We start from the raw sequence: 72,089 nt of genomic DNA on the forward strand, positions 1-72,089 counted from the left end.
CTTTTAATTTGTTTTTTTAAAAATTTTTTTGTTTGTTTTTATCTATTTTTGAGAGACAGAGGATAATTAGGAGAGGGGGAGAGAGAGGGAGACACAGAATCTGAAGCAAGCTCCAGGTTCTGAGCTGTCAGTACAGAGCCTGACACAGGACTTGAACTCATGAACAGAGAGATCATGACCTGAGCTGAAGTTGGATACTTAACCGATTGAGCCACCCAGGCACCCCCCCCTTTTTTGTTTTTAAGTTTATTTATTTTGAGAGAGAAAGCGAGGGGCAGAGAGAGACGGAGAGAGAGAATCCCAATCAGGCTCCATACTGGCAGAGCGGAATCTGACATGGAGCTTGAAACCACCACAACCTGAGCCAATATCAAGAGTCAGAGGCTTAACTGAGACATGCAGGCACCCTGTGGGCCTTAGTTTTTTCATCGGCAAAAGGGAGTTGATACATTTTTGTACTTGCCTCACATACTTCAAGCATTAAATGAGCATTAAATGAGACAACGTGGTTATGTGCTTAACACATGTTAATAAGTATTATGAAATCCATATAGGTTTAGTCTTCCTGAGTCATTTTCTTTTCTAACAAACCTACCCAGAGAACTGTTGCTTCCCAATGTTGAGACCTTTTGAGGACACACGTTTGTTCTTAGATGCCGTCATTTCTCAGAACAAGCTCCAATTGCTTTGGGAAGCCAATTTGCAAACCACGTAAGGAAAATGTTGCCATTGTCCCATATCACAGTTTGCTTGGGACTCTGAATAGTATCCTCTAGCCTTTCAGATTGACAGTGATGATGTTTTGGCTGGTAAAAATAGGTACCCTCTACAAGCGAAGACTGTCAGTGCTGAGACTTTAACTGAAAAGTAGCTTGGTGAAGTAGCTTTAGACTCACACAGAGCTGGGCCTCACTGAGTTTCAGTGGTGTGGCTTTGCGCAAATGTTTTAACCTTTCTGAGACTTGTTTTCTCCATAAAATAGGAAAATACTACTCTTAAAGCTTTCATATAAGGAACATCAGTAGCCTGTGTGAACACCCAATACATAGCAGAAGCTTAACTTACAGTAGGAGTGATTATTGTTTAAAATGTCTTGCAGCTAAGGTGGAGATACGCTTTCCATTTTAAAGTGGCTTTGACGGGGGTGGCTCAGTTGGTTAAGCGTCTGACTTCAGCTCAGGTCATGATCTCACAGTTTGTGGGTTCGAGCCCCGCATCGGGCTCTGTGCTGACAGCTTAGAGCCTGAGCCTGCTTCGGATTCCGTGTCTCTCTCTCTCTCTGTTCCTCCCCCACTCATGCTCTCTCTCTCTCTCCTTCAAAAATAAATAAAAACATTAATAAAGTGGCTTTGACGAATTTGAGAATTAGGAGAGAATTCAACAGGCCAGGGCAAGGATAATCTTCAAAAGAAGAAATATGCGACAGAAATGATAAAGGAGGCATACAAGAAGGTCTTGGGGTGAATTGACTACAAGCTGTTTTCAAGTCAGCCGCACTGCATATTATTTCTTAAAAGAAGCACAATCCTAGGAAGTATAAATGAAGAACAGCCTTCAGTTCTGGTCGTCTTGATTGTAACAGTTTTGGAAAGCTCCTTAAAATAATTTAAAAGAAAAAAGAGAGAGAAAGTTTGATGAAGAAAATGAAGTTTGAGGTTTTCAGGTAATGCTGTGTAGAGGATTCCTGGCACCTAATGTTAGCAGGGATTGTTTGCTGATATCCTTTCCACAACAGGCTACACGTGGTATTGGTTTCCTATTTTTCCTCTCCTCTTTCTTACTTTCTATATTGTTTCTTTTCCCTTTCCCCTGCCTGTGCCTTTGAACTATGCCTGGGATAGCTCGTCCTTGTTAGTGGCAAGTGAAGGCACTTCGAAGAAGCTAGATTGATGTAATTGTGTTTGGAGTCTGAAGGATAAAAGGGAGAAGCATGATGATTGATCTAAGGTTCCGGTAAGAAGGGTTGATACATTAAAAAAAAACATTTTTTAATGTTTATTTATTTTTGAGAGAGAGAGAGAGAGCGCGAGCAGGGGAGGGGCAGAGAGAGAGGGAGACCCAGAATCTGAAGCAGGTTCCAGGCTCTGAGCTGTCAAACACAGCCCCACGCGGGGCTCAAACCCACAAACCACGAGGTCATGACCTGAGCCAAAGTCGGACACTTAACTGACTGAGGCACCCAGGCACCCCAAGGAGGGTTGTTCATTTTATTTTTTTTTTCAGTTTTTTTTTTAACGCTTATTTATTTTTGAGACAGAGAGAGACAGAGCATGAACAGGGGAGGAGCAGAGAGAGAGGGAGACACAGAATCTGAAACAGGCTCCAGGCTCTGAGCTGTCAGCACAGAGCCCGACGCGGGGCTCGAACTCACGGACCATGAGATCATGACCTGAGCCGAAGTCAGACGCTTTAACCGACCGAGCCACCCAGGCGCCCCGAGGGTTGTTCATTTTAAACATTCTCTGTTAACTTTAGTTTGTAAGCAGTAAAAGTCAAAGCTTCAATTTGAATATTCTGGTGCCCTGTAATTGTTTTGAGAAGCAAAAGCACGTTCGTTAACATATCAGCTCAGACCACACATCTGGTCTGTGACAGGTAAGGGTTGTAAAACAGCGTGGCTGCACTGTTACCTAATCTCAAAAGATTAGGGATATAGCTGGTGTGCTCCTTAACAGCTCACTTTTATTATGTTTATTTATATATCTGGCCTGCTTTGTCAGCTTTGCCTGCTTTGTAAGCTCTTAGGGGATAGAGATTGTGTTTCATTCATTTTATATTCCCTACTTTTTTTTTTAATGTTTATTTATTTCTGAGAGGGAGAGAGTGCAAGCAGGGGAGGGAGGGACAGAGAGAGGGAGACACAGAATCCGAAGCAGGCTCCAGGCTCTGAGATGTCAGCACACAGCTCAAGTCGGACACTTAACCGACTTAAGAGAAGGGAAAAAACTTAAAGAGAAGGGAAAAAGAGGGGTGCCTGGGTGGCTCAGTCGGTTAAGTGTCCGACTTCGGCTCAGGTCATGATCTCATGGTTTGTGAGTTCGAGTCCTGCGTCGGGCTCTGTACTGACAGCTCAGAGCCTGGAATGAGCTTCAGATTCTGTGTCTCCTACTCTCTCTGTCCTTCCCCCACTCACACTCTGTCTCTGTCTCAAAAATAAATAAACATTAAAAAAAGAAGAAAAAAAAGAAATACTTTAAAAAAGTTAAAAAATAAGGGGTGTGTGGGTGGCTCAGTGGTTGGACATCCAACTTCGGCTCAGGTCACGATCTCACAGTTAGTGAGTTTGAGCCCTGCGTCGGGCTCTGTGCTGACAGTTCAGAGCCTGGAGCTTGTCACGGATTCTGTGTCTCCCTCTCTCTCTCTGCCTTCCCCTGCTCGTGCTCTCTCTCGCTTTCTCAAAAATAAACATTAAAAAATACATAAAAAGTTAAAAAAATTTCAGTAGTTATTTGATCTACTGCAAGATCTTGATATTTCATGTTAGTAAAGACTACTGTATCGCAAGTTTGTTCTTAAAATATATTAATGCAATTGTGTTTCAATATGAAGTTTCTTTTGTAATGCTATGTATTTTATTTTTAAATCTAGAAGAGATCCATAGTTCTTATTGGACTGTCAAAGGACACTAAAAAGGTTAAGAACCCTTGAGCTAGAAAGAGGTTAATAAAGTTTAAACTTTGAGGTCCCTCACTTTTACCATGCCCTTCCAAGATTGTGTTTTTCAATGTTTTTTTTTTTTTAATCATTTTATGTTACTTCTCACAAAGATCCCAGCATTTGTGTAAGTTTCACTAATCCAAAACTTGGATCCACTGAGACATTTAGCTTGGTACTGGGCATAGGTTTTTATTTTTCAATTTTAAAGTTTATTTATTTAGAGAGAAAGAGAGAGAGAGAGAAGGTGAGCACAGGAGGGGCAGAGAGAGAATCCCAAGCAGGCTCCAACTGTCTGCTCCAGAGATGGAGGCCTGACTGGAACTAACGAAGGGTGAGCTCACGACCTGAGGCGCAATCAAGAGTCAGACACTTAGGGGCGCCTGGGTAGCTCAGTCCTTAAGGGTCTGACTTCCGCTCAGGTCATGATCTCACATTTGGTGAGTTGGAGCCCCACACGGGGCTCTTTGCCGACAGAACAGAGCCTGCAGCCTGCTTCCGATTCTGTTGTCTCCAGATCTCTCTCCCCCTCCCCGCTCCCCAGTAAATAAATAAATAAACCTTTAAAGAGACGCTTAGATCACCCAGGCGCCCCCACACAATAGGTTTTTAATAATTAATTTGGGGCTGGTCGGTTCTGAGAAACTTAATTGATCCTCTAGTGTATCTGGAAATCCTGCTGACCACTGCTTGACCTTCTCCAGTCCCTAAGAGGAGTAGGGTATTGGATGTTGGGATAGGGAAGAGCTGGGAAGGTTGTGGGAGGAGACAGGCTTTGGGCTAAGGCGAGGATAGGGAACAAACCGGTAAGGGCGCAGGGTAAGAAATAGGCTTACGAATAACAGGAATTTGCTTCCTTTGGGACTTAGCTCTTCCCCCCGCCCCGCACAGCTCTTTTGGCTTCACGCATGCGTATGTCTGCCTTACTACTTCATAAAAAATGAGCTTCAAACCCTGTGGGAAAAAAGGTCCCCGTTCCAGCACGTGTGAGTTGACACTGCTCTTGGGTCATGCCAACTTTGGCGATTTCCCTCACATTCTGAGCTGACCCAATGACGTGTGGAAGGGAGCCGGGGGGCAGTTTTCCGATCCGAGGGATGATTTTCTACGTGAAACCCTACAGCCAGACGGCCGGCCAAATCATTCTTAAACCGCGTTCCAACCAGCGCCCAAAAGATGACCCAGAGGGAGGCCCGACCGCGTGGCGGTGGGCGTGTCTGGGGCGAACGCCGGCGGCGCGAGAGGGATTAGGGACGCCTCGGCGCGGGCGAAGGGACGGGAGGGTCGCGGCGGAGCGAGGCCCGCGGGGACAGCAGGGGGCGGGGTTCCGGAGGCGGCCACGCGGCCTGAGGCCTAGCTTTTCGGTCTCGCCCCGGCGGCGGACGAGGAGGGAAGAACCCCGGCTTCTCAGGGCCTGGTGCCCCGCAGCCTCGCCTCTACCCGGGGCTTCACCACAGACCCCTTTGTGTTCCTGCCCCCGCCCCGGAGGCGCCCCAGCCGGCGGCGCTGACTTCGCTCATTGGCTCAGCCGATGGCTTCATCGATTGGCTCCCTTGTCCCCCTGCGTGAGCCGCTGCTTCTCGCTGCTATTGGGCGCCTGGGCTGCCTTTCAGGCCGCCGCGCGAAATGATTGCCCGGCCACTCGGAGTCCCTGGAAGCAGTTCCGGGAAACCCCGCGTGCTGCCGGGATCGCGTCTCTGTCCATGAGGGGGGGAGGGGGTGGCGCGCGCGCCATTTCTAGTCGTTTTCAAAGCGCCTCGCGCTGATTCTCACGGGCCCGGCCGGCGGCCCCAGCTCTGCCCTGGTGAGTCTCGCGCCGGCCCGTGGGGGGAGGGGCCGGGAGCCCCGATCCGACCCGACGGGGCCCATCCCGGGCTCGGCGCCTCGGCCCCAGTTTCGTTTTCGCACCGAGGCCCCGGGGTGGGGGTGGGGATGGGCTGGGGGCGGCTGCGGCTTCGGCCTCGTCCGGCCGCGCCGCGGAGGGCCTAGCCCCGCCGAGGCGCCTCCTCGCCCTTGCGCATCCTCCCCCCGCTCCTCCAACCCTCGGCCCGCGGTCCGCGCCGCCGGGTGCTCTCCGCGCGGCCTGCTGGGGACGGCCGTGTTTTTCCCGCCTCCGCCGGCCGCTCCACGCGGCCGGCCGGGCGGCCTAAGGGCGCCCGCGGCCCCTTCGTCTCCCCCCCCCCCCCCCAACTCCGGAGCCGCTTCGCTCTCGTCTCGGCCGGCCTAGCCACGAGTGGGATGTTGGGATGTGTTACTGATCGGGACGGGCCTGAGGGGGTGGGGTGGGCAGGGGGCGGGATGCAAACCCGGGGTTACCTGAGCCGGGAGAAAACTTTTGTGCGAGCTGGAGCCCAGGGGCCGATCCGTGTAGGAAGCCTTCCTCCCCTCCCCCACGCTGCATGCTGCGAGCCGAGATTTGAAGGAAAAAATGACTACTAGAGGCCACGAAACTTAGGCTTCGAGCGGCGTCTGAGAGGCACGATTCTGAGACTGTCACAGGCGCACCAAATTGGAAGGGCGATTCTTTTTCTTAGGCGGCAGTAACCGTGTTGCCACAAGATGAAACTTAAAGCCAAGGGGTTCTTGAAAGGTTCGGTCCTTTCACACTGACCTCTTTGAGATTTTTGCTGTCCCTCAAGAGGCTGAATTTATGTCTCGTGAGTCAGTCGTAGGATAAGGGCTTGACACTCCTAGCCCGTGAGATAACCGTTAGTTTTCATTTCTTTGGTCCTTTTAAAGCCCGTCTCTTAATACGAAGAATTTGCGCAGAGATGTTCAGAAAAAGTCAGGGAGGGGCTAGTGCTGACTTCCCAAATCTCCCAGCAGCCCTTTAAAATCTTATTTAAATGTTTCCTTTTTGCAAAAATGCTTATCAAATGACTCTAGTCACAGTACATTTGCTGCATCCAGAAATATGGTTTGGCTGTGTGGCATTGTGTTGAATTGACACAAGAGTTTTAAACGATCTCCTATGACATAAAAGACTTTTTTTTTTTTTTTTTTTTTAAATGAGCACATTGTATTTGGCTTGAGAGAGGTTTTTTCCTTGGTCCGAAAGGTTTTATTTTCTGGAATCTAATTATTTTACTTTTTTTGTCGTTAAAGTTTACAAACTTTTTGAAAATTCCAACCAATTTCAGAATCAACTTGTAGGAGAGCCTTTGCAATGAAATGATGGTCATAAATGTTTCTATCTTGTGCTTAATGACACAACTTGTCTTTTTGCTTTACACATGCTTAAAAAAAATACCACCTCACCAGATGTTCGTTGAACTTTCCTGTTAAAAATTTGCTTCTTTTCTGTGGCTGATAGAATTCCCAGGTGCGATACTGTAAGGGTCTTGTGATACTGAGAACTTTTGAGTTCTGATGATCTTAATGGTTGTATTTGGGGGTGGGGGAACGTGGGCAAACAGAACTATATGTTCACAGATTTTGGACTTTAGAGTGCATCTTTATAGAAATAGGTTGTATTAATCAGTAAACGTATTCATCTTACACTGTAAGTAGTTTCTTGATCAAAAGCGTGCCAGTTTTGAATGTTTTCGTTTTTGCCAATTCATCAGAATTTGAGGCTTGCCTTGAGAAACATTTCTCCACCCAGAGTTTTAACCAGGGTCTGCGTCTGTATAGACATTAGTGGGCTATCAAGTCTTAACGTTTGTAATCATAAGAAGTCATATTTATCTTATTTTCCGAATAACCCTTTCTGCATTTTCCTCTCTTCCTGTTCTCTATTACCTCCTTCCCCTTGGTCTTCCTCCCTTTTTCATTAATGTCAACTAAATATCTGTGGACTTGGAGATGAAAAGAAGTTGTTGTAGGTCAGAAAACTGCACCTGCTGCATTTGCACAGTGGTTGATAAGCAATTTGGAAGTGTGGTTATCGCGGGTTTTAGTGCTTTTTAGGAAGCTTGTATTTTCTTTCTAGCTAACTAGGGTACCTTGAGGTTCATCAAGAAAAGTAGGCTTCTTCTTGAGATCCACCTTCATGTCCTTTATTTCAGTATTTGTTGCAATGTCTTTATTCTGCTGCTTATTATCTTCATCACATTCACTAGAGACCAGTGCACTTTAATTCCCTGTCTTTTAGAGGCAGTATAGAGACTGGCCTTATATGGTTTTATTATCTAATTTCTCTCTTCAGGGAGTTGGTCCATTTCAGCATTACATACAGGTCGAACATACAAAAAAATAATTTGGGTAGGTTAATCTGGGACATCTGACCTAAGTTTACCCTAATTTAGGTAATGTTTGTTGAAACTATTTGGAAGAAGTTAGCTGTCCATTCTTCAATATGTTTTTGGAGCTTTATTTTACTGATACGAAAAATTCGATACGTACTCATGATTTTTTTTTTTTTTTTTTTTTAAAGAAGCAACCTCAATTATAGCTCGTGTTTTATTTTATGTGGACTTAACACAATCGTTTAGCTTTTAAACTTGGTCATTTTTTCTTTTAAATCTGTGAATGGGAAAACAGCAAATTAATTTTAGAACAAAAATTAATGTCAAGTTGTGTTGTTTCTTTTTTAAGTGAGGCGGAGAAAACCCAAACCACCAGCATGTTGAACTAGAGACAGCAGAGCATTTATTTCACACCTATCCTAGATTTGAAGCAGAACTAGGATAATTTGAAAGTCCCTAAACTTTGATTAAGCGGTCTGTGGGTGTTCATTGTTTCTAAATCAAACTTTTAAAACTGTATAAGAATTGAGAGCTGATGGGCTTTTTAGGATTTTGTGATTTGTTGATATGCTTGTGAGGACACAACAGCTGCTTTTGTTAATCAGCAATTCTGCCTTTAGTAAATTCAAGCCTTTTTTTAACCTGGTGTACATGAAGTTCCTTAAACATCTGATGCTTCCATGTACATTTTTTATGGTTTTACAGGATTATTATTGCAAATTTAGGTCAGATACATCACAAAAGGCATATAATATTATTTTGATAGAGTTTATTAGCAGCATGTATACAAATTAGTTTAGATAAATCATGCATTGTCCTACAAACTAGTTATTTCTGGCTTAATGTAATATAGCTCCTGAATTTTTTCCAGCAGCATAATAAAATGGCTAATCAGGTGAATGGTAATGCGGTACAGTTAAAAGAAGAGGAAGAACCAATGGATACTTCCAGTGTAACTCACACAGAACACTACAAGACACTGATAGAGGCAGGCCTCCCACAGAAGGTGGCAGAAAGACTTGATGAAATATTTCAGACAGGTATAATATGCATTTCTTGTTTCTGACTGGTTATGAAAGTGAGGGCAAACCACTTTGAATTTTATAGATTTTTTTTTTAAGGTTAAATAATACTTATTGTTTCTGATCTATGTAGAGCTGAATGTTTGTTACTTTCCCTTCATTGAGGGCATATTGGGTTTGACTTTGATATTCTTATTTCATTATTTTGAAGCCTTCTTAGTGTTGAATATGCAGTCTTAGTTGTTTCAGAACGGTACATCAATTTGTCTTAGATTTACCACCAATTAAAATGTATGTTTCAGCATACCAAATTTTACATTTTCTTAATCTAAATCAGTCATCATTTTGCTTTTACTTTTCTACTTTTAGCTTCTTAAAGTGATCGTTAAATCAGCTTAGGTCTGATTAGGTGGCATAATAAGAGGACTGGTGAGACTGTATTGTCTGAAACGATAATAAATGTCAGACTTCTTGAGAGTTTGTGGCCTGTCTAAGTTTCTAATAGACAAAAATCCACATCTCTCAGTAATTTGGAAGTGTTTGGTTTGTAACAGCTGCTTTTAAAAAAAATCTAGAAGTCCCATGGATAAGTGCTTAAGCAAATATGAATATCTTAATATGGTTGGTTGTAAGTGGTTTGAAGTTTTAAAGAGGGAGAGAAATATTTACCCTTAGGGAGTGTTGTTCATAAATAAATGTGTCCTCCCCCTTTGGGGCCATAGATGGAAACTTTCTTCCTCTGTGTTTTGTGTGCCTATTCCAGATTTGGGAGAGAGAATTGAATTGTCTGACAAATGTGTCTTAAGTACTCTAGTAACAAATATCTGTTTTTTTGTCCTTAAAAAAAATTTTTTTTTTTTTCAAATCTGAGAAGCTTAGGATAATTTTAGACGTTAAAATGACTTTCTAAAAATGACTCCTGGGTGATGGTTCCATTTGAAAATCAGTCCTCAGGAACTTGCTGTGACATTCTGCCATAGAGAATTGGCAGTGATTTGCTCAGAGATGCTCTCTTGTAGAGTGTTTGTTATTGATAAGAGGCTGATGGTTTGGGTGTAGGGTTGGATTGACAGAATGGATTGATGGGTGTCCTGAGTTGTGGCTTTGGGTGGTGGTATGGAATATGGAAGTAAGGAAACTCTCAATTATTTAGGCATGCTCATCTTGAGCTTTTAAAACAAATCTTGGCAACATTTTCTTAAAGTAACTTTACAAATGGCATTACATTTATTTAAAATATATTTATTGTATGGAATAACGTTCTTTTTGGCTTTATCAAAATGGAGTCACTTTTGATGTTAGTTCATATGGACTCGGGTTTTAATCTGCCAAATATTTCCATTTTACATTGGATCAATTCTGAAATATATTCTTACATAGAGAGAAACACAACACAAACTTAACAGACTCAAGAAACTATATTATAAATTGAGTAGTTGTTCTGTGTGCAGTTAATATATGTATACATTGCAGTGCCAATATATTTTCTGTATAGTTTACTTGTAAGTCCACAGTAAAGTCCTTAATGCCATTTGAAAAAAAATAGTCATTATTGACAGTGTTGTGAATGCCACAGCATCTTTTAAACCTCAGCTTGACACACATCAAAAGAACAAAAGATTGCCTTAAATGACTTTCAGAATTGATTAATCAAGCTGCACTTGCATTTGTAGAAGAGTTTAAAATTATGCCTTTCCACATTCTGATTGCAGCAAAGTGGATGCTCAGATAAACAAATCAATTTCATTTTCTCTTTGGTGCTAAGGAGGAAAAGCCTTTGATACCTTTTGGAGAGTGGAAAGAATTATTTAATAAAAATGGTTTCTTTTTTTTTTTTCTCCCACCTCTTGTGTGGTTAGCAACGACTACAGCAGTCCATATAATTTGAAGGTTGATCCTTGGGGAATACAGTGTATGCTTACTACTCTAACATAAATCAGAGTTTGTTATATTAGTGCTTAATCTGTAGTACAGTGTGTGCATCAGATTTAACTTCCAAACCTTAAACTTTTTGGGGAGTGGGAAACGGGGTTAGGATTTTTGTGGGGTTTTTGTGGGATGTGGGGATTGAAATTTATAAGTTGTTGACATTTTATCTCTTATTTTCATATTTGTACTCTTGACCTTTCTGTGTATATAGTATTTGTATAGCTGCCTATTTGCATATTCAGTGAAAATGCAGTTGGTTAGTAATAGTGTCGAATATAACAATTCTTGATTAAACATTGATAGCACAGTTTAGATTATCCCTTTTGTTGCAGTAACATTACCCCTTTTCAATTTAATTTTTAGGATTGGTAGCTTATGTCGATCTTGATGAAAGAGCAATTGATGCTCTCAGGGAATTTAATGAAGAAGGAGCTCTGTCTGTACTACAACAGTTCAAGGAAAGTGACTTATCACATGTTCAGGTAAGGCCATTGCTAGACATGCCTTTGAACAACTCATGATCTGAAATTACTTTACCATTACTTTTTTTCCTGAGAGAGTTGGTATTTTTTTGTTTGTGACTACCTCCGCTTCTTTTTAAAAAATTAGTCCAAAGAAAAGAAAAACCTGCTTATGGCAAAGAGTTTTCAGAAACAAAAGTGTAAAGTAAAAGTCTCGCCCCGCTTTGCAGTAAGTTACTTTAAAAACAGGGTTTGCTCATTGTTATTAGTAGGTTTTTACATGTTTAGATTCATGCGATCTTAAACATTTTGGGGTTCTCTGATTCTGTTTTATTATCTTGGAGGGAAATAATGTAGATAAGAATAGTTTTGGAATGTCTGGCAAAGATAATCCAGACGCACTTGAATATGAACAAAATAGAAGACGGTTTTGCCAGTGTGGAAGGTAAGCTCTTACCCTCTGCTCCAGTCTCCAGTACCTAGTAGCCTCTCAGCAGATATTTGTTGGGTGAATTAATGAGTAAATATTTTGTTAAAATTCTTGTCTTTTGAAATTGTAATTTAATTATGTATTTGACCTTTCGACAATTCCTGGTGGTTCTTTTTCATTGAATTACTTGCCTGTTCTAGAACAAAAGTGCATTTTTATGTGGAGTTATGAAGACCTACAGGCAAAGGGAGAAGCAGGGGAGCAAGGTGCAAGAGTCCACAAAGGGACCTGATGAAGCAAAGATCAAGGTAAAACTTGACTTGGGTAGTCATGGTGATACTAAGTTTAATGAGGAGATTGAATGTTTTTTTCATGTTTTCTAGGAAGTTTTTACAGTTCCACTTTGTTTGTTTGTTTGTTTGTTTTTAAACTAGTGTTTTAGAAATGAGATAATCTAAGGAAAATTAAGAAGCATTTCAGGGGCAAACATTCAATTGTATGTTTGGTGAAAAGCCCTAATTCAAACTCTTGCCTCATTACTTGTTCTTCTGGCTGTGCATGGTACATGTTTATTGATGCTTCTGATAATAGCTTTTTAGATTGATTCAGTCATGTCTCTTGGTTTGGTTTCTTTCTAAGCACTTTGTTTCTCTTTATCTACTTCAGTGTCCTTGTTTGTACACTGGGAAGAGTGATAGTACCCATCTCATAGAGTTGTGAGGATTAAAGGAATTAAGATATGTCACGTGCTTGGAATAATGCCTGGAATGTAGCAAGAACTGTGTAACTAGCACCCATTACTGTTACTTTCCTTGAGATAAACTTCCCTGAAAGGTGAATATAGGGCTTTTGGTGAAAGACCAGTGAACCTAATTCCTTTGTTAAATGGATGTTGATGTTTTATTGCCACAGAGATAGACTTTTCAAGTTGAAATAGTTACTTTATTTAATGAAGCTGTTTGTGCAGTCTTATGTTTTAGACAGGAAATAGAACTTGTGGCTTCTATCATGGAACTGGTTTACATGAACCTCCTTTTGTACCTTTTACCCCCTCATCTATAAAATGGCATAACCCATTCTTATTTTTTTTTTTTTAAGTATTTACTTATTTATTTTGAGAGAGAGAGTGGGAGCAGGGGTGGGGCAGAGAGAGAGAGGGAGAGAGAGAATCCCAAACAGGTTCCATGCTCTTAGCGCAGAGCCCAGTGCAGGGCTCAGACTCTTGAACAGTGAGACCCTGACCTGAGCCAAAATCAAGAGTTGGATGTTCAACCCACTGAGCTACCCAAGCACCCCTGTATTTTTAAAATGAACACGTGAGGGGCATCTGGGTGGCTCCTGAGATCAAGCCCTGCATCGGGCTCTGTGCTGACAGCATGGAGCCTTCTTGGGATTCTCTCTCTCCCTCTCTCTCTGCCCCTCCCCTGCTCTCTCCCTCAAAATAAATAAGTACACTTAAAAAATAAATACATGAGGGGCACCTGGGTGGCTCAGTCGGTTAAGCGGCCGACTTCGGCTCAGGTCATGATCTCACGGTCCGTGAGTTCGAGCCCCGTGTCGGGCTCTGTGCTGACAGCTCAGAGCCCGGAGCCTGTTTCAGATTCTGTGTCTCCCTCTCTCTCTGCCCCTCCCCTGTTCATGCTCTGTCTCTCGCTGTCTCAAAAATAAATAAACGTTAAAAAAATTAAAAAAAAAAAAAATAAATACATGAAAAGCCCATCTGACATAATAGTTATTTTTAAGGAAAACTTACTAGCGTGTATTGAATAGGCCTATGTTATTTCCCTCAAGCTGGGTATTTGCTCTTGGTAAGGTATGTATTATACATGTGATATGTGCATATGACATATTAGACAAGTAATGTGTAAGTATGTAATATATGTAGTGTGTTTTTATTGTGTATCAACATTTATTTCTGTGCTTCAAGGTAGAGCAGCTCTTTTTGAGTCAAAGGTAGAAGAATAGAGAGCTTGAGATAACTCTGGAATCCCAGAGTTCCTCCAAAGATATTTTTGAAAACCACTAAACCTGATGATGTCTAAAATCTCTTGTTGCTTTGACATTGTGTATAGATCTTCCTCAACTTAGGATGGAGTTACACTTAGGTAAACCCATCTTAAGTTGATAAAAATATCCTAAGTTGAAAATTCACCTGATGACACTTAACCTGGCAAACATTGTAGCTTAGCCTGCCTTTTTTTTTTTTTTTTTTTAAGAGAGAGAGAGAGCGAGCAAGCACCTATGTATATGGGTGCAAGCTGGGGAGGGGCAGAGGGAGAGGAGAGAGAATCTCAAGCAGACTCTACACCCAGTGGGAGCCTGTTCTCAGGACCTCACAACTGATATTAGGACCTTACAACTGTGAGAGCATGACCTGAGCCAGAATCAAGAGTTGGACACTTAACTGACTGAGCCACTGAGGCACCCCTAGCCTAGCCTACCTTAAATGTGTTTAGAACACTTAACATTAGCCTAGTTGGGTAAAAACATCTTATAATGAAATGTTAGATATCTCACGTAATTTATATAGAGTTCTGTACTGACAGTGAAAAACTGTGGTCGGTATGGGTACAGAATGGTTGTGAGTGTATTGGTTACTTACCCTTGTGATCGCATGGCTGACAGGGAGCTGAGCCTCCCTGCCACAGCCCAGCATCACGAGAATATCCTACTGGATATTGAAAAGATAAAAAACAAAATATGAAGTGTGGTTTCTACTGAATGCATATTACTTTCACACCATCCTGAAGCCAAAACTTGTAAGTCAGATCACCGCAAATCAGGGACCATCTCATTTTTAAGACATGAAGTGTAAAATTCTCCCCTTTTTAGGTACATTGCATTTCCTTTTTTTCCATTTTTTTCTGTTTTTTTAGGCCTCTCCTATAAATATAAACCCTTACTTTCTTTTCTGTATTCCTTCAATACCTAATATAATGTTGTGGAAAAAGTTGGTAATCAGGAAGCATAAAGTTGCTTGTTTTTTGTTTGTTTGCTTTTTGTTTCTGAACCTGAGTATACTCATTTGGTAATTGCCACATATTTTGAATCCGTGCTATATGAGAAATGGTCTGGTTTTTATAGAGCTTATGATATAGCAGAAGTAAAGACAAAAGGATTAAACAAAACAAAGGTTAACTTACCTGACTATAATAGACAGTCAGAGTAGGAAGATGTGAGAAATAGCAAATGAAGAAAGCTGCATGAAGGAGGTAGGACTTCTGATTTATTTTTTATTTTTTTGTAATTCATTTGTTCTTGAAAGAGAGCGTGATTGGGGGAGGGACAGAGGGAGAGAGAGAGAGAATTCCAAGCAGGCTCCTAACTGTCAGCACAGAGTCTGAGGGGCTCAAACCCACGAACCATGAACCACGAGACCATGACCTGAACTGAAATCAAGAGTTGGATGCTTAACCGACTGAGCCACCCAGACACCCTGGGACTTCTGATTTTTTAAGAGTAGAGAACATTTTATTTGAATTGAATCACAGGTGGATATATGGTATATAAAGGGAACAAGTTAAGGAAAGCTCTCATTGGAGTAGAGGAGAATGCAAATGAGGAATGCTGCAGTAGGTGTATGTAGATAGCCGGGGGTTAGCTCCTGTCACATTTTTAATAATCCTTACCCCGTCTTTCTGTTCTCGTGCGTAACAAAAATGTGTTCTGTGCTTAGAGATTTCGTTTGCCTACAATTCAAGTATAAACAGATGTATAATTGTCTTTAGGCGTTGCTTGAGAGGACTGGCTATACTCTGGATGTAACCACAGGACAGAGGAAGTATGGTGGTCCTCCGCCAGACAGTGTGTACTCGGGTGTGCAACCGGGAATTGGAACAGAAGTGAGTATTCTTCAGCTGTTTGCCGAAATCTTTCCAGTTTGTAAATTATTCTATTCTATAATGGGGAAGAATACTGGATTCTTTTCAAAGTGTAGTTATAATTATTCGTTTTGGATATCCATCTGTATTTTACTGTCCTCCTAAGCAAGGAGAATCACGTGACTAGTAGATGCCCAAACACTTCGTAAAGGAATGTAGAGTTCTTAGAACTAGTTTCTAAAACCGTGCAGCCAACAACACACTGTTTTAGTTGCTTGGGTTGAGGTTATTAAGGACAAAGAATTGCTTTGTTCTGTTTTTGTTTCATGTCAGTAATTTTGAACAGTGCTTGTCCTCCCTTCTTGACCCACCCTCCTCACATAAAGGGTACTCAATATTTCCTGAGAGATTTATTGATGGGAGTGGGTTACACAAGGGAAGGATGTAGAATCAGATAAAGGTAGAGCACATTGGTTTGTCCTTGAGCAAAGAAGCAATCCTTCCTCCCGTATGAGCCTTTGTAAAGGTTTCTTCATACACCTTTATGTTAGTTAGCCAGTTCTAATCCTTTAAATGGTAAAAACTGTATGCCAAAGTGTAAGTTTACAGCAGGACCTTTTCTGATTTGGTGTCTTTCAGGTAACCACGAGCAAAGATAATTATTTCTAGTTTGTGAATAAAGATATCGCCAATTAACATAACCTTTTAGATTTATATCAGAAGTAATTCCAGTATATTCTCTGTGTAGAGGATAGAGTTTACATTCATTGGTCTTTGTTCCCTGAACTTCTTTCAAACATAATTACAACTAGTATTCTATTTCTTAATATTTAGCAATATTAAAAGGGACTCCAAGCATTTAAACATTTTTTTTTTAAGATTTTTTTTTTATTTTTAAGCGATCTCCATACTAACGTGGAGCTCAAACTCACAACCCAAGATCAGTTGCACACCCAGGCAGTTGCCCCAACCCATTCTTCATTTTTAACGTCCTGCTTAGATTTTGAACCCTTTCAAATCTACGTTTATATTCTGTTTACTTTTAAACAGTAGGTAGTTTGGCCTTCTTACTTGAACGACTTCATAATGTACTTTTTTCTGATGGTTTTACCATTAAGTTTTGTTTTCTTACCTTAGACCGTCATAAAATAAATAAAAAATGGGGGGGAAAAAGTAAAAAATGGAATTGCTCATTTGCCTCTTCCTTATTTTGAGGCAGCCTAAAACACCTCCAAGAGGGGAATACAGTCTAAAAAAGTTATCTATAGTGTATCATCCAGCAAGTGATGTCCTTGTTGATATTTACCAGTTACTACATTTATTTTAGTCTTATTTCTTTAGTTATAAAATCCTTAGGAATAAAAATTAAGACTGTATAATATTGTTACTGTATATTACGTTGTTATTGTATATTATATATTATCATACGTTAGAAAATACAATTTTAAAACTATGTTTTTATAGTTGGTCTATTTTATAATTATAAAAATGAACTTTTTTAGCCCATTGGATTGGTTTTATTAACAAGCTCATTAATAGAGACTTGTTGTATCTTTGTTTTATATAGATAAGAAAGGAGTTTGTTAGTACTCTTAAGATTTCGCTGAAAGCATTTGAACCATTTAATAGGATAAGCTATTTTGAGTATCCAGTTAGAAACAAAGTTGGTATCTTAATTGTAAACTATGTATGTTCTCTTATATTGCATTGTCTCTGAAAAAGATGCACTTTCCTATATATTGGGTATCCTTGCATACAGCAAATACTGCTACAGTGAAATCCCTGTATGAGCGTAAGCCACTGCTGTCAAGCAGTTTGTTACCACAGAATCTTAGTGTAAAGGTTTGGATTCTTCCTATAAAGTTAAATGAGATTTGGTCTATACTTGTTGAAAATTAAAGTTTTTTAAAAATCAGAAAAATAAGAGGTTTTTTAATATATTGGGTTGCTAATTTAATAAATTGGTTTTAGTTGGTGTCATTTTGATGCTGTGAAGTTTAAGTTTTTGTTTCTTTTTATATTTCACTACAGTTATTAAGAATTTTTAGCTCTTGATTGAGAAAGTTGAAATTAGGGTCAGTGCCTGAGACTGACAGAAGTAAAATTTAGTTGTGAGAAGACGAAGGGTTCATCTTTGGGTAAAACATACTATAAATTAATCCTATAAGTGAGCACCCATTTGCAGACGTTGTTCTTAGACATTGCCCTGAGATGCGAAATGTACAAGAGAGATAGGTATTAATTTTGAAGAGTATTTTTTAGTGTGTCTTGGCCCTCAGATCAGGTCTGGTTCTAGTACCTGTGCCTCTTCAGCTGGCATTGTACAGCTGTTTTGGGAAGGAACGTCTGTTTTTATTTGTTTACGTTATAATAAGCACTTACGTGTTTAAAGAGCAGAGCACTGATGTTTTGTAGAGGAATTTAAGGGAAATGGTAGATTGAGATTTAATTCTTTGGTTGATTAATGGAAGTGTGAGAAAACCAGTATATTTATTTAACAGAGATGTAAAAGTATATGATTTAGTGGTACCTAAATTGAATTGTGTATAAGGAAGAGCTGCTGTGTTTGCAAAATAGCAAATAAGAGCTGGATGATGGACGAACTCCGTAGACACTCAAAAGACGATGTTGTGCTGCCTGTTACCTCTATTGCTTCCAGAGCCTCAGAGGGCTTTCTCTGTTACTATTGAAATATTTGATGGATAGATAGTAGACAGCCAAAACTTTTTTCAAGCCTTGATGCTTAGTGAGTAAAGAAAGGACTGTTGTTACGGTGTTCATTAGATGCTGTTGGTTCTGATGGGGGTGGGGGGTAGGGAGGATTACCTGCACATGTCTGAGTGCTAACTCCAAACGGTTCATGTGGAGCCAGAGTGGCACAGGGACCAACAAGTTAATATAAGGAAAGCATTTCTATTTCATTTTAGTTAATTAAAAATTGAGCTTAGAAACTTTTAAAGGAATTATGCTTAATTAGTTCTTGAATACTATTTATTTTTTGCCTTTTTAAGTTAATGTCCTAAAGTTAAACTGATCTTGAAGTGAAGCCATCTCCTTTTTCTTAGTAAACCAGTATTGTTATTATTATTTTTTTTAACGTTTTATTTATTTTTGAGAGAGAGAGAGACAGCACAAGAGGGAGGGGCAGAGAGAGAGGGAGACACAGAATCCGAAGCAGGCTCCAGCGTCTGAGCTGTCAGCACAGAGTCCGACGCGGGGCTTGAACTCACAAGCAGTGAGATCATGACCTGAGCCTAAGTCGGACGCTCAACTGACTCTGAACCACCCAGGCGCCCCTGTTTTACTATTATTTTTTTAGTGTTTAATTTTGAGAGAGAGAGAGAGAGAGGCACAGAGTGTGAGCCAGGGAGGGGCAGAGAGAGAGCGAGACACAGAATCCAGAGCAGGCTCCAGGCTCTGAGCTGTCAGCACAGAGCTCAACACTGGGCTAGAACCCACGAACCGTGAGATTGTGACCTGAACCAAAGTCCAATGCTTAACCGACGGAGTCACCCAGGTCCCCCAGTAAACCAGTATTGTTAGCCTGTTTCTTCCACGGACCCCAGTGATTATAATACTGGGGACTTTGTTGACCATGGATTTGCTGATTTTTTTTTTTTTTCCAGAATATTTTTTTTCTAATCTTATTTTTTTTATTTAGCTTTATTTTTTATTTTTAAAAGTTTACATCCAAATTAGTATATAGTGAAGCAATGATTTCAGTAGATTCCTTAATACCCCGTACCCATTTAGCCCACCCCCCCCCACAACCCCTCCAGCAACCCTCAGTTTGTCCTCCATATTTATGAGTCTCTCTTGTTTTGTTCCCCTCCCTGTTTTTATATTATTTTTGTTTCCCTTCCCTTATGTTCATCTGTTTTGTCTCTTAAAGTCCTCATATGAGTGAAGTCATATGATTTTTGTCTTTCTCTGACTAATGCTGATGTTTCTTTTAAAGTAAAACAGTATTCTTAAAAAAATCCGTAAGTTAGACTTCTAACATTCAAATGATATTTTAAAGTACAAGGAACTTGTCTTGTGAATCCTTTCTGTAGAGTGATTAATCAATCATTAAGTTACTTTTTCTGAAAATACAGGTTTTTCACTTTAGGTTTGCTTGATAAGGTAAATTTTCTGGTTCTAAAAATATAAGCACAAATGTGATAGAAGTAGTATAATAATCTGACACCTAGCTTCCTCACTTAGCTGTGTGTCAAAGGTTTTTTCATATTGCCACTTTCTCTGCTCTTTCTTTGCTTTATTATATATTTGTAATGGGTATGGAAGAAATAGGGGTGGTGAAAAATGCAATTACGAAGCACCACTGCATTATGTTAATAGAAGCAATATGAAACAGAATTTGCTTTCAAGAACAGTTTTTAAATATTCAAATACAAGTAACCTCAAATATAAAAACACTTTGTCCGGGTTGGGCCAGAGAGCTTAGCCACACCAAAAAATACACTTCAAAATGAATACCAGTTATCCTTGTTTATTTTTTGTCTTAATGAATGCTCATTTATAGGATTGATAATATAGGGTGGTATAGCTGAGGCTAGTGAGAAGTGGTTAGATTCTATCAGGATTTATTGATGAGTTGGATATGGGGATATGGGAGAAGGGAGCCAAGGAAGACTTCAAAGCTTATGACCTGAGCAGCTAGAAGGATGGAGTTGCCATTTATTGAAGAATGCTGTACAGAAGGACATTTTGGCAAGATTGAAAGATTGCAGTTCAGTTCTGGACATGTTAAGAGTTAGATGTCTCTTAGACCTCCAAATGGAGCTGTTGAGTGAGCAGTTGCTTATATAATCCTGGAGTTGAGGGGAGAGTTTTGGCTGGAGATTATAAATGGTGGGAGGCATAGGCATCCAGATGGTATTTAAAAACCAGAGTTTGGATGTGGTCACCAAGGAAGTGTGTGCAGCTAAAATAAAGGTCTGAGATCTGATCCCCACAGCCCTCTACGTTTAGAGGTTCGGGAGATGAGAAGGAACTAACTATAACTAGCAAGGGAACTGAGCAGAAAGAGAAAAACCTGGGGTGTGGTATCCTAGAAGTCAAGTGAAGAGAGTTTTCACAAAAGGAAGCTTGGTCAATGATAACAAACTTTCCAAGTAAGACAAGGACTGTGAATTGCCATTTGATTGTGGCAACGTGGATGTCATTAGTGACTTTGGCAGTGGTGGTAAAAGCTGGGTTTGGAGACGATTCAAGAGAGTGGGAGGTGAGGGATTTGAAAATAGCAAGATTGGTATAGCTCTTTTGAGCACTTCTGCTATAAAGGGTAGCAGAGGAATGGGGCAATAACTGGAAGGTGTGTCATAGTCAAGATATATTTTTGTTTTCATTTAAACTTTAAGTGAGAAATTATGATCACTTGTGTGCTGATGAGAATGGTCTATATATAAAGGAGAAAATTGATGATCAGATTGTTGCTGGACCAAGTGTCCTTGAGTAGAAGAGAAGGAATGGGAGCTAGTGCATAAGCTAACAGCATGAGGTAGATTTTCATTTGTACATTCGTCAAAGGTGAGCAGCTGTTAATGTTTCAGGCACTGTGATCCGTACTGGGAATAAAATGAGAACAAGATGTGGGCTCTCTGCTCACATGGAAATTGAACCCTCTTGATGGTGTTATTCCCAGATAGGGTATTGCAACTCACTGATTAAGAAACTTACTCAAAAGTAACTAAAATGTAGATTTGAGTCCAACATAACTTAAAAGTCAGCTATTTCTCACATTCTCCCTACCTTCACAGCTGTCAACGTATTAGTCCGTACCACCATCATCCCTTGTCTGGATTGCCTTGTGAACCTGACTGGTCAGCCTGTTTCTCCATACAGTCCATTTTCTACCTAGCTGACAGCCCTTTAGAACATGTGATACCTACTCACTGCCCAGAACCCCCTGATATCTTCCCAACCCATTTGGAATAAAATGCAAACTCCTAACATGGTTTAACTTAGTCTGGCCCCTGTTCTGTCTTTCCCAACAGGTTTCTATTCCATCACTGTCCTGTATCTGTTTTTCAGATACGTCTAGTGTATTCCCATCTTTTTGCAGTTCCTTTACCTTGGAATGCTCTTTCCTCAGATTTTTCCTTAATTTTCTACCTTAAGTCTCAGTTCAAATTTACTTCTTCAAGGAAGCCTTCCTAATTAAAATATAGCCTCTTCCTCATCATTTATTCCCTTTCCTTGCTTTTTCTTAGCCTTTAACACCTCTTGAAATCATATTGTTTATTTAACTTTTTTCTCTATCAGTAGTATTTAAGTCTCATGTTTGTTTAGACCTTGTTTGTGGTATTCACTGTATCTGTAGAACTTAGAAAAACAAACATGGCACATGAATTGAAGGTATATACAATTCCATGTCTCATGAAAAGTTTGGACAAGTTCTATGAGTTGGGAGGAATCCAGTTATCTATATAGGCTAGGTATTATTTATTGGAACAACTTTAAGCTGATACTTAAAAGATTAATTGGATATGGATAGGGATGGGAGGGATTCAAAATATCTGAGATTTTTTTTACATAGGTATTATTTCTTTAGTCATCTCATGGGTGGAGGGAGCAGCAGAACTTACGTTGTCCTAAGAGAAATGGGGAAAATTAAAGGAACTAGTTGGCAAGTGTGGGTTTTACTTATTTTGTTTTTTGGAAGGAAGAAACATTTGTTACAAATCTATTATATCTACCATATAATACTTAGGAAATACAATTAAAGAAAAAGAATAAAATTAGAACAGTTTTTTCATGCACTGATAAACCACTATTAGTACTATTCTGATACATAGTCATATTTATGTCTGCATCTGTATTCAGAAAACAAAAATTTGGGGCACGTGAGTGGCTCAGTCGGTTAAGCGTTTGACTTCGGCTCAGGTCATGATTTCGTGGTTCATGGGTTCGAGCTCCGTGTCGGGCTCTGTGCTGACAACTCAGAGCCTGAAGCCTGCTTCGGATTCTCTCCCCCACTCGTGCTTTGTCTGTCTGTCTCTCTCTCAAAAATAAATAAGCATTAAAAAAAACCTAAAAACACAAAATTGGCATTGCTAGACTTATTGGTGATTTGAGGTAAAATCAGGACAACCAAGAGGAAATGCTTCGTAGGCAGTTGGAAGTATAAAATTAGGTCTTGGGATGTAAATCTGGGAGATGACTATATAGTAGACCTGGGGAATGGATATGATCTTTAAAAGTGAAGAAAATACAGGGAAGATGAGATAGAGCCATAACTTTGGGAAACATGCAGATTACTACTAGGTGGCCAGAAGAATCACCATGGAAAGGATAGAGAAATAATTAAAGGTGAGAAGACCAGGCTAGTGGAGGATCCTGAAAATTTAAGGGAAGAGAATTTTTAGGAGGCAGCATCACTAATGTTAATGCTTATTGCAAAGGCAAGGAGGATGAGACTGCGGAAGCAAAGTATCCATTAGTGACATTTGGGCATACAGCTTAGCATTAGAGGAAGAAGCCAGTGCTAGTTAAAGAGAGAGCATAGATGGCAAGGGCTTTTCAGAGTGAGTTTTCGTTAGAAACATGGTTCTATAGGGATATCGCATAGATGATGCCTTAGGTGTCTAGTTATTCTCTGTAGCTGCACAGCATTAAGGATATAGTAGATGTGATGTGTTCAAAGCATTTGAAAGTGAAAGGTAAATGGGTAAAGCTTTCTTGTTTGTATATTGCTTTGTTATGGGAAATTTGGCACGTTTGAAGACAAGAACCAGTGGGTAGGAAAGGATGTACTGAGCAAAATAGGAGAGTCGAAGAAATAAAGTTTGCGGTTATTTCCAGAAGAAGGTGGGGAGAAGAAATGGGCTTAGTTATTAGGGGTAAGGAGTTAACCTTGGAAAGGAAGTAAATCTCTTTCTCTGAGGTATAAAGAAGTAAAAATAGTTACTGAGAAAGTTTTTAAGGCTGAGAGGAGAGAATATAAGGACACCGGTGACTTTCCCACACAATCTCCTTGGAATGACTTAGTGAACGAGGATTGGAGACTTCACTGAGACAGAAGGACTGAATAGCTGTTATGTGAGAATTATACTAGGAATTCAAAAGAAGACCTCAAGTTTTGCCAGACAGCAGTGAAGGTAAATTTGATTATTTTGAAAAGGGTTGTCTTAGAACAACTGTTACATTAACACCAGAAACTTAATATCTAGTAATAATTTGGCCATCTTTTGGATTGCTGTTTAACTAATCAGGTCATTTTTCATAGTATGAAAAGATGAAGATGTGTTTCACTAGAAAATTCATCTCTAACACAAACATTTACTCTTTAAGACTGTGTGTGGATTGCAAATGTTTTCATGTGAAAGATTGTCTTCGATGTTGCCGACATGGTGGAAACTTGAAAATTGTGATCTGATATTAAATACTGAGAAGGCTTTTGATTGTTTAATTCTAATTTATGTTATAATTTAATCCTTATTACATAATTTTAATTAAGGTAGAGCACCAAATCCTCAAATGATGAATTTTTTTCACACCTTAAAATGAAATACTCTGACAGAGAAAGGGATACATTGAAGCTCTGGAGGGTTTTGTTTGTTTGTTTTAATTTAACATCCAAGTTAGTTAGCATATAGTTCAACAATGATTTCAGGAGTAGATTCCTTCAGCCCCTTACCCGTTTTGCCCCTCCCCCCTCCCACAACCCCTCCAGCAGCGCTCTGTTTGTTCTCTATATTTGAGAGTCTCTTATGTTTTGTCCCCCTCCGTTTGGATATTATTTTTGCTTCCCTTCCCTTATGTTCATCTGTTTTGTGTCTTAAATTCCTCATACGAGTGAAGTCATATGATACTTGTCTTTCTCTGACTAATTTCGCTTAGCATGATACCCTCTAGTTCCATCCAGAAGCTCTGGAGTTTTAAGTGGTAAAGATACTAGAGTTGAGAAAGCTTGAGGAAGAGCACTTCAGTCTTTATTCAATTCATGTTTTTATAAAAATGCAGAAATATTTCCCAAAGATACATACATGCCCTTTGTTACTTTTGTGAGAAAAGGAAAAACTATAAAAATTAAAAATTTAGAGTTGTTTGTACGAATTTTGCACACTCTTTATTAATTAGCTTCCGTTTTTCCCTATAGAATATTGTTCTCTGTTAATGACCCTAAGGTAATCATAATAAATAAACATTAAGGTTAACCCCCAAAGATTCAAATTGTACTTACTCCTCCTTAACCATCTTTGTGCCCCTAGCCCCTTAGAAAAAGGGCAGTTAGGCTTTATGGCTCTAAAATCAAATGTTTACATTGGGATTGTAATACAGAGATTTTTTTTTCAGGTCTTTGTAGGTAAAATACCAAGAGATTTATATGAGGATGAGTTGGTACCCCTTTTCGAAAAGGCTGGTCCCATTTGGGATCTACGTCTTATGATGGATCCACTGTCTGGTCAGAACAGAGGGTATGCATTTATCACCTTCTGTGGAAAGGAAGCTGCACAGGAAGCTGTTAAACTGGTATGTGATAAAGAAATACACACTGTGTAGCAAGTCATTATTTGAGAGAGTTACCTCAATTAAAAATGTTTGCAGTTAACATTATTTTCTTCAGCTTTTGCTTTGAGTGGTTATATATTGATTAAATTGGTACGTGATCTTTGCTCTGTATTTTCTGATTATAAAAGTAAAAAAGAATGAACATACCCAAGAAATAATGTGTTAGAGAAAGTCTCTCCTAATTCCTAGAAGTTATTTATTAGATTGGCTAGTAACTAAACTTTCATTTGAATATGCACTTGGCTTCTGCAGTTCCCTTTTGATTTTAGGCAGAAAGGATGTCAGTCATTACTATGAAACTTTAGGATAAGATTCTCAAAAGGGTAATGAAGGCCGGGATGGATTCTGCAGAGCGTAACTGAGTAACAGCGACTTTTAGGACATAATTCAGGAAATGATTGAGACTCTTTTATTTTTGTCACCACCTAATCATACAATTTATTTTCTAAGTATATGCCTATTCTTCTATATTTTGTTTTCAGGCCCTTCAGCCTTCTCTGTCTTTAATCTTTCTCTCCTTTTTTTTTTTTTTTTTTTTTTTTTTTTTTTTTTTTTTTTACTATTTTATAGCTAATCTTCTATAATCTAGTAATTTCCTTTTTGCAGGGCCTTTAACTCTTTGTACTTAGTAGTACAATAGTATGACTACTACTAGGAGGAGTAGGAGTAACAGAGTTCTGCAAATGAGGTTTATCTTCACTCCTGTATTGGTACAACCATCTCAGTTACTTAAAATAACAGTGTCATTGTTTTTGCCTACTCTTTCCAGACATCTAAAAGCCTCACTTTGTCTAGTTCCAGTCCTTCTAGAATGGGTACCTCTTCCACCAGGGCTTTTGGTTTCATTAATCACTTCTAAATTACTTCCACTTCTAGCTTGACCCAGATTTTAGTTTTTATTAGGGACTTTTCCTTCTGACTTACTATTGAAAGTTTTCAAAGCTTTATTTCCACATTTTTGGTAATGTATGGATGATTTTATTTTTTAATCACGTATCTTTTAGTAAGGTAATGGGTAAGTAATGTTAAAACCTAAGAAGCTAAAGTTTACCAAGGAAACTATCACCATAGTGATTCAAATAAAACTGTTTTTATTTCCTATTATTTCATGTAATTTTGAAGGTATTTTGAAGGTGTTTGATATGCTGTTTAAAACTTTTCATGTATACATTTAGAATTCTGTGTTTTGTGTAGAATGTGAAATTCTTCTAAATTTCTTTTGTATTAATTATACATAGTTGTTACTCTTTTTGTATTGTTATTTTGCCTTTGGCTTATCTGTATCTAATTTTATCTCCAAGGACCCTGAATGATCAGTCTTGGGTATTTTTTCTGAAGTTCTCTGGACAATTTTTCAGATAGATCACATTGAAATATTAAATAAGATACTTTAAAAAATAAAGTGAAATAACTGAGTCATTTTTATCCAGAGGAGCAGTGAAAGTTAACAAAACCAAACTAAGATGAGAGACCATAACAAGTTCTAAAATACACATTTATATAATGGTAAGCATGAGGGAACTCGGTGAGTTCATGAAGCAGGAAGTGTTTGACCTTAAATTGTTGAATTTTTTAGATTGAGATCAGTCGTCCTGAGTTTGGGATGGTTGTGGGGTATCTGGTTCTCTTCTTCCTTGCAGTGTGACAGCTATGAAATTCGCCCTGGTAAACACCTTGGAGTGTGCATTTCTGTGGCAAACAACAGGCTTTTTGTTGGATCAATTCCGAAGAATAAGACTAAGGAAAACATTCTGGAAGAATTCAGTAAAGTCACAGGTAAAACAAAAATGTATTTAGTAGAAGTTAGTTTTGGGACGTCTGTGGTACTATTTATAAGTACAAAAAAAAAAAAGGTGTATATTAATCTAAAAATTCAAACAAATCTTCAATGTTTAAGTTGCCTCCTTTCTACTTTGCAGTGGTTTGGACTAAGTGTGTTCCCTCTCATCCTTAATTTCTTGGAATGACCCCTTCACTTCTGTGCCTTAGCTTTTGCCATAGTCTTGCCCTGAAGGCTTCCCAACATTAAGTGTGCTTCAGGGCCAAGAGGGTGAGAGTTCTTATCCTTCCTGTTGCCTTGTCTAAATCAGATTTTGGAAAATTTCTGATTCTAAATCCATGGAATTGAGATGTTTGTTGAACATCACAGGTCTATATACATTTATAACTGAAACAAAATTTAACAAAACTGTTAATTTCACTTTTTATGCATGATTTAGCATGGTATTTCCTGTTCCTTTTTTTTTTTTTTTTTTTTTTAATGTGGGTAGGAATATACTGTTGCTGGCTATGGTTTAAAAAAACATTGATTTAGACCATTACTTCCCCTCATAAAAACCATGTTTTTGTCTTCCAGATATATTATCCTTTCTCCTTCCTTGATGCTGTCATCTGTTGCTCTTCTGGTTTCAGTCTTTCATTAATTGGAGATTGCTCTGGCTCGTAGTGTTTCTCTTCTGCCCTAAATTGACTTATTTGTAGTACCTTTAACATGTATATCGACGAACTGTCCAATCCTCTAGCCTCCTAGTTTAATGACCACCTCATCCCCAGTTCTTTACCTCAGCACCCCCACATCCAGATCACATTCTGGATCTTGCCGCCAGAAATTCTCCCCACTCCAAAATCTTGATTCCTAGCATTCCGCTTTGTAACCACTGCCACCGCCTGTCACAGTTGTGTTGGTTACGTACCCCTTATGGTGCAGTTCTTTGACTTCATCACTTTGTTAGTTTTCTGGCTTCTTACCCATTTAGTCATTCCTTCAGCAAGTGTTGATATCTAGTGCCTGTTAAGTGGTGGCATTGTGCTATTTGCTGGGATACAGTGGTGAATAAGATGTATTATCTGCCCTTGTAGAGTTTATAGTCTGGGAAAGGAGATAAGACAAAAAAATTAAAGAAATATTTATACATTGGGGTAAGCAGTAAGCACTGAGAAGAGGGAGATGATACTTAGCTAGAGAATAGCTGCTATCCTTGCTTTGATGGTTATGGAAGGCTTTTCTGATAAGATGACATTTCAACCAAGACCCAACAAATGAGGAGGACGTAGCATTCAAAGAGCAAAGGGATGTGCGTTCCAAGAGAGCAATACATACCACAGCTCCAAGGCAAGAGAGAAGTTGGTGTATTAAAGTAACTGAGAGAAGGCCAGTGTTCTTCAAATTACTGTAGAATTAAGGGTAGAATTATATGAGATGCCACAGGGGGCTTTTGTGGACCATGTAAGGAGTTTAGATTTTTTGTGTAATGAGAAGGTATTTGGAGGTCTCAAGCAGGGAGTAATGTCTGTTTCATGCTTATAGAATATTATCGCTGCTGCCATATGGATAATGGTTTAGAGGGGCTTAGGAGGAGAAGCTAATTAATTAGTTGAGGCTGTCATGGTAGTTAAGATAGAAGATTGGACTAGGATAATAGCCATGAAGGTGAAAAGAGGTAGATGGGCTCAGAATTGGGTAGGGGAGTACAGGAGGTAAAGGAAGAAATCAAGAATGAGTCCTCAATTTCCGTCTTGAGAACCAGGAGGTGGGACTGTTTGTTAGATAGAGAAGTAGAGAAGACAGATTTAGGGAGCGGTGACTGCGGTTTTGGACATGTTAAATTCGAAATGTCTTTAAGTCTGGGCTAGAACCAAAACCTAAGCATTCTTAAGGATGTAGATAGCTTTTAAAAGTACAAAGTAGCCGATACTACCTAGAAAGAACATATGTGGAAAGATGAGAACACAAGACAGTAATATTTAGCAGTCATTTTCATTCTTGGCAAAAACCTTAATTTTTAAGTTAGATCCAAGGATGATTTTTGGTAATGAGTATTTGTTGAATGTAAGTTCTCTTGGGTTTATGTTAATAATTTGGGTTTTAAGTTCCTTGGTAGTGTTTTCATAAATTACAAGGTCATGTTATATCAAACACTCTAAAACACTATAGAATGTTATACGTCAGCATATAGTGGTTGGACCTGTTGTTTATGGCTGTACCCTCAGGACCCTGAAAAATTAAAAGGGAACATAAAATACTGTGTCAAAACCCATATCTAACAATGCTGATTTAATTGTCTACTAGGTAATTAGGGAACTCTTTTGAGGCTTCTTCAATATTTTTTGCTCTTCGGCAAATGGATTTAGGTCTGCCTAATCGCTAGATGTGTGGTGGATGCTTTTGGCTTATATATCTGGCTGTTGGTTTAACAGAGGGTTTGGTGGACGTTATTCTCTATCATCAACCCGATGACAAAAAGAAGAATCGGGGGTTCTGCTTCCTTGAATATGAGGATCACAAGTCAGCAGCACAAGCCAGACGCCGGCTGATGAGTGGAAAAGTAAAAGTATGGGGAAATGTAGTTACAGTTGAATGGGCTGACCCTGTGGAAGAACCAGATCCAGAAGTCATGGCTAAGGTAAATGCAGTTGCTTGGGATGGGGGTGAGATTATCATTTAAATTTTGTACTTAGAATAAAGCTCAATTTTTAAACGTTTTATGATAAATACAGATTGTAGCTCTTGATCTTAATTATTTAGGCAAGGACCTGCTTTAATACCAAACTTAACATCCTGTCTTGGTATCCAGAAGTTTCTTTTAATCCTCCCTTTTCCCAGAGATTAAATGTGCAAAGGAACTGAAATGAAATCCCTTTAAGTATTTTCATACACGCTGAGAATTTGTTTAGTGCTAGGCACTAGGAGGGATACAGAGGTTTATAAAAGACCAGGACTTGTTGAATAAAGTAATGTTTTGGAGATTATGAATTGTAATCTTCATTGACCATACTATGACTTTTTTCATCTAATGGTCAAGCTCCCTTAGAGTATTGTCTCCATGAAGAAAGACAAAGGGTTATCATGTTTGCTGTTACGTGATAGTGGCAAAATATGCACGGCAAGTCCTGTGGCAGGCCCTTGCTTTCCTCCTGAATCTTATACTTGCGTTGCTGCGATCTTTGCCTGGTAAATAATGGTGCCATGAGATCTGATGGTTAGGCTTTCATTTGGGTGACTCCAGGGATTGAAGGGACACATCAGAGTGGCATCTCTGCTGGTTCTAGTGAGTTTTTGTGTATTTTGGTGTGTCTCTTCCCTTCTTGGTAATAAGGCAGCAACTCTTTGATGGCCAGAAGTTAGTGGTTGAATTCTTTTAGACTAAGAAGTCTTTCTTTAAAGGTTTTTTTTTTTTTCCAGGTTCTGAGCAAGTAGTCTTCACTCTAACTAGTTTGAAGGAGAGCCAGCCCCAGTTTTTACTAGTATGATCAAGTTTTTGTAGGCACAGACCTCTTGGGATTAAGAGAAGATCCATTGAAAATGAATCAGAGGCTTTCAGATGTGCTGCTCAGTATCTTTTTCTCATTTCTTGAACAGATTTGTGTTAAGGAAGGGACTGGGAATTTAAATAGCTCTGATTTTTTATTTTTATTTTTTACTAACATTTTAATTCCGTTTGTTTATTCTAATGCAATTTGACTTTGGGCAAGCTACTGAACTTGGATGTTCTCTGTTTTATTGGAATTGGATAAGTCTCTTAAGAACCCTTACAACTTTGACTGCCTTGTAGAAACAGTACAGTTTGTATTACCTTTTCTATAAAAACGTGTTTAAAATAGCATGTGTCATGTGTAATATATCTACACATTATAAGAGGTAAATAAAATTCCCAGAGAATGTAAGTGTAGCTGGTAATTTGCTCATCAACGCTTTTCACATACCTCTTGTAACCTTTCAGATTGAAATTCATCCTAAACTTTTTTCTGTAGGGTTAGAAAACGTCAACATTTTATGCGAGGAACTATTCTTCCGAGGTCATAAACAAGTTTCAGAAAGAAAGGGAGGCCTCGATAAACTTGAATAATACTTACTGAATAAATTTGATCGGATAATATTGATTTCTTTATTGTTTTCTAAATTCCACCAGGGGGGTCCTACCCTAAAGAGTAAAAGCTTCTGGTATTACTTCACTCTATCAGTGTTGTAATTCATTGGAAGATATTTTGTCAACTTGGGTCAGTTTTATAATAAATCAAAACCTAAGTGCCTAAATGTATTTTTCTTAAAGGGACTTTGTTCCTTTGGAACGTTTTAAACAAAGTTTCAACAAATAATTTTTATATAGTCTGCTGTGGTTTCATCTCCAAAAAGAATAAAAGATCTGCGTTGAATTTTTTTTAGAAAAGTAAACCGACGGAGGCCTGCATAACATAGAGATTGACCTCTGTGACAACACTGCAAAAATAAAGGGGGTGGAGGTGAAAGTGGACGATGTTAGGTTTTTTCACCTTGAGTTAATACCTTTCCTCAGATAATTTTTATTCATATAGCCCTTTATCTAAGGTAACAACTTATTCAGTGAGTGTGTTAATTTTTTTCTTTAAATAGGTAATACAGTTCCTTAGTTCAAAAATCAAAATTATGAAGAAAGGTATAGTCGAAGAAGTCCCACTTCTACTTAATCCCGTCTATCATATTCCCTGTCCCTGATACACACCCAGTTTTAGTAGTCTCTGGTTTATTTTTTTAGAGGTTCTTTCCTGACTTTACGTGATGGTTACAGGTAACCTACTATATTCACTGATCTATATTTGCTTTATTCACTATCCTATTAGCTCTAAGGAAGTGTAGCATTATTATGCATACCACTAAAAAGTTATTAAATGTTGCCAATTTATGACCTAGTGCTTGTGTGTCACATCGACTATAAGTTGGATACCTATTTCGGAGCTGTAAAAGAGGGAAAAAATGTCTTGCCAAAAGTGTGTCCTGTTAGTCTCTTCATATCCACTCTTAGAACTCTTCCTCATTTTTTATGGCTACATAATAGTTCCATTCTGTGGATTATACTGTGCTGTGTTCAACTAACTAGACATTGGGTTGTTTCTAATGTTTTATTATTACAATGCTGTAATGAATGAGCTTGTATCTTGTTAGTTGATACAAGTTCAGATATGTCTGTAGAATAGATTCTCAGAGATAAAATTGTGGGCCAAAGAGTAAATGCATCTGTAATTATTAAGATACTGCCATATTCCCCTGGTACTGTTTTACTCACGCACCAGCAAAATACAAGAGGCCCGTTTTCCTCATCGTTGTTAAAATAGCGTATGATCTTATTTTGGATTTTGCCAGTCTGGTAAATGATAGATCTCAAAACCATTGTGATTGCTTCTCTTCCTGTGCATGGGTTCAAGTTTTTCATATGTTGAGGGCCATTTGTGTTTCTTTATACGAACCATGTATTTGTGAATTATGCATATCTTTTTGTTTCCATTGAGCTTTTTTTTTTTCCTTTTCCTGGAGCTCCGATACTAAAAAAGAAAGATGAACTCTAATATAAGTCATTTGTCTTTTGGCTCCACTTCTGGTATTTTTGCCATATGAAAGTCACTTATTTCTAGTAGCTGAATTTTATCACTCCTGTATATAATAGATTTTCAATCACAGAGCCTTCCTTAGAGCAATGTTTACATAAAGGAATTACCCTTATTTTCTTCTAATATTTTTCAGTCTCTCCCCATCCCCATCCCTGTCCACCCCTTTGGAAGTTTTTGAGCTATTTGGGGTTTATCCTGGTATATATAGTGTGAGGTATAAATCCAACTTTTTTTTGTTAAGTTTTTATTTTTAAGTAACTTTACACCCAGCATGTGGGTGAACTTACAATCCTGAGATCAGCAGTTGCGTGTTCCACTGAGCCAGTCAGGCGCCCCCCCCCCCCCAATTTTTATTTTTACCCAGATGAACACTACACTGTTCCAGTGATTTAAGAGTTATAATTTGTTATATGTGGTAGGGCTAGTCTCTAAATTTTGTTCTTTTGTTCTTTTTTTTTTCCCCCGATTTCTTGTTTATTTTTTCATATGAACTTTGGAATCTGCTCACTCAGTTCTAGGGGGGAAAGCCCCAAAACATACTGTTTTAGAGGGTGTTGAGGGACGATGTTAAATTTTTGAATCAACCTAGTAATTATGTGTTGGTTCCTTGAGGGTTCTGTTCACAGTGTTAGGGATTTTAATGGCAGGGCAAGAGAAGGACCCAATAATCTATATAAATTGGTAACTGACAATAATTTTCTTGGTAGTTTTCATACTTTCTGTGATGTACTTTTAATATTTAATGTTTTTGAAAAGGCAAGGTTGCCATGAGGATAGGAAGAAATACTTTTAGTGTAAGACTTCAGCTAAAATTAAGTAGCCAGTGCCAATTTTGTGTATTTGTCGTATTAGGTGAAAGTTTTATTTGTGAGAAACTTGGCTACTACAGTGACAGAAGAAATATTGGAAAAGTCATTTTCTGAATTTGGAAAACTCGAAAGAGTGAAGAAGTTGAAAGATTATGCGTTTGTTCATTTTGAAGACAGAGGAGCAGCTGTTAAGGTAGACATTTTGAAATTTTGCATCTTGATATTCGAATTTTGTTGTTGAAACTTGCTAAGCCCGTAAAATGACTTTAAAAACTGAAATAAAATTGGTTTTCAGCTTTTGCCGAGCTCTGGAACTATCTTTTAATTATCTGAAGTGGTAATAGTTTAACAGGTAAGACTTCATATTTCAAAGCCTGATTATTACTAACTGGGCTTGTGATTTCAGGCAAGTAGTTTTAATCTCTGTATTGTTTTTGTAAACCTAGGGTTTGATAGCGTGATGCCTTGGAAATATTACAAGGTGTATTAATTAGCTGTTGTAAATGGTAAAACAGGTAATGAATGTACTATAACTACTCTGGATTTATGAAGGAACCTGAGCCTTGTACATGACTTCACACACAGTACAGCATATTTAATTCAGCAGATGTGTTCTCAGAGAATGGTTACTTCCTTTTTTTTTTTTTCTTAATGTTTGTTTATTTTGAGAGAAAGAGACAGATTATAAGTGGGGGAGGAACAGAGAGAGAGACCCAGAATCCAAAGCAGGCTCCAGGCTCTAAGCTGTCAGCACAGAGCCCAGCACAGGGCTGGAATTCACAAACTGTGAGATCATCACCTGAGCTGAAGTCAGACGCTTAACTGACTGAACCACCCAGGCACCCCTTTAGTCTTGCCTTTCTTCAGTCATTTTAGAATTCTAATAGTATTAACTGCTTTTGCTGGTTTCAGTAGTTGTTAGAGATATTTCTTGCATGTAATAGTTGATTTGATGATAGTAATGAAAATGGTGAAAAAAGTAGTTTCGTGTGGTGGCTATGACATCAAAGCTGAATACCCTGCTGTTTTTCTCTCCTAATGGATCAGTATCATTTTTAATGTGTAAAATTTCTAGTTTCTTGTTCCTCTTGCCTTTCCTAGTGGGGGAAAGAAGACAAAACACTAAAAAAGCTTTTTATGTATTTGGGGAAATACGTTCAAAATCCTCAGTGACTCATTCAGGCTTAGTTCTTTTCCTACATGTTCTGTTGGTGGAGTGGTGCCACCTCTAATTTGAGCAGTTTTTGTTTCCTGCCTAGGGTGTACTGCTTTAAAGTGTGCCTTATAGAATCTTTGACTCGTTAGAATTTATTAGTTTGCTGCTTTTTTTTTTATGTTTGTTTATTTTTGAGAGAGATCACGTGAACAGAGGAGGGGCAGAGAGAGGAGGGACAGAGGATCTGAAGCTGGTTCTGTGCTGACAGCAGAGAGACCGGTGCAGGGCTTGAACTCACAAATCGTGAGGTTGTGACCTGACCCGAGGTTGGATGCTCAACCAACTGAGCCACCCAGGCGCCCCTGTTGGTTTGCTTTTTGATGGAAACTAATTAATGAGATAGCACTGCTTATCAAATTCACAGTTTAGTACAGAATCTAATGCTTGGTTTCTGAAATTGCCAAAGGTATGAAACACGGATAACTGATAAATTTATACCTTCTAAACACTCATTTTCATTCAGTCCTTATTAAATAAATAGTTGTCTCTAATTAAAAATAATCATAAAAATTGATTGGGTGGTTTGCCACATTACAAAATTTATCAGCATCTGGGAGGCTTTTGTAGACTTGACTTAGTTGCTTTAGGTGAAGGAGCCAAAAGCTAATGTGGTAAAGGGGAGAATTAGCTTGTAGAGGAGGACTGATTTAGTCTTTGTTCAGATACTTTTTATCACTGAATGCTCCTTATAGATAGAGCATTTTATTCTGTTCATCCAGAGAAGAAAAGGTTGTGTAAGAAAACAGAAAAGCTGTGGTGAGGAGGTGGTACCTCGTTACTGAGTTACGTGAACTTTGATGTATGGCAGAGGCTGTTAGGTGGAACAGCGTAGGTAAAGGACAGAGCATAGAATACTTATGGTTACTGCTTCCCAGGTGAGTACTTGAGTCTTCATTAGTCCACGCCTGTTCTGGCCTCTGTGCTCTTAACTGTTCAGGGGAAGTATGTTTTAGGTGAAGTGTTGTGGGGGAAACCTAGGCAGTTTTTGGTCAGTATCTTGTTCCGTTTAATTGACAACCGCATTCAGTAACGTCATTTGTCTTTAATATCTTTAAGATTTTTATGGAAGAGTAGTTTCAGATTTACATGTTGAATGCCATGTTTTTTATTTAAAAATTTGAATCCTGAAAAGTTTGTGTTAATACTGGTGCTTTTCCCAGATGTGGATTTGCTTCTTTGGTATGGCTCAACTTGGAGGGGTTAGTTATTTAGAATTAAGGAGCAGTGATAGGCAGCCCTCGAAGCCCCTTTACCTTTTTAAATATAATAGTATTAATAGTAACCGACTGAGCCACCCACATTCTTTTGCCAGTTAAGATAGTTGTGACATAAATTGCTTATTAATTGTATTAAGTGGCACAGACATGTTTTTGTAATTATGTTTTAAAGTACTAGTTTACTTGCAACATAAACTTATTTTTGTAATTTTGTATAGGCCATGGATGAAATGAATGGCAAAGAAATAGAAGGGGAAGAAATTGAAATAGTCTTAGCCAAGCCACCAGACAAGAAAAGGAAAGAGCGCCAAGCTGCTAGACAGGCTTCCAGAAGCACTGCGTGAGTCTACATTTTAATAAATACATCTCTGAACAAGGAATAACTTGGTAATAGAGATCAAGTTAGTAAAAAATTTAGGATTGGTCTTGATGTAAGCTAATTTGTTTTTTCTTTTCTCCCTTCCTTCCGTTGCTAGGTATGAAGATTATTACTATCACCCTCCTCCTCGTATGCCACCTCCAATTAGAGGTCGGGGTCGTGGTGGGGGGAGAGGTGGATATGGCTACCCTCCAGATTACTATGGCTATGAAGATTACTATGATGATTACTATGGTTATGATTATCACGACTATCGTGGAGGCTATGAAGATCCCTACTACGGCTATGATGATGGCTATGCAGTAAGAGGAAGAGGAGGAGGAAGGGGAGGGCGAGGTGCTCCGCCACCACCAAGGGGGCGGGGAGCACCACCTCCAAGAGGTAGAGCTGGCTATTCACAGAGGGGGGCACCTTTGGGACCACCAAGAGGCTCTAGGGGTGGCAGAGGGGGTCCTGCACAACAGCAGAGAGGCCGTGGTTCCCGTGGATCTCGGGGCAATCGTGGGGGCAATGTAGGAGGCAAGAGAAAGGCAGACGGGTACAACCAACCTGATTCCAAGCGCCGTCAGACCAACAACCAACAGAACTGGGGTTCCCAACCCATCGCTCAGCAGCCGCTTCAACAAGGTGGTGACTATTCTGGTAACTATGGTTACAATAATGACAACCAGGAATTTTATCAGGATACTTATGGGCAACAGTGGAAATAGACAAGTGAGGGCTTGAAAATGATATTGGCAAGATCCGATTGGCTCTAGATCTACATTCTTCAAAAAAAAAAATTGGCTTAACTGTTTCATCTTTAAGTAGCAGTTTGCTGCCATTTGTATTGGGCTGAAGAAATCACTATTGTATATATACTCAAGTCTTTTTATTTTTTTCCTCTTTTCATAAATGCTCTTGGACATTATTGGGCTTGCAGAGTTCCCTTATTCTGGGGGTTACAATGCTTTTATCGTTTCAGGCTTCATTTTAGTTTCAAAAACAAGCTGAGCACACTGTTAAATCATGATTTTGCAGAACCTTTGGTTTTGAACAGTTTCATTTTTTTTTGGATTTGGGATAGATTACATAGGAGTATGGAGTATGCTGTAAATAAAAATACAAGCTAGTGCTTTGTCTTAGTAGTTTTAAGAAATTAAAGCAAACAAATTTAAGTTTTCTTGTATTGAAAATAACCTATGATTGTATGTTTTGCATTCCTAGAAGTAGGTTAACTGTGTTTTTAAATTGTTATAACTTCACACCTTTTTGAAATCTGCCCTACAAAATTTGTTTGGCTTAAACGTCAAAGCCGTGACAATTTGTTCTTTGATGTGATTGTATTTCCAATTTCTTGTTCATGTAAGATTTCAATAAAACTAAAAAATCTATTCAAAACATTACCTATTTCAAATTCAATTGTGTCCTAAAACATTATTTTATTCGTAATCCTTGCGAGGAATATTGTTTTCAAATTATAACTGCCTATGTGAGTGATCAAATTCATGCAAAATTTCTTGTCTATTCCAATATGTACCGTGGCTATCAGACTGAGAATTAGTCTAAATTCTAGTATTTATTCCAAATAGCACTTTATTGGTTGGTGTTCTCTCATAGTCTCTTCTAATTTTGAAATTTTATCCTTTATTTTTATAAAAACAGGTTCAAAGGCTTTTGAACATTCTTGCAGGCATTGGATAATTTGCGTTAAATAAAAATGGGGCTGGGGAAGCAGACTGCAATTTATTTTGACCCACATTCTTTCTATAAAGGATAATTTGTTGCCTGAAGAACTTACTTGCTGGATAAGTGAATGTATAACAGGAAAAAATGTTAGTACTGTGGCGTCAATTGCACTGCGGACTAAACATCAATTTTAGCGTACGTGATTGTGACTATCACTTCAGTTACTGGTTTAGGAATATAATTTCCAATTGTAAATTTGCTTTGAGAAGCACTCATGCCTTTTAAGAGAGGCTTAAAAATACCCACTTCTGACTTTCTGTTAATACCTCTTACTTTTATTTTATTTTTTTTACTACCCTACTGGCTAAAGTTTTTATTGGCCGAGTTATAACACCTATTTCCCTGTTTCCTTTAGAAATTCTGAATTATTGCAATGGCAGTTTTACTTGAGAATAAGAGGAACAAAAGAATCCCACCTTGACAGTGCAGAAAAGTCTGGATCACTTTCAAATTACCATAAAATTTTCCCTTACGTTTTATTCTTAGGTGGGTCTAAGATGTCGTTAAATTATAAAAATAAGCCATTAGGGAATAATTAATTAAAATGGACACACCTTTATTATGTGTTTTGTTCCTGTTTGGTGTCTTTTATGACAGCAGTAGTAAATTTCAAAATCATAAGCCACTTAATATGAATGTGCTTAGATCATATTTTGGGTTTCATGGCTTCTCTTTTGACTTCAAATAAGAGAATACTTACTGATGAAAGTCTATGTCTCATTTCTCTTTAAAAGTACACTTATTATATAATTCAGTAAGTTAATAGGCCTTATTAATATTCCTTTTGTTTTCGGAAACTCATAAAGGAATTATATAGTCTGTTGTATTTTCAAATTAACATGGGTATCTGTTTGGTAAAGCTTAGATCTAGGTGTTTTTCTTATGCCCATGTATGCAAGTAAAGACACCAAATATTCTTTAAATGCTGCTTTTAAACTTTGAAAATACAATCTGTAGTTGTAACAATAAGCCTAAATTAGACTTAAATATAATCCTGAATTTTCTTGGAAAGAAGAAAGCATTTACAAGTAAAACTTGAATTGTTTGTATTTTTTAAAAATTTGATGTTACCAGCTACAAAGTCACGATGAAGAAAATTAGGAATGGGAAAAACAGTGATTCTGAAACAGATTAATTTATTTTGCTTCCCCTACCCATCCTAAAATATAAACCCTAGCAAAAACATAAGACTAAATAAAATTTGGGTCCCATGTCAAAATCCTTTCCTTTAATTGCAAATAATATTTTACTCTCATCTATTAAAATATGCCTGAGTTGTCCCTCTAATATTGCTTTATAGGGTTTTTGTAGCTATTTTATTCAATAGAAAAACGCAACTTTTTGAGCATTAAATCTCATTTTAGAGCTTTTTCCCTTGTTGATGTCTTGTAAACTATTGCTGTAGCAGCATTCAGAGAAAATAGATTAAGAGCTTAACTTTTCACAGAAATAAATCTAACCATCTAATCTATAAACCTCAAATACGTCCATTGAGGAGGTCTTTGTTTTAGATTTTCATTAGGTGTTTTATTTTAATGAATTTTTTTAATGAGTTCTGGGAAATTTCATTTCCTGCTCTTGTGCCATCTTTTTTGTTCCCCAACCTAATTCATTTGCTTTTACTTATGAGCCTGCTGCAGTAATGTGTGTTGGGAAATCTATTTATTTCATATTGAGGCCAACCTCTTCATAGGTACCCTCCTGAGACTGACATAAATATACCCCTTCCCCATAATGGAATGCTAATTTTTATTTGATCACTCATTTATAGCAGTTGCTTAAATGTATGTATTTATATGATGGTGTTTTAATTTTTTAAAAGCAAAAAAGTTCTAATAAGTTGCCAGATTTCTAATAAATCCAAGTTTATTTGATCAATTGATATGGAAATTGAGTTACTATGGTTCTGTAGTTTTTTAAGCGAAAGTTCAGCATAATTGTTTTTCAGTTTTCTTAGTTACTGGGGTTATTCTGCATAAGAAAGCCCAATGCTTTCTGCTAGTAGACAATTTTTCTCTCATTTGACTTTGAAATCTGACTTAGGAGGTGAACCCTCTTTTTAAAAAGAACAGCATGCATCAAAATAAATTCTGTTTTAAATTCCAAAAGAGAAGAGACCTAAAATTCCATTCCTAGCATAAAGCCACATAATATTCTTGAAACTCATTACATCATTTGCCTCCTGCCCATTTGGATAATCATACCTATGTTTTATTAATTGTGTATTATTTGTAAAAACCAAAACCCTTCCAGTAAATACTTGCTATAAGGCTATTATTTGTCAATTATAAAGACTTTTACATATGGTAAAATTTGCAGTTTTGATTTTCCAAAGAGGATTTTGTTACATTGAGCTATCCAGTATTCTTAAAGAAAACCAACTGAAGTATGTGGAAGAAATTTTAATGTTAGTTTTGTCCCTTACCGTGTGGCATTTCTTAAGTGAGCAGCTAAGAAAAAGCCTTATAGAAAGAGTGCACTGGATTTATAAGTGTGTTTATGTTTCTCTAAGAATGGGAGCTTCTGTTAACTTAGTTCTGAGTAAGCCTGGGGATTGGGTGACTGACTAGAGAATTCAGAATGACAAATCCACTAACCAAGCATGTTTACTTTTGCACTAGAAGTTTGTGATTAGTTTTGATTTTTGAAATGCAAACACCAAGCCTTAAAAGTACTGCATATTTAATGTATTAGTCAGTAATTAATATTTATATTTAATTTGAAGTGTAGTTACTGTTAATCTTTCTAGAATAGTTTTTTTTTCTTTTTAAATATATATACATACGTATTTTTTATTTAGAGGTTACCAGAAGCTCTGGGTTTTTTGTTTTGTTTTTGTTTTTTAACCATTTTCAGATGTTATCCAGAAATCTGCAAGTGTACTTTTCCTGTTTTAACTCCTTCCTTTTATCACCTGACTATCAGGGAAGCGAGGTTGAGGCTGCCCTGACCTGACATGTCATGATGTCGACTTGCTAGGTGGGGTTCGCTGGGGACGATAACCAGTGGAATTGTTGGTAAGAAATTTTTTTTTCCTATTTTTTTTTTTATCAGTAGTGGGGCATTAAGTGTGGGAGGATGCCCATATTTTATAAGTGGGCATTTATGTTGGCCTTGTAGACAAATAAGACATAATATTAAATAATTTTGTTCTTAATAGGAACATATAATAAGTACTTCATACTTTGTATTGTCAAATTATAGTTTAGCAGGAAAGGCCTGCAAGTATGAAGTAATGAAATACTCAGGGTATATTTTAAGTGATCGAAATAGACACCTTACAAGATAGACTCTAAAGTCTCTTAGACAATAAATTTGCTTTTATTTTACTGTGATTTCAATCCCTCTAATATCTTTATTATGTTTGCATTCTTATTGGGTAACTTAACACATAGTTCATCTTAAGAGATGTTTATTGCACGCCAATTTTAGTAAAAGTAGGAAGGTGTTGATAGAATGGAGGGTTTAATAAGCATTAGGAGAAATTATTTTTAAATCTTCCAGAAAATTTTAACATTGTAAAATGAAACTTAAAAGTTCTAGCAGTTTCATAAACGGCAGAGGGCTTGTTTTAAAGATACATTTGATATAATGACTGTGGGTCAAGAGGAAATTACATAGCTAAAACACTAGGACCTTGAACAGAGTGAAACCACAGATCTGTCAACAACTGTGTTTTGTCTGAAACCCAGGACAGCTGCTGGGATTAGTAGACACTGGTAGAATTTAGGAGTCAGTTTTTAGATGATTACTTAAGATTAAAATCTCTCATAATGGAGGATTCCATGATAGTAAAGTATAAATTAAGGGAATTACCTTTAATAACTAAGCATTTCTGATCATAATCCATAAAAAATAATTGTAATATGTCTGATTAAAAGCAATTATTCATGCCTGAAGAACCTCCCTGATATTCTTATGCCTTCTTTCTCAGTTGAGTGTATCAGTCTAGGAAGAATCTCTTAGATGTATGTTAAACGTTCTAGTGTCCTGAAATCTTGTCTGTAAGCTTGCTGTAGATTACCTGTAAATCGCTACAATGAAATTGTACTTTAAAAATTGCAGTAATTGCATTATTTTGTTGAGGTACTTGTTTCTCTTTTGACATATTATATGTGTGTATCAGTGATAGAAAAGATAGAGATTGCACTAATAATGGTGCTCTTTGGAAAACTTGTTATAGTAAGTAGTAGGAACACTCAAGTAATTCTGAGGGGTTCATCTAAGTTAAGGAAAACGCAGTACAAACTCTAGTTAGCTTTTATATACTAACAATAAAACACATTTCGTGGGGTCAGAAAAGTAGGTATTACGGGGGAAGACTTAAATTCCTCAAATACAAACAAGGGCTTTCATTTTATGTAGTAACTTTGTTAGGATCCTGTGAACATTACTTCTCTTGATTTCTCATCTATGATGGTTGGACAAAAGGGACTTTTCTAGCTTGTTCAGTAACATAGGTAGAATTGTACTTTAATGAATCCAATTAAGATGTTTAGTACTATGTTATAAGGCTATTTATATAATTGAGCTGAAAGCTCCTGCAGACATTACATTGCTATATGCACACAGTAATATGAGAATATCAAAATAGGACCATTTGCAAGACCACTTAATCAGTTTAATAAAAATCGTGCTTTTGGTACAGTGTTCAGGTACCATAACTGTATTGGAATATTTGTACAATGTTAAATATTCTTAATAAAATCTAACATGTTCAAAATGTTGTGTTGGTGATTTTGGGTGGGGCGTGCTGATTTCAATTGTGGAAAACAGATTCAGTATTTCTATAATTGAGACTTTTGTGGTCAAATGGAGTTCCTGTCTTCAGATTCAGTACTAGATATTGGGCACCTTTTGAAGGAAGGTAGTGAAGGAGTGGGAAGAAGTAAAAATAAAAGGGCCGAAATTGAGGGGGTTATTAAAGTGTCAGGAAGTAGCTTTACTGGGGGGGGTTAGACCTGGGTCTACAGGTGTAAGATGGGAATGTTGGCTTTGGCATAACAGGCTGCCACTAACTTTTTCTGATATAATTATGGCATTTGGAAATGATACCAGAAAACATACAGAGGTGGACAAAAGTAAACACTTACGCAGTGTTTTCAGTAGGCATTTTATTCCCCTGGTGTTCTTGACCCCTTGACATAACATGTCAGCAGGTGAAGAAGTGGTGAGGGAATATTTCAGGAAGGCTGTGTTGGAGGGTTTAGATGCATCATTGGGAAATGTCTCCAATATACAAGAAGTACCATATCAAGAGCTAATTCTTAAACTTTACGAGGATTTCTCTTTTAATACTGATCCCATTCTGTTGAGGAGAGCCCTAATACAGTACTTATTCTCATGAGTTCTTTCTACCAAAAGAGGTAGAAATTTTGCAACTCAGATGGAAATTTACTTGAAATAATGTGCTCATTTTTCTGCAGATACGTACCAGTAACAGCAAAAAAAGATCTAGGAGGAAAGTGATAGAGACCTAATGATCTATAAACAAATTGAGTGAGAAACCCTTCACAGGGAGTATTCTGCCTTGTTTCTTTGAAATGAAGACTGTTAAATAAATGTGAGCTAATAGAGGGGGAAAAAAAGTGATTGCCCTATTGTTTTAATATAAGAAGAGTAGACAAAATACTTCCTCTAGGTCAGTATTTTCCAGAAAGATTTTATTGTTTTATTGTTTTTGTTTTCCTTTTGTCCAAAATCAACAGATCATTCACTGAGACAGGAAGGAATGTTCTAACAGAAAAAAATATTTAAACTTGGGCCGCTTTGAATGTTGACAGAGTTGGGGTTAGGATCGGCAGCTTACTGATTTATGGTGTGTTTTTTTCCAAAAATAAGAGACCTTGCTTTTGACAATGGATTTAGGCTTAGGCTCTTGGTATCTTTTGGCTCTACCTAAAGCCCTGAATTTATTTAGTTTATGTTTTAGAAATAATTAGATTTTATTAGATATTTTCAGTGGAGTGTATTATATTCACGTAGGGGACTATTTTCTGCCTATAGCTATGAAAAACACATTTCTATTGACCTACACTTGAAATTTGTGACTGAACTCACAATCATGTATAGGCATTTCCTCAAAAACTAAGAAGCAAAAGTAGTGTTTTATTCAACTATTTACCTAAAATTCCCAAAGGGTGATTTTTAGGTCCGCCTAGCCATTTATTAGGAGGGCAGGAGCTTAAAATTAGTTACAAAATCGTACAGCTCAAGTCATGCCTTTAAAATAACAGGTTCGATCACTTTAAAATTATTTTCTACAAGGATAAAGGTGAGGACCTGTATTGTCAAGGATAGTGACATTGGGGCGAGGGGGGGCGGCGGGAAGGAGTTCAGCTTCAATTTTCAGTAAAAGGGAACATATTTCCTTAAATATGAAAATACTGCATTATCAAAGATTTCATATACTGTATCAAGCACTGTTGAATAGAATTTGGAGACAAAAACATGCCTATACTTTCAATACTTGAGTCAGGAATCCTTTAAATCTGCACGTATCAGTTGTCTGGGTTTGTATGTAAGTAGATCAAACAGCAGTGAATATTGTTTAAAAAGCCATTACTGTTTTTGTCAGCTAAATGGTTATTTTGAAATATTTGTGTTTTATATTGATCAAAATATTATCAAAAATTGTTTTTGTTAAGCCTATTGATTATAAAGGGCTTTATATATTTTGCTGAATTGGTGTGGTCAGAGCAACTTGGGTATATTTCTGGCAAGTTATGATATAACTAAATATTTTGGGTTAGATGTTTAACCAAACATGTTTAACATTGGCTGGTCATATTGAAACTTTCCATGCTTCCTGTTAAGCAGAACCTTACCAGGTTAATCATATTTAAGTATAACCTACATAGAGTTGGTGTGGAAAAATCTGATCTGTCTAAATACAACCAACAATTAATATTTTTATTAAAACTTCTTTTAAAGTAATGAGTAAGTATGTTAGTTGTAACATCGTTTCTATTTAACTTTTCAAAATATGAAAAAAGATAAATGAGATCATTTGTTGCATTTGTCAAAATAATATTGAAAAAGCTTGTGATTATTTTAATTTTCAAGTTAAAAACTGTTTAGGTCCCAATTCCTCATTCAACAGTATTTCTCAAACTTCAGTGTGAGTGGAAATCCCTGGGGATTTTTTTTTTTTTTAAATACATATTATAATTCAATGGATTTGCAACGGGGTAGGAATTTGCATTTCTAACATGCTTCTAGGTGATGCCAGTGTCCCTGACTACACTTTGAGTAATAGATTATCTCACACCCCTCTGGGGATTCAGAGTAGACCTTAGTAGAAAAGATACCAGCAATAGATACTTGCAGTGGTTTGCAGGATCTGGTTGGTCCAGTTGGAAATTTAAAACTTTGGGAAAGGCCACCACATATATTAATAGTGCTCAAGATCCAGAGGAAAGTTTAGGAGCATAGTTTGCAAAAAAATGAAATGAGTTTAGAAAAACAGGCTTTAATAAAGTTTTAAACAATTAATGGAAAATTACAATAGGAAAGAGCAAAAAAGATCAGGTCGCTAAGGACATGTCATGGCCTGTTTGTTTAGGAATTAGATCAGGAAGTGTGTTACAAGAGTCATGGAAGATAAAATAACTTCTGAAAGCTCAGAAAGGGAAAGCTGATAGGTTACTAAAAAATACCTGTGTGTTTTTATTTTTCTTGAGATTTCAGAACGTTGAAAGAAAAAACATGGTTAATATTCACTAATGAGATCAAAGTAAATCTAGAGTGGGCAGTGAAAAGCTAAAGCAGATTAAGGAAAATCCTTAAAGGTGACTTTAAAATCAATTTATATGGATTAAGATCAACAGATGGGAAATGCTCGTGAAGAATAGAAATGGCAGGTATGTCTGTTTTTATATAAAGAGAGGCTAGAAGGTAGGTAGTCCCTGATAAATTTGGCAGAATAATTGGCTTTTTGACTCTCAAACTTTATTTTATTTTATTTTGAAAAATAAAAATACAGATGAAGTACAGAAAATAAATACTCTGCTGTTTCTTTTCCTTAGCCAAGCTTTTTTCTTCTTATGGTGGGTTAGTCATACTATGGTGTGAGTACTGTATACCAGGCACTGTGCTAAGGAATTGCTTGACATTGTATATTACGTAACCAACAACCCTTTAAGGTAGGTGGTATTGTCCCCACTTTACATATGAGCAACTCAGCAATTGAGATGAAGGAATTTATTATATATAGCTAGTGGTTCACCTGTCTATGAAGTGGCAAAACCAGGATTAAAACCCTTTTCTGCCAGACTCCCAAGTGTACGTTCTTAACTACTAGGTTGGAAATAGGCCAAATAATGTGAGGTCAGAATTAAATGTTGAATTTTATGTTTACTTTAAAGTTTATATTTTTATGAACAATTTTACGTTTAGTTTAAGGCTCTTTTAAAAAGTTATGCCTCAAATAAAGCCAGCCTAATTTGAATTTAAAATCGTTTTGTCCTAGCTTAACGTGGATGCTTAAAATGTGTTTTTATGTCTGTGTTATGTTGATAGTTGTCATTTGTTTTGTTTTTCATCTGTCATTCATCTATAAAAATTTAGGCCAAAGTATCATTGCATTTTGTTCTCTGAGAAAGCCATTTTTTTCACCTAGTCAAAATTATACCTGATTTAGAAAGAGGTGCCACTTTCCAAATTATTTGAAAATTTTAAATTTCACTTCAACGTATTTTATTCACAGAATCCAAATTTATTTTCCTTTTTGAGTTCTGTCTATACCAGTGTTTTGGCATTTTTAAAGTATTGGTATATTGGAATGGCTTATTCCCATCATCTAATATTTGTTTTCAGCCCTTTCTGCATTTTTCAAGGACTTGGTGGAAGAGTCTGTTAAACAGCTTCATTTATCTGACCTGAGTGTGTGCATGTGTGTGTGTGTACGTGTACATACGCAAGAACACAAAAAAAACCACACATAAATGTAGTCAGTATGCTCAGCCCTAAAATTGGTGGTGTGGAGAACCTACATAATGCACTCTTACAGTAAATATTCTGTCCCCTGATGCAGAAAGAAAGGTGGTCTTAGAACATTTTTCTAGATAAAATAATATGGCTTTAGATTATTCCAGGTATTTTCTGCTGTTCTATTTCATGAAAATCTGAGCCCTATAGAAATAAATAGGTCACTAGATACCAGTATTTTTGTTAAAAGCCTGTTAATTCTTGCTTGTAGAATTCTGTGTCATTTGATCCACTGCTTAAAGTAATGGGTATTTCAGAACAGAATCAGGGATTCTCTGTATTTATCAGTCCTGAATTTAAGGTCACCATGATAGTAATATGAATGTGTATTTGGGAGGAGCCCAAGGCTTATTTATCATGTCTAAATTCACAAGTCACTTCTTTGAGTTTATAACTGACCAAGTTGGTCTGGCTCTAAGAACACTAGTTCTCAAAATGTTTGCAAGGTTTTGTTTGGGGTAGACTATATGTCTGCCAGAGGGAGGTTATTAATAATGTGAAATACCACATTAATAATGATCTGGCCAATATTTTCTGAAAAGTCACTGGTTTTAAAAAATGATGTTTAGTATTTTAGTGTTGCTTTTGTTTTAATCTGGACAAGAGATCAAAGCAATGATAAGTGCTTCTTACAATTTACCCAAAGATTTTGTCTAGGGCAGAATATTTAAGTGTCTGTAGATGGATATAGTAGCCTTGAAGAAAGAAGTTTGGTAACTACTCTAGCAGCTGAACACTGAGTGTAAATTCTCAGTATAGAAATTATGTGAGCTTGTTGAATCAATAAACATTTGGGAAAAAAAAGGTTTAAATCTAATAAGATAACCAACCCAAAGTAAGCCTTCATCATGTCTTCTGGTGTTAAAAATTCTTTATCTTCTTTTTATTAATGTAACGTGATGTTTTCCACCTTAGAAGATTGCAAAAATGTGTACAACAGTTGTTTATTTCTCCGTAGTGTGAGCTCTCAATGATAGGAATTACCAAAAGTTCCAGTTCTGGATTTTGTCCTGGAAAGGTATTATGAAAGCTAGTAACTTGTTTTTCGTTTCAGAAAGTACAGTAATCTTAAGAAGGGATTTTAAATGGATTGGTGTTATACATCATCAATCAAATCTAGAGAATTGGCTAAAAGTTAGCTATTTTATTGAAAAGGTTTAGTTTTTGCCTAACATTGGTAGTTGATACGTCATCCATTTATTTCACAACTACTGAGTATTTAATGTGTTCGGAGTTAGAAATACAATATTAGTAAGTCGTGATCATTATCCTCAAAGAATTCAGATTAGATTCCGGGAGACAATAATAGAATTTTATAGTAGTGCTAATCATCAAATCTTCCAGAAATGCCACTGAAAATTTAAAAGGTGTTTTGTGCTCCTGTTGCAGTGCTTTATTGGAACACATGAATAATGTGTATGATTTAGATTACTCCTGGAGAGCAGAAAAGTTTGTAAATCGTGTCCATGATTTTTTTTGTTTAGTTAACTAAAAATAAGTTTACTTTCCACTGGATATGGTCAGAGTAACTTGATTTTAAGAATTTTAACCTATACATAGTTCCATTTTTAATTAAAGAAAATCTAAAAATACAAAGGTGAGGTGACTTGTGTCTGAATCGGAAAGAACAAATGTGAAGGTAGGTTTCCTTACATTTTTATTTTTCTGTTACTGAAAACTAAGCCTCTAAATGAGAAATCTGTGGTCATGGTTGAATTAAGCAGTTCTTTGAAACATTTCTTCCCTCCCTGAAGATAAACAGACATACAGATACTGCTTCGTGCAGATGGGGTAGATTTACTAAAAATAACTTTTTTCTCGATCCCCTGTAACTCTTGACGTTTGTCACGAGGTCAAGCTGTTTCATACTTCATTATGTCTTTTGAACCTGGTTAAGCTAGTGTCTGATAACACGTTTTTTTGTCGCAGTATTACAGTGTATTCATATATTTGACAGGAGCGACTGCTGAGGTGGTTGAGAAAGAAAGGAAATAATGGCTCCTTTTCAAAAGACACTCAGGACTACGCGTCTCTTAAGACTATATGGTTTAACCCACTGGCTTACCGGTCTTTTTAGCTGCAGCCTCTTATTTTTCACTCATGAACATTTTCTTTTTTAAAAAGTTCTAAGGTGTATAACTGCCAGCTGGAACTTCAGTCAGGAAGAGAGAACTGAAGTTAACGTGTTGAACTGGTGATAATTTCAGTCAAAAATAAATGACAGAAGAGCTAGTACTGAATATCTCCAATGGGCTGTCATTGTCTGAAGTTATTGAAACTTAACCCTGTAAAGTGTAAGTGTGGAAATGGAAGTGCAGAGATATTTTGGTCTAGCCTCCTAACTAGCAGTAGCCAATCTGGTTTTGAACCCAGGTGGGTCTGATACCAGCGCTTACATTTTAACTACCACTCTGTCCTACCTTGTGAATTTTACTCGCTCTGTACAGTTTTGCCGGGTAAATGTCATTCGGCTTCTTTGAAATATTGAATAAATGGGATACTACTATCTAGTTAAAGTTAGACTGGTGGTTCCCCCAGCTCAGAACTATAGATGGGGCCAAAAGCTAGTTTTAGGAATAAGAGCAAAAGAGCTGTTTTGTGTTGTGATAGTAAAACTACGGACAGCCACTGAATAACTGTACAACTTGCCCCTGGAAATAAAAGCTAACTGTGTAGCCTCCATTCATTGAATAATGCTTCTTAAACTTGTTTGTGGTTTTGCAGACTACTCTCTTTTTTTGTACTTTTGACAGAAGTCACAAACATCTTGTGTTTTGAGGTTTCTTTTTCTAGCTTTAAAACATCTCCTAGTTAGAGTTTCAGGATTCATTTTCAATTACTTTTAATAAAATGGAGCCAGGCCTGTTGGTATTTTATCTGCAATCATCATGATTTTACATGGAATTCAATTTTACTGTCTTAACTTTCTTTCCAGATTGGAGTTCTTACTCTTTGAAGGTAAAAGCCACTTTATTTTTGTAAATACTTCTTAGTTGCCCTGTTTTGTACCTTCCCTGGCTTCTATGTCTTTGAAGTGGCTACCTGAAGGTCATGAAGTATGCTGGGTGCATACATAACCATGGCTTTGTGTAGTGTTGATTATCCTTTTTTTTTTTTTTTTTTAAACACCTTTCTGATTACAGTTGTTCTTTCCATTTGTGTGCGTGCGTGCCTGTGTGTGTGTGTGTGTGTGTGTGTGTGTGTTTTAGAAGTGGGGCATTATTGTTTCCATTTCACTTCATAACTCACCTGGTTTGCCTAGGCTAGAGTTATACAATAAAGATAGAGCAGAACCAGAACTCCTTTCCTCTCACTTTGATTCCTGCAGAAGGAAGCCTGTGGATGTGCTTAAGCAAAGGTGAATGGCATCCTTTGGGAAAGTCCGTTCTCTAATAATAACAGCCTATATATGTATGTGTATATAATATATACAGACACTTGGCTGGTGATTAAACAACTTAGTAATATCAGAACTGGGGTTTACTTAATGACCTGGAAGGTATTAATCAAAGTCAGACTGGCTCTAGTTAAACTTAGCACCAAGACCAGCTTCAGTTACAAATGAGATCTGATAAACTAAAGACCCCTCTGTTGCTTTGGGGTTCCATCTAGCTAGTTTCTGCCTAGAAGATTCATAATTACCAATCATTTTCGTTGCTTTTCAGTCAAAACCAGTGTGCTAATGGCAGCAATGACTTTCATGCCATTTCAGTTGCCTTTTTTCTCCCTATTACTATTCCTTGCTTGTTATTTTTGATGCAGACCTGAAACTTCTGTAGCCTTTTGCTGGCTTGGTTTGATACACACGTCTGTGAATTTCCTGTAATGTCCCCTGTAATGTCCCCTTCCTGTCCTTTGTCCCTCTGTAGGAACTTCAACCACTGTTAGGACTATTGGATTTTATATCTCTTGACCTCAATCTTTCACTCTCTCCTATGTACCTCCAGATCACAAGAAACTTGATAATGTTGAAAATAGTTACCAGTATGTGTTCATTTAACAGACGCGTAGTGAGTACATATGTTCCTGGCCCTGTACTGGTATTGGGGAAACAAGGTGGAGCATCCGGCATAGTGAACAAAGGCTTATAGACACAACTGTAAAAGAATTATGTGTTTGGGAAGCACGTCTTAATCTTACAGGTTGCAATTTTGATGGTCCTTCTATTGAATTTTCTGTTAATTGAGTCATGTTTATTCTTCTACGTCTTTTACTTAATTTCGCTAGTAATTAATCTATCCTAGGGTGGCAGTTCTTAATCTTACAAGAGAATGACTTGGCACTAATGTAGGAAAAAATGCCAGACCAGTCATTAACAACTAACAGTTGTCCTGTAATACTTCAGTTAATTGGAAAACTTGTATTAAAAGATGCTAGGAATTCAGGAATATCTCATAAATGAATTGTGTTTTACTAATTACAACAGCATTTACATTCAGATCTAGATGGTAATTTTGGAGAACTACCTTTGTGTTAGATAATATAATAGGTACTGAAAAATACAGCAGTGGTTATAAGTCAGTCTTCCCTTTTGGAGCTGGTGTTCTGTTAAGGGAGAAAAAAATCATATTTAATCTGCTGGATGTACCCCCCAAGTCCAAGACTTGCTCTGTGATTTCCAAGTCAATTCCTAGATTGTTTCACCTCTTCCTAATTGTCCTACTGAAACACTCTTGCTACTCTCTTTGTCCTATACGATTGCCATAATTGTCACACAAATGCCAACATTCCCATTACATCATGGTAACAAATCTAAATTCTTAACTTTGAGGCCTTTCATATATATACTACTTGTCTTTCCTTCCACACCTTTTATTCTTTTCCTAATCTGACTGTGATTCTGCTTAAACTTCTGTTAGCTTTAGGAAAGTTACACTGCTTTGTCTGTCTCACTACTTGCTAGCAACTACTTTGGAGAGTGTTCCATTTTCTTAAAAGACTTGGTTTGAAATGGGTTATTCATGAAATAACAGGAATAGATTGTTGAGCTATCAAAATTGCCACATACAAAATGATTTCTAGACTCCAACCAGTACCCCAAGGAACGTTTAGAAATTTAGAATTACTTAAATGGCATTTTGACAAGACGGTATCTTACCTTGTTATAAGATGCTGTGGGTAACAATCTGTAAGTAGAAAATGCAGCAGGGTCCGAATTAATCATTTAGAGATGAACGTTTACTGTCCGGTTTTGAGGCTGAACCTAGTGACTCAAAGAGATTCTCTGCTCTTAACTATTACAGAATAATCTCTTCACAGTTATCAAAATCTCACCTCTTGAAAGTACATAGACCAAACAGTAGAAAAACAGTCTAGTTGGCCAGTCCTGGCCTAAAAATTGCACAGGTGAGTACATAAATTTTCACATGCTTTTGTGTTTTCTGAAAGTATAGGGACTGTAATGTTATTGCAGTAGTCATCCGTACTATAGGTGAAATTCAAGATTTTTTTACTTTAGTCACCGTGATAAGTTTCCTTAAAGTCCATTAGACTTGACTCATGACATCTGTGCTCCAGCTGTCTCTTCCTGGGGAAATTAAAGTGCAGAAAGAAAGGGTCCTTGATGTTTTGACCTTTGATTGCTACCTAATCCAACACCCCTCATGTAGTCAAGGAAGAGCTCCCGTTCATTGAGTTCCTGTGTCTGGCAGTACGCGAACCTACATGCTTTATATTTCTTTAATACAGTAACTCCTGACTTAGGTAGTAGTACGTGGGGAAACTGGCCTCGCCAGGGTTGTGCAGCTAGTTTGTGTAAAGCAAGTATTATACTTTGATTTTTATCTTTCTCTACAAGTATATATTTAGGTTTTTAGATCAGGAGACAAAATCTTTTTCTTACGGTAGATTTATTGTAGGGGCATTTTCAATGACCAGCTTTTTTAAGAGCAAAAGCTTATTCTAGGATGTTAGGTTTAAGTTTGTAGAAATTAATTTGCTTTTGTGTACTTCTCTTGCCCTACTCTTAGCATGCTAAAATATTTTCTTTTTTGCTTCTTTATATGTACAAAAGCTTCAGAGGAAAAAAGTTGATTTTATACCTGGAAGTATGTAGCCGGTCACTTTGATGATCTCTAGAGCAATCTCGAACATTCAGTTCACCTGTCATTTAGCATGCAGACACTGTATGTGTAAGGGCGCACTGCCTACCATCTCCTTTTGATATCAGTAACAATAATTGATGCCAGGTAAGGAGTGGAGCGATCCCTTATGCCGAGGTCCTCTACTTACATTGTAAAGACAGCATTTTAGAGAATTGACCTGAAGCTGTTGGGAAAGTCAGAGTATCATTAGATAACATTCTTAAAATCCGGACTCCAATGCTAGCCAGTCAGAGAGATCCCTGCTTTGCTCTTGCAAAATTAAAAATAATAGACAATAAAAAAATATTTGAGTGAATTTATGCTTGGTGCTAGTAGCATTTGTTAAGTGCTTCCTGCGTGCATGCCAAGTACTTATTCAAAGTGCTGTTTGGGCAGTCTCCTTTAATCTTCACAGATGGAGACACTGAGCTGCAGGAACGTTTTATAGTGTAGTAGAGCCATGATTCAGATACCAAATAACTGATTTGTTCAAAGCTAAAAGCGCCAGAGTATCGTAGAGAGTTCTTGTTTTGGTTTTCATTTTCGTGTTTCTCTCTTTGTTCCCTTCAGCTTCCCTCTACCACATGTTCTGCGTTGGTTTTTTTCTCCCATATTTAAATGATTTTTTTTGGTTCGTTTTGTTTTTGCTTTGCTTTTTCAAAGGATTTTAGCATCCTTAGAAGTAGAAAACTCTAGAAATTCATTCATAATTGAGAAATCTAAACGACTTAAATAATTCTACTTCATTGGCTTGTATCTTGTTTGAAAATTTTTCATTTTAAATTCTGTTATTTAGGGGGAGGGCTATTAAAGTGTTCTCTCTACTCATGTGTGGTACATTTTAGATCTCCCACAATTTTTCCTGGATGTTTGTCAGGAGATGGTATAGAGGTTTGGTAAGTAATAGTTTGATTTCATGTTTCAAGGGTTTCTCATTTAGTCACACATTTGAGTTTTCTTTACTCTGGCCTTTTTTCTCCTGGTGATTCTGTTTGCAGTATTAACTGAAAATTCATGTGCTAATGCTAATTTTGATTTTTTTTTCCCACTAGCATGTATTGGAGCACTCAGACTTGAAGAAGGACATAGGTAAAAAATACAACATGGAACATTTTCTAAAAAACAGGCTTATGAAATCTCTTTCCTCTAGTTGCATACTTGCTGTAATCAATCTAAAAATTACAAAACAACTTAAGTGGTATAGATTTTGTCAAAATGATTATGGATATTTTGATTACTTTTTTTATTTTATAAACATAGCATCAGTTCTCTTAATCCTTAAGGTCAAAAAAGGTATTCTTATATTACATCAGGAAATAGTTACGACTTTGAAGTGTTTTCCCTTTGTGTGAAGTTTTATGCAGGACTTAAATTATTTAGTTGTAAAGTGAAAAGCAAAGATTAATCTAAAACACACTTTAGATTCATCAGACAGAATCAGGTGTTACTGCTGCTTTGTCCCAAATGCTTTCTTATGTACCCAGAACCCTCATTGGGTTCTAAACCCCACATCGTGTCTCTCACGTTTCTGAGCCAGCTATATCTAGGTAATCCTTCCTGCATGGCCTTATAAATTCTCCTCTAGAACTAGAAGATGGAGAAGACCAAAAAATCTTGAAAGTGGCATATTCGTTTATCTGCTTCATAAAGTTGTTTTCAAACATCCTTTATTTTAAATTTGATATCTATGTCAATATTTAAAAATTTTTTAAGTTAATTTAGTAACACCAAAAATTTTAACATTTATTTTTCTGTCAAGCTTGTTCTTTGAAAACTACACATCTGTAGTGTTTTTTTACTTGGTTACCTGAAGTTTGCTTAAACTCCATTTATTCACTGTAGAACTTTGTAGTGAATGGACCGACAAGGACTGGGGTCTTCGGCAAAGTCAGAACATGAGTGTCTGCACATGCATGATATATATTCTCCCGTTTCCTATTTTGTCTTGATAATCAAATCTTTTAGAAACAAGGCTGATGGCGATCTAGAAAAAATTTAGAATAGGACTGTGTACAAATACTCCACATTCTACGTCTCATGGCAACCTAATTTAACAAGATCAAATTGGGAAATAGAACCATTTCAGTAGTCCACTGAAGAATTTACTTAAAAACAAAACAAAAACTAGTGGAGAACAATCAAATACTAAGGCATCTTTGAAATTAGTTGGTCATCAGTAAGAAATCCATCTGGTATATAAAAAGTTTATGTTTATTCAGTGGATTTTTAGGAATTTACCTATTTCATAAAGCAGGGAGAAACAGTGTTAATAATGCAAGTGTGGCTATTGACATTTGGAAGTACTGTGTCCATTTATTTCTAAAAGTGACATTCCAGGTTACAGAACAGTTGCTGCTAAAATACAATCAAATCCAGATACATATATATATATTTTTTGGAGTGTGAGTGGGGGGGAGGGGCAGAGAGCAAGGGAGACAGAATCTGAAGCAGGCTCTGAGCTGTCAGTACAGAGCCTGATACGGGCCTTGAACTCCCCAACTGCGAGATCATGACCTGAGCTGAAGTTGGACGCTTAACTAACTGAGCCACCCAGGCACCCCACAAATTCATATATTCTAACTTCTTTGCTTTGGCACTGTTTTTTAAAGTTACCTGAAGATTTGATTTAGATTGGAAAATGAGGGCTTGAAAAATGGAGCTGTGTGTGAGTGTTTTCATGAAAAAGGGAGTGCAATAACGGACTTGCCAGTGATTAAAAGACATTTAGGATTTCTTTTTCTTTGAAGTTTAGGTCAGATGTTTGTAGCCTTTAGCTCATGAAACAGCACCAGCTTCTGTCCCTGCTTCCACATCTCTACCTAAAGGGGAGGGTCACCGTTCTTGAGAGTAGCCTCCATTCACCTTGTCCCTTTCCCTGGATTTAGCCAAAAAGACTGAGAAGCAGTTCACCTTGTCCCTTACAATCTGCCAGTGACCATGATTTCTAAGGTTTGCTCTTGGAACCAAAGGCAGGAAGAAAGGGGAAATTGCTAATTCCATAAATTCTTTGCAGCCTCTGATTTAACCCTTTGGGTGATGTACATGAAAAGTAATGTTTGCTTTTACTACAGATTTGCCTCTAGTTTCAACACTGAGTTTTTCCTAAAATTGCCAGGAGTTTAGTTGAATGTCTTTCAAGGAAAATGGCAAGGAAAAGCCCACAAACGTTAGAAGAAGAGAATTATGAAAGGAAAATAACTTTTCTCAAATGAAATAATAAAGAGGTTGCAGGGAATGGAGTGAGGTCAGCATTAGGGAGGTAAGAGACGATACAAATATTAATTTGTAGTCTGATTTTGCTTTCTCTGTAGTGTACTCGCAACCAACAAAATGAGTGTTTCACTCTGTAAGCATTCAGTTAGGGGAGAATAGAGAGCAGCCTGGAGACACACATTTGCCACAGATAATCTGTATCCAGGTAGCAGAGGTGCTTGTAATGGCACTCAGTCCAAGAAGCATCATCCTCTCCAAAGGAAAATCTCTTAGATAATCAGGAGACTGATCACCTTCACCACCTTCCCCTAACAGATAGGGTAACGCCTCATGAAGGGTATTCTGATGGTTTTTAGATGTTATGTCCAGAGCATTCCCCAAATTGGGAGAGGTTGAGTCTTGGTGGCTGTTTTCCTTCATTGTTAACAAAGCCTAGCCTACATGTTCGGTTTTTCTCTGTAGCCCTAAGCCTGATTGAGAACCGAGTCGAGAGAATTGGGTGGAAGTTTTAGGACAAAGCCAGCAGCTGTACTCAAAATCTGTGCAAGTTGTGATTTTTTGAAAGGTTATTGAGCCCACCTCAGGGATGCTGAATATTGAGTTTAAATAAGTAATGTTACTCATTTTTGCATGTTGAAATTAATTTCAAGGAACTATGCAAACCCTTAAAAATGTAGCTAGATTTGTTGTAGGCCAGAGAAATAAGGCCATTATCATTATTAATAATGATAATGAGAATTATTAATGAGATCATTAATAATCTCAATTATTTACACCATACAGGACAACACAAATATGAATAGCACAAGGTAATCTGACTTTGAAGTGAGAGATTATATGCACCTTTATGTGTGGGTTAGCTGATCGTGGAATTTACTTCAAATAAATGAGGAAAATACCTGTGAAAACTTGGCACGAGGACCTTGACTTTTTCTCCTGTCCAATGGTCAACTTCCTGTAAACCAGGCACGAAGAGACACAAAAACTAAAATCTGCAGAGGTTTGGGAGGTTTAACAGAATAGGTATAGTAATTCTGTTTCTCAGAATCTTCTCTCCCCAGACTCCAACCACCTTTTGAGTCTATAGGGACAGTTGAGATGTCAGTCAGGCTGTGATTAAGTAGATTAGGTTAGAGGATTTCAAATATGGATGTGTTTTTTAGGATAGGGGTTATCACTGACCTTGAAGGTAAGATTTACCATAAAAATTAATAAAAGACTGAAGAGTGATCAGTTTCAAAATACAAACCTTGAAACTTAAGAATTGTTGGCTATTAATAACAAAATAGCACAAACCAGGATATCTAAGAGCAGAGGTCTGTTATTGCTAACTCCCACCTCTTCTTTTAGCAGATCTATTCTAGGGTGCATCTTAGCCCTACAGCAAACAATTTTATTTTTGCCTTATTTCCAGATAGGAATTCAACACTAGTGCTTTGCCACTGTTGAGTAGCTTTGAACAGTATCTTGCTTCAGAAACTTACATGCACATTTTGTCTTCCCTTTGAATGTTTATTAACTGCAAACCAGCATTCGCTGCTTGCTCTCAAACTGTTCTACTTAATTTCTCAGGTTATTCAAAATGGTGATACCCTTTTTTTTTTTTTCCTTAAACTGAATTTTGCCTTTTGTTTTTCTTTATATATAAAGTGAAAACATGAGTACCTCTTCTGCTTTGCTACTGGAATTCAACATCAGGAGCAGTTGTTGCCATGTTTGATTCTTATCCATTGATTTTTCTGGGATGGAAAGCTTAACAGGTCCAGTGTTTATTATCTAACAAGGCACCATAAGCAAGTTCAATGGCTCTTCCTGTCTAGTGAACACTAAACCATTTGATACTCTAAGGAATATACAGTTCTGGAATAATACACTTCTGGAATGCTAGTCCAAAAATAGAAGTGGAGAGGAAAGAGGGTACTTTGATCATTATTTGATAAACACATTTGGAGGTTTGTTTTCCTTAAAAACAAACGTAATTCTAGAGGACCAGATGTGTTCAGTAAACTTTTTTTTTTTTAATTGCTTATTATGCTTATCATTTGTGAATTAGTATTCTGCCCTAGTCCCTAAAGGTAGTTTTATACGCTAACTTTTGTTTTGCCTTTCTAGCTGCTAAGATAGATAATGATTATTGCAAAGTGCACCTTTTTAAATGGTCTCCAGTGCCGACTACTGAGCCAGTGATGGAATGAGTACATTGAGGAAGAATGTGTCATTTGGAATCCAGGACCATTCAGCAAGAATAACTGCCTGATATATGGTCAGAATGTTCAAACTCTTATGGCATACCGATGGCTTTCTCTTCCATTCCCCTAAAAAGCAAGTTTTGTTGGCCTGAGTTCCCCTAATCTAGCTCTTCTCATTTCCATTCCCAAAGTAGTGACCTAGTTCTGTCATTTTGGGGTTGAAGTTTCAGTGTGTGAGTATAGCAAATGTATTTAATGATTTATAGGAAGCAAATAAATTTTTTGTTTGCTAACTACTTGAAGTGTAGAAAGTTTTGATTTTCAGTTTATGATTTTGCATAGCATAAAGACCTTTCCTGCTTGTTAATTCCACATGAATTATTCAATACTTTTCTCCTCTTACCTAGTTAATTCTAATGCTAATTTCCTATAACAAAGCAATTGAATGGAATAAGCCTTTCATTTAAAGTTTGTACTAATGATAATCAGAGAAAGTTCACCTTTTTTCTGACTTAAGTGGTACGTAAATACCAATTTCAAATTTGATTGGCAAATTAGAAAATCACTTAGAACAATTTGGCATTATTTTTTACTCCCTTTGTTAGAATTGTTTTTCCTTTGCATTTACACTGCAGAATAAATCAAGGATGCAGACTCATACTAAATTGATCAACTTATATTTGGTCTTAATGAGCATTATGTCTTTTTTAAATTTATTTTTTAAGTAAGCTCTATCCCCAACATGGGGCTTGCACCCATAACCCAAGATCAAGAGTCGCATGCTCCACCAACTGAGCCAGCCAGGCGTCCCTTCGTAGGATAATTCTGTCTTTTTTCACTCAACATTTATTAAAGGAGCAAACATAATTTTAGGCTGTAGCAAGCTAATCCCTTTTAGCCTAAGCTGAATTTCATTAAAGACTAGAACATGTAATTCATTTCCACATACTTTAAGGTGTGACTCATCCCTTTTGAAGTTGTGAGACTCAAAACTACGCCCGAATCACTTAATTTTATGTCCTTCCCTGTTTACTGTGTCTGACCTTCAAGATTTCGTGACTGATGCTGAAATGGAAGCCAGCCAATGCAGAAATTTGGGGGAAAATGAACCTGAAGAATGCAAAGGGAAGTAGGAATTCATTTCTAGCATTCCCAAACCTGCTTTGTCGTGTCAACTCCACTACAGTCAGAGGAAAAGAACTGAGTTCATGGAAATTACCAGCTAAGCCTTACATCTTCTTTAATGTTTTTAGGAAATATTCTGAAAAGGTAAGTGAGATGTCATTTTTGAAGAAAGACTCTTTAAGCTAATCATTCCATGTTAGTAAAGATAGACAACTTCTTTATTCTGAGCTTCAGAAAGTCTTGCTCCCATTTGGTTTGGTTCTCAATATTGTGGGGAAGGCGGGTTTTCTGGCCAACATGGAGCTTTTCCTCTACTTCTCAGCAGTGAAGCTGGAACTTGCATTGAAATGTACAGAGTGCTGACTTTTGTTGTTTTGTGCTCAAATTCTTTCTTGAATTGTTTTATTATACTTGGAATGTTCTCCCTCTCTATAGAAAAACTTTTTAAGTGCTTCAGAGTTCCTACCAGAGCTACATTTGCATTGTGTGCCGTGGAATTAAGAGTAAAATTATGGGTTTTTATAGGTCTCTATTAGCTAATCCACCTATATGGGTCTTACAGATAATTTTTAAATTACTAGGATTAAATTGTTCCACATTCATTACACATCTGTATACTAGGCACTGTGCCAGACCCTGGAACACAAGATGGACTACCACACAGTTCATGTCTTTAGAAGCTCGTTTTTATTGCTGTGATACAGATAGAATTCTAGTTTAGGAAATCAAAATCTAACAAAATGAGGCTAATTTCGTTTCCCCACCAACAATCCATTCTAACTAGCTTGTGAATCTGAATATGACAGATTGTACTTGAAAGATCCTGTGCACATGTGTGGGTGTGTGTGAGAGAGAGAGAGACATTTGCAAGACACTTCCTATGTGTTAGGTATTGTTCTAAGTTCTTTACATAGATTTTTTTTTTTTAATCCTCACAACTATCCTACAAGATGAGTGCTGCTATTAAAGCCTATTTACTAAGTCATTAAGGCAGAGGAGTGAATTAACTTGTCTGAGTTTACACAGCTACGATCTAGGACCAGTATTTGAACCCAGACAGGCAGATTACAGAGCTTGCACTCTTAAATGGAGTGTATGCAGTACCTGGCTGTGAGTACCCATAGAACATTCCAGATTCTTTTTTTTTTTTTTAAGTAATTTCTGTGTCCAACACGGGGCTCAAACAAGAGTCGCATGCTCTACCAACTGAGCCAGCCAGGTGCCCCAAAGTATCCCAAATTCTTAATGAAATTTTTAAAAAGGAAAGTTCTAATAGCATTTCCCTCTCCCCCAGAAGAGTGTGTGCAGACAAAATCCAAAGAACTGGACCAGAGAAGCGGAGCTTATCAGTTATACTCAGTACCTGTTGTCCCTAGGTTTTACCCCTTTTCTTTCTGGAATGTGGACATTTTCTTTAGCTGCTAAATCATGAGAAAATATGACTGCCGAGACTTTGCCTAGGATTCTTAGGCAAATAGATTAGGCTCCGGTGCAGAAGTAAAAAACCACTCTGAGAACCCCAGGTAGGTACTTTACTTCCTGTTGTGTGCTGGTTTATTTGGAGCTTCTGCGCCTCTGCCCCCTGCTGTTTTACACTCCTGTAAATCTCATTTGACCATTAATAAACTGTTTTCTGAAGTGAGTGGTTTTTTGGTCTCATTTCCCATTTGGCTGTGTATCTCCTTTTGTCACCCACTGTATGTTAGAGCCACCCCTTTTCATAATCGGTGGCTAATAATTAAAGTGAGAGCTACTATTTACCTAGTCCTCCTGAGAGTTTAAAAACCTATGTGCCAAGGTTTTGCTCTTAGCTCAGTGCACATGCCACCCAGTACTAAAACTTGGCAGATTTTTGGAGGGGAAACCAGATGTTATAAAATGAATGTGAACAGTGGTTGAATAAATGAAGCAGTGTTGACAAGAAACACCTACCCTGGTGAAATCACATTAATTATTCCATGATTAATGAAATTATCCAGAGAAACAAGTTTGATCCTATTTCTCCTAAATCAGTGCTTCTCACACTAACGTGTATGTGAATCACCTGTGGATATTGTTAAAGTGCAGATTTTGATTCAGTAGGTCTGGGGTCAGTCTGAGAATCTGCATTTCTTTTCTCTCAAAAAAGTTTTGTTGAAATAAAATCCATATAAAATCCACTCTTCAAAAATGTACAATTTGGTTGTTTTTAAAGCATGCAGAGTTATGCAACTGTCACCACTGTCTTAATGCTGGGACATTTTCATCATAAAATACAAACCCTGTACCCATTAGCAGCCACCCCTCTTCATCGCCACATCTGCCGCCAAGTCTCTGGCAACCACTGATACGCTTTCTGTCTCTATTTACATTTCGTATAAATGGAACCATATGTTACGTGGACTTCTGTAACTGGCTTCTTTCATATATAGTGTGTGTTCAGGGTTCGTCCAGGTAAGATGTATCAAGTACATCATGCCTTTTATGGCTGAATAATACTACAGTGCACGGATGTACCACATTTTATTTATTCATCAGTTGACGGACATTTGGGTTGTGCCTACCTTCTGGCTCTCATGGATCCTGCTGCTATGAACATAGGTGTACAAGATTTTGTGTGGACGTGTGTTTTTGTTTCTGTAAGAACTAGACCTATAGGAGTAGAATTGTTGGTCATGTGGTAACTTAAAAAAATACATGGTAAGGACACAACATGAGATGTACCCCTTAAATTTTTTTAAGATTTTTTTTTAAAGTAATCTCTGCACCCAGCATGGGGCTCAAACTCACAACCCCGAGATCAAGTCACCTGCTTTACCAATCGAGTCAGCCAGGTGCTCCAACCCTCTTAAATTTTTCAGTGCACGCTGCAGTATTGTAAACTTCAGCGCGTCTCAGCCATATGGTCACTTTAAAATCTTGAAGAGCTGCTAAACTGTTCTCCGTACCATTGGAGAGTGCATTTCTGGTAAGCTTCCTGGTGGTGCTGAATTGCAGGCTCTAAATTACATGTGGGCACCTATCAAGTAAACAATTAGGAACATGAACTTCGTTCAACTGGCAATGACTGGCCAGCGGCAAAGATGGTGTTTTGGCTTCCACGGGGCTCTGTGCCTCATTTCCTCATTTCTCCTAACATCAGTCTCACTGCAGCTGGGCTTACTCATCTAGCCTTTGAACTCTTCATGTGGATGGGTGTATCTAATCTCTAAGAGGGAAGAGAATATTCCTTTTTAAAGGCAGCTCTAAGTTGAGAATGACCGTATAATTGGCAAAATATTTTTAAGATCTTTGATAGAGTTCTACAAAATTTCTGGGTGGCTTTTCAATATGCTGATGACAACATCTGGGGGAAATAGATGAATGAAAAGAGCAAGAAGGGTGTGTACATTCCATTGAGTTCCATGAGATGTTTTGATCTTGTCTAGATACCTTTAGGGAAAGAAGGGTATAGTGATGGAAAAATACACATAAATAATTTTATACATTCTAGTGAACATTAGGATAGATCAAAGGAGGGCAGACTCAAGACTTAGGAGACTGGGGACTCCTCGATTCCTTTATTCACTCAACTAAGATTTCACTTGTTAAAGATTTGGATTCTGGGCTGTGGCTCACAGTTTGGTAGGTGGGCGTAAAGCAAGTAACAGTGCCAGAAAGAGAGTGAAGTATAGTTTAAAGATCTGTGGGGATTCAGATGAGGTAGAGATTACCTCCCTTTTGTGTGAGGTGGGGTGACGCTGGGGATAGGAGGTGGTAGAAATTAGGTTTCTTGGAGGTGACGCTGGAAGCCAGGATTTTAGAAATGGAGGTGTATGAGAAAGGTGTATTCTAAGATGATGCAGCAGAAGGAGCTAAAATATTGAGGTCCTAAACGGTAGCATATTTACCAGCTACCTTTTACTGAACAGTTACCGTGTGCCCAACCAAGTGCTGTGCTAAGCCTTGGGTATGCTAGAAAGGAACAAAACAAGACCTCTGCTCATACTAAGTGATCACGTAGATTTCAAGTGTAATACAATGTGATCTGTATAAAGATAGTGTTAAGATGTGCAGAAGTAGTTTTAGAAAGGCATAATTCTGGGGACTAGCCATTCTGTTTAGCTGACTCAATGGTGCCTGAAGTGAAAGGAGTAGGAAATATGAGTGTAAAAATAAATTGGGATGTCATTTATTGCCTTCTGCTTTGAAGAAGTGGTCTAAGAGTCTGAGCATGTGACTAGGAGTAAGGGGAGACAGGAGTCTGGGTTTGGGGTTCTTTTCTTTGGTGCCTGTGTGGCTCTCGCCTATAAAAAAATTGATGGCTTTAGTGGGGATGCAGGGTACTTGGTCTGGTCGTCAGCTTTTTGTTTTTGTTTTTGTTTTTTTAAGTGAATTACCTAGTATACTCTAGGACTCAACTTCTACACTCCATAGTTAGAAGTTGTGAGCTATCTCACAAAGATCGATTAATGGGGTACTTTTCAAAATAACTTACTTTGGCAGATACTTCAACCTCTTGGCTGTTTACAACCAAGAGTCTTTGATTGCTTTCTCCATTCCAGTAGATAATGAATTGTGTTGAATAGGTTTTCACACGTCTTGGGGATTCTTGTGTGTTCTCTATTGCCGCATTACAGACAACCCCCAAAATTTAGCAGCTTGTTTGTTTATTGGAATGTAACTTAAGGTTAGTTTTAGGGGATAGCTATAGACATCAGTTCAGAAAATCTAAAAATTAATTCGCGAGTAACCCCAGTCAAAGGAAGAGTATTGATAAAGATAACGTACTCCTAACATTTATACTTTTTGATGCCAGTGTAAATTATCTTGTGGCCGTTCAGTGCAGAGCTGAGGCTGAGGCATCCTCCTATTTATTAGCTTCCTAGGATTTCCCTCCAGTATGAGTTCTTGCACGTCAGTAAAGACAGGAATCACTGAAAGATTTTTCAGAATTAATACCCTCCTAGGTTTTGTATTCAGGGAGAATTTTCCTAGTTTTTGTAAGGTAAGTGGCTCCATTAAAAGCTTTCCCTTATTCTTTACATTTGTAAGTTAACTTGCAGTGTGAGTTCTCACAGTTTCCCTAAAGAGGGTGGAAAAATGGAAGACTTTCCAATACTGCTGACATTCAGTAGGACTTTTTCTCCAGAATGAATTCTCCTGTTCCTTAGAAATTGAGAGAACAGGGGCGCCCAGGTGGCTCAGTTGGTTAAGCATCCGACTCTGGATTTTGGCTCAGGTCATGATCTCAGTTTGTGAACTTGAGCCCCATGTCAGCCTCTCTGCTGACAGCGTGGAGTCTGCCTGGGATTCTTTTTCTCTCTCTCTCACAAAGTAAATAAATATTTTTTTAAAAATTGAGAGAACATTCAAGGCTTTCCCACAGTCATCACATTAAGTATTTTACCATCATTTGCTCAGTAACCATGCTTGTACTGTAGGATTTTCTCCATTCCTTATAGAAGTGCCAAAACTTAGTTCAAAACAAACATTTATTATTGCATACAGTTACAGTGGGTCAAGAGTCCAAGAGTGGCTTGGCTGAATGATCTGGCTCTGGGTTTCAGGAGGTTGCAATCATCTGAAGGCTTGATGGGTTGGAGATGTTGCTTCCAGTGTGGCTCACTCACATGCCTGGCAATTAGTGCAATTCTCAGCCAAGTGGACCTCGTCATTGGACTGATTGAGTGTTCTCATGACATGCAGAGCTGGCACCCACCCCTCACCCCTATTCACCCGTGAATAATGTAGCAAGCCTCCTCCACTTTCACGGTATCCCACCGATCATACAGGTCAACCCCATTCATTATGAGAGGGGACTACAGAAAAGAGTACTGGGAGGTGAGAATCACCGGGGCCATCTTGGGGATTGGCTGCCACAACTTGGGATGGATTTGAGGCTATTTGCTGTTCCATTAGAACAAGTTTGTAAAGCTGGCCCTTGACATGCAAACTTAGAAATGCCTGTCAATGACTCCTAGTACATCTTAATACTCTACAGTTACTTCTCCAAAACTCTTTTGACCTAAATGTAAACATTTAGTATGTTGAACAACTGGGTTGGCAGACATTTTTGTAAGATCCATAGGCTGCGTAATATCTACGCTGAGGTGCATTTTAAGTGTACATAAGGTACTCTGATCATCTGACAAGAGGGAGAATTTTTTTCCCCCCACATGCTTATTTGATTAGCTAAAGGCAAGAATTAGGAATTGATTTGGAGGGATGGGGGCTCAGCTGTGACTACTAGGTTTCTAGTTAGATTATCTAAGTAGGCTGTAGCTATTTACTGAGATGGGGAATACCCAGCATGCCTGGGCTCAAGAGAGGGTGACTAAGGAATTTGATCGCAATTAGTTTGATGGGTGTTAGCTTGACGGAGGTACCAGAAACTTGATTCTGGAAGTTTGTCAACGTGTAGTCTGATGCTCGAGCGTTCAAGGCTGTAGATAAACCTCCAGAGGAATTAGGGAACAGGAGCAACACTCAGCCCAAGAAGAGGAGTTTAAAGGAGCGGAAGGTCAACAGGGCCAAATACAGCAGAGAATGTGGGAAAGATGATGGAGATGCGTCTGCAGAAATGGGCAAAATGATGTCAGAACAGTGAGGAAAGAACAAACTGCTGGGTGTTCGGTAAGTGCGAGGTGAGAAAGTGTAGTGAGGAGTACTTAAGCTTGCTGAAAGAGGAGGGAGTGGGGGGAAACAGGATAGCTAGAAGGGAATGGAGGGATGAGGGGTTTTGTTGTTGTAAGATTGGGAGGGCCTAGGGGCACCTGGGTGGCTCAGTCGGTTGGGCGTCTGACTTCGGCTCAGGTCATGATCTCACGGTTAGTGGGTTCGAGCCTGCCTTAGGCTCTGTGCTGACAGCTCAAAGCCTGGAGTCTGCTTCTGATTCTGTATCTCCCTCTCTCTCTCTCTCAACAATATTTAAACATTAAAAAAAAAAAAAAAAAAAGATTGGGAGGGCCTATTGAGAACAAGAAGGGCGAAAGGTGAGGAAGGGGATGAGGACCGCTACCCCAAGGCCCCAGAGAAGGTGGGGGTGCATACGGTGGGAGGCCCTGATGGAACAGGACCTTGGACAAAAAAACGTCGCATCCTCTGACACTGGAGGTAAGAATATATGTTTGTAAGATGAGAAGGGGAGATTTGAGACTTTGCCATATTTAAAATTTGTTTGCTTTAAGTCATGAAATTTTCAGAAATAATGGTTCCATTTTGTCTAAAAGTCCGTAGAAAGAGGAATGTAGTATTGTTGGTAACGTGCCAAAAGCCTTGTTACAGCTAAAATCAGTGTCTTCAAGCTCATCAGACTGGGAGGCCTGGGGCGTGCCCCTCGCCCTCTCTGGACCTCAACAGTCTCTAGAAACCACAGTGTACTAGGTGCTCCTTGTTACTGTAATTAATCCAGCTCGATCACATTTCCCCATGAATGTGTTGCGGGCCTCCAGTTTGGCTCACTGCTCTTAAGTATGTTTCCGTGATAACTGATGACCTTTAAATTACTCTGTCGTGTCGTGTATGTTCTGACGTGCCACGTATGCATTTTGCAAGATCTACCCATTTCCAGAAACATTAACCTGAGCTGTGCTGTGTGACTAGGCAAATTATTTAACCTGTCTGAGCCTCTGGTGTCTCTACAAAAACGTGAAAGGGCTGATACCTACTGTATTTAATCTTCACAGCAAGTCTGTTGTGTGTGTACAACCCTCAGGAGCGCTAGAAACACTGTTAAGAATTCAATAAATGATAGGCCCAGAATCCCATACCAGTCTTCTTGTGGCAGGATGTGTTCAAGAATTCAGAAATTTTCTGATTTTAGGAAGCTACCCTGGGGCATAGGTACTTGAATATATTTCTCTTCCAGCTGGGTCTGGGTAGCCTCCCAGATTATAGTCCCAAACCATAGCATCCCACAGTCAAACATTAATGTTTCTGCAGGGAGGGGCGCCTGGGTGGCTCAGTCAATTGCGCATCCGACTCTGGATTTAGGCTCAGGCCATGATCCCGGGTCATGGGATCAAGCTCCACATCAGCTTTGTGCTGAGCATAGAGCCTGCTTAAGATTCTCCCTCTGCCCCTTCCCCCCCACCCCCGTACTCTTGTCTCTCTCTCTCTCTAAAAAAGGGGAAAAAAATTTAAAAAAGCCCATTTGCTAAATTAAAAAAAATATTTCTGCAGAGAAACATGATAAAAACGGATAGCTTCATATCAGTTCAGGTTTTGCCTCCATGTGAATTTTGTAGTAAACTGAAAAAAAAAATTGGTTTCCCTAACCTTTTGGGTTTGGGGCTTGCCAGTGAGAATTATGGACCCGTGCCAATCAATCAGCACCCGTTAATTAAGCTCCAGTGTGCGGCCAGCTCTGGCTGGTACTATGAGTATTACACACAAAGAATAAGTTTGGGTACCTGCCCTCTGCTCTGTGCTGTTTGGACCATATCTAGAGCCCCTTGTGAGGCACAGAGTAGAAAGAAAAGAAATAGAAAACTGAGCCAAAGACTTGGATCCTGAATCAGCACACCCTAAAAGATGTTCCAGTGATTACTGATCATAGGAAAGTGTTCAACTTCAATTGTAATCTGGGAAATAGCTTTCCAAACCACAATGAAAGGCCACCCTGATGAGTGGTGGAGAGAACAGTTACAAAGTCTGATGATAGTTAAGTATAGAACAACCACTCCCCGGCTTTATTGAGATATAATTAACATATACTGTGTAGGTTTAAGGAATACAACGTGCCGATTTGATCCACATATATATATTGCAAAATGGTTACCATCATCGGTTAGTAGTTAACTCCATCACATCGCATAATTAGCATTTTCTGGGCCTTCTAAGAATGAGCAAGCCCCTGCAAGAATTTAGGTTCAAAAATAATACTAGGAAAAGAAAGGATATAAACAAAGTTAGGGCAACAGGTTCTTCTGTCTGCATGTTCTTGCTTTCTAGTATTCCAGAGGTTCTTTATACATGTTTGTTGAATAACTAAAAACAGCGGAAAAAATAAAGAATAGACCATCTTCTCCAAAGACATTGCCAGACTATTCCCTGCTCTGACCGCCAGGTGGCACTATTTTCACAGGTACCAGGGTCTTGACTGCTTTCTAGATTAGCGCTACTTCCGCGTGAGGGTATGAAATTGTCAGTAGCTCACGGAGTATTTTTGTCTTGAGATTTCAAAGATTTGTGTTGTTTTGTTTCTACCTCGACACTGTTTTGAACTTTGTGTGTAAAAGAATAAGCATCAGCCTTGAACTTTGCCAACTCCATATACCACTAGTCCCAGGATTTGAATGAGAAGCCCTCACATTCAAAACTCTCAGCTCTAGCTTCCGTTTTGGACTTCCTGGCTAAAAGACGGTTGCTTAATTGTACGCTGCCCTTCATAGATGCTTGTTTTACACAAGCACCTGTTAGGACAACCACAGCCAATTCCAAAACATCAAGTGACATCAGTAATTTGGTGTTTTTGAGAAGTTCTTTTGGGTTCCCTTTGACACCAAGGTATATTTCAATAATTTCAACCCAGTTCAATCAAAATCTTCTGTTTTAAGCAGCTCTCAAGGACAGAGGTGAGAAAAGGAATCAACTTAGGAATAGCACTAAAGATACTATTCTCTTCTGCCTCTCTTCCCTTTTTATCCCTTTTCTTCCTTTTTTTATCCCTTTTTTTTCTCTTCCTTGTTCTCTCATCACGTGATATGCCTATAAGTTTACTCCCAACAATCGATTATGAAAATTTCAAGCTTCAGGAAAAGTGGAAAGAATTTAGTGACTACCCCTATACCAACTACCCCAATTCTACAATTGTGTGACTATACATGCTTTATACAAGTCTATGCATCCTTCCATCAATCAGTTGATCTTATTATTTTTTTTAAGTCTATTTTATTTTCAGAGAGAAAGCATGAATGGGGGAGAGGCAGAGAGAGAGGGAGAGAGAATCCTAAGCAGGCTCTGTACTGTCAGAGCAGAGCCCAATATGGGGCTTGAGCCCACAGACCATGAGATCATGACCTGAGCTGAAGTCAGATGCTTTAACCAACTGAGCCACCCAGGCACCCCAGTTCATCTTTTTGCTTTGCTTGCTGTTTCTTTCTTTCTTTCTCTTTCTTTCTTTCTTTCTTTCTTTCTTTCTTTCTTTCTTTCTTCTTTTTCTTTTTTTATTATTGAGAAACAGAGAGAGACAGAGCATGAGCATGGGAGGGGCTGAGAGAGGGTGTGACACAGAATCTGAAGCAGGCTCCAGGCTCTGAGCAAGCTGTCAGCACAGAGCCTGATGTGGGGCTGGAATTTACAAACCGTGAGAGCATGACCTGAGCCAAAGTCTGACACTTAACTGACTGAGCCATCCAGGCGCCCCAGTTCATCTTATTTCTGTGACCCATTTCAAAGTTGCAAACGTCTGTATGCAACCTCTCAAGTAATTCAGCATATGCTAGGCCGTTCAGTCTATCTGCCAACATAAATTTTATGCATTTGCAACGTACTGTGTACTTTAGTGAAGTTTAGCGGAAGTTTCTTTCGCTTAAGGTCTTAATTTCTTGCCTTCGTTTGGCCAACCATCATAATGTTTCTTGCAATATAAAGACTTTTTTTTTAAGTTTTATTTATTTAAGTAATTTCTACACCCAACATGGGGCTCGCATTCATGACCCCAAGATCAAGAGTTGCATGCTCTACCAACTGAGCCAGCCAGCCATACCTAAAGATTCCTTCTTGGCAGGGATCCCTCCTTGGAGCCCATTCAAGATGGTCAAGGGTTGGTCAGTTATTCAGTGGTGTCCACGTTAGGTTCATTGTCTTTGGCAGGACAAAAGTCCTTAATAACCATCTCCACCCTTAACTCTCCAGGACACGTCTTCTCCCACCTGCTGTGAGCCTTCTGGGAGAAGTTCTTATTCCTTCCCACATGGATTAGGGAACAATGTCAGCTTCCAGAGCAGAGTATGTTGCTATGGGAACCTAGTTATTTGGAGATGCAATATGGAAGCGAGTAATCAGTGACACAACCTGAAACACTCCATAATTGTCCCTGGAGAATAATAGGGTAAGATGTTTTATTCTTGGATGAGGGAACTTCTGTGCTTTTGTCCTCTGGGGAGCTCCTGGGAGACAGTGATGAGCTGCTGAGTGAGAAAGCTGGGGGTAGGGAGAAAGTTTCTGGTGGTTAGACAACCCTGGTGTGTCCCTTAGACAAGTCACTTATTGAGTTGCAGGTGTCTATTCTGGAAAATGGGGTGTCAGTCTAGAGCTGAAAGGGACCTCAGAGGTAATCTGGTGTGTGATTCTCTGAAACAGACGGTGCCTACACATTGTGTTGGGGAAAACCCTGGAAATGAGAAACCGGTAGTGAGGGGGAAAGGCTGTGCACACAAACCTGGTCTTTACTGTGTCTTTCTTTCACGCAACTCACACATTCACACATTATGCTTTGACAGTCCCTAGCATTTTGATCTAGATGCAGGACTCAGGCTAGGCTGTGACTAGTGCCATCACAGAACAGTATAATTAGTAACTTGTGGCCCACAAAATGTAATGCTTGCGTTTGAGAAGATTATAATGCATTTTTCAGAAGATATTTTTGTTCCGGTGTTGTTAAAACTATTCAGGGGCACCTGGGTAGCTCGGTCAGTTAAGCGTCCAATTTTGCTCAGCTCCTGATCCTGCAGTTCATGGGTTTGGGCCCCATGTGAGGCTCTGTGCTGAAAGTTCAGAGTTTCGAGCCTGCTTCAGATTCTGTCTCCCTCTCTTTCTGTCCCTCCCCTGCTCATGCTGTTTCTCTCAAAAATAAACTTAAAAAACATTAAAAAAAAAATAAAGCTGTTCATGAACTTAAAGGTGCAGGTAGGAGATGAAGTCAAAAAGGTAACAAGGATAAGGTCTATAGGACCTTCAAGGCTGTTGCAAGAATTTTTGAAAGAAATAGGACTCCCTCACTCCACTGCAGCCAGCAACTGGGTGACTCCTACCTCAGGGCCTTTACCGTGGCTGCTGCTTCTGCCTGGACAGCTCTCTCCACAGATATCTGGAAAGCTCACTTCTCACCGCTTTCAAGCTTCTGCGCGATAAGTCTCTCCTGACTGCCCCGTTTAAAATGACTGGGTGGCTCAGTCGGTTAGGTGTCTGACTCTTAACTTTCGGCTCAGGTCATGATCTCAGGGTTTGTGGGTTTGAGCCCGCATTGGGCTCTGCACCGACAGTACAAAGGAGCCTGCTTGGGATTCTCTCTCTCTCCCTCTCTCTCTCTCTCTCTCTTTCTCTCTCTGCCCCTCCCCCACTTGGGTACTTGTGCTTGGTCGCTCTCTCTCGCACGCTGTCTCAAAATAAATAAATAAAAACTTAAAAAATATATATGGAACAGTGGCCTGGCCTGACTTCCCCTGCCCTTGTGCTTCTGATCCCCCTTACCCTGCTCTATCCTTGCTGCAGTACTCATCATCTTTGAACCCATAATGTATGACTTACTTATTCATTACATCCATTGTCTGTTGTCTGTGCCCCTCAGCTAGAACATGAACTCCCCAAGGGCGGGGAGCTTTGTCTCTTTGGTTCACCAAACACCTAGAATGTGTCTGGAATATATGAGGCTCCCACATATTTGCTGCAAGAATGGTTTAGAGGAGGGGCGCCTGGGTGGCTCAGTCGGTTAAGCGTCCGACTTCAGCTCAGGTCACAAACTCACTGTCGGTGAGTTCGAGCCCCGGATCAGGCTCTGTGCTGACAGCTCAGAGCCTGGAGCCTGTTTCAGATTCTGTGTCTGCCTCTCTCTGACCCTCCCCCGTTCATGCTCTGT

General features: G+C 38.3%; 1 protein-coding gene across 3 annotated transcripts; it reads left to right on the top strand.

The window, feature by feature from the left end:
* Nucleotides 1-5,324: 5,324 nt before the first annotated feature.
* HNRNPR (heterogeneous nuclear ribonucleoprotein R) lies at nucleotides 5,325-37,388 on the top strand. 3 transcript variants are annotated; one of them, XM_053898818.1, is made up of 11 exons: nucleotides 5,325-5,458; nucleotides 8,716-8,881; nucleotides 11,156-11,274; nucleotides 11,884-11,991; nucleotides 15,412-15,525; nucleotides 24,805-24,981; nucleotides 26,661-26,796; nucleotides 29,218-29,423; nucleotides 33,235-33,384; nucleotides 35,843-35,964; nucleotides 36,101-37,388. In XM_053898818.1, the coding sequence occupies exons 2-11, from the start codon at nucleotides 8,725-8,727 to the stop codon at nucleotides 36,711-36,713; spliced, it is 1,902 nt and encodes a 633-aa protein (XP_053754793.1). In that variant the 5' UTR covers nucleotides 5,325-5,458; nucleotides 8,716-8,724; the 3' UTR covers nucleotides 36,714-37,388. The 3 variants fall into 3 exon arrangements, with proteins under 3 accessions (XP_053754793.1, XP_053754794.1, XP_019317302.1); XM_019461757.2 differs by having other exon boundaries at nucleotides 5,327-5,458; nucleotides 8,713-8,881; XM_053898819.1 differs by lacking the exon at nucleotides 8,716-8,881.
* Nucleotides 37,389-72,089: the final 34,701 nt, after the last annotated feature.

Source organism: Panthera pardus, unplaced genomic scaffold (assembly GCF_024362965.1).
Source record: "Panthera pardus isolate Hobbes unplaced genomic scaffold, ASM2436296v1 HiC_scaffold_11, whole genome shotgun sequence".
NCBI lineage: Eukaryota > Metazoa > Chordata > Mammalia > Carnivora > Felidae > Panthera > Panthera pardus.

Coding starts and splice junctions, on each gene's coding strand:
- HNRNPR (XM_053898818.1), top strand. CDS start 8,725: ATGGCTAATCAGGTGAATGGTAATGCGGTACAGTTAAAAGAAGAGGAA. Junction 29,424..33,234: donor ATCCAGAAGTCATGGCTAAG/GTAAATGCAGTT, acceptor TTGTCGTATTAG/GTGAAAGTTTTATTTGTGAG. Junction 33,385..35,842: donor ACAGAGGAGCAGCTGTTAAG/GTAGACATTTTG, acceptor AATTTTGTATAG/GCCATGGATGAAATGAATGG.